The 72,089-nt window shown below is 43.5% G+C and overlaps 2 protein-coding genes across 2 annotated transcripts; one reads left to right on the forward strand and one right to left on the reverse strand.

Moving 5' to 3' along the window:
• Positions 1-25,648: 25,648 nt before the first annotated feature.
• Positions 25,649-30,199, forward strand: adra1d (adrenoceptor alpha 1D; the record flags this gene model as incomplete). The annotated part of the gene is made up of 2 exons (XM_083909615.1): positions 25,649-26,594; positions 29,649-30,199. 2 exons carry the CDS (start codon positions 25,649-25,651, stop codon positions 30,197-30,199), a joined length of 1,497 nt encoding a protein of 498 aa, XP_083765741.1.
• Positions 30,200-32,165: 1,966 nt separating this feature from the next.
• On the reverse strand, positions 32,166-33,236 carry LOC310943928 (5-hydroxytryptamine receptor 4; the record flags this gene model as incomplete). The annotated part of the gene is made up of 1 exon (XM_083909616.1): positions 32,166-33,236. One exon carries the CDS (start codon positions 33,234-33,236, stop codon positions 32,166-32,168), a length of 1,071 nt encoding a protein of 356 aa, XP_083765742.1.
• Positions 33,237-72,089: the final 38,853 nt, after the last annotated feature.

The raw sequence follows: 72,089 nt of genomic DNA on the forward strand, positions 1-72,089 counted from the left end.
GAGACAGCGTCGCCATGCTTCTCATGATATAAATGATGTACTAACCTTTCCAGTGGGTGCAATGGCAGCAGCCATCGTTGAAAGGGTCTGTCGTAACCATTTTGATCCGTGACTCTGATCGATGAGTCACATAAGCAACATGTACCCAGCAAGTTTATAAACCCCTCGTGTTTGATTGGCAGCACATTAATTCAAGACGACTCATCCAAAATAAAATAATTTTATTTGCGTGAATACACCATAAATAAAGAGTCCGTCCTTAAGTGATCACCGACTAGTATTTTGAAGGCAGAATGAGAAAATGACAATATGTCTTTGGGGGAGTTTTTCTCAGTTTAGTCCCAGTCCGGTGATAAATCGCCACAGCTCTCAAGTCTTGTGCTTCCTGGCTTCAGTTGCTGGGCTCTCTGGACACAAGTTCTCTGTTGTGATACGGCGTTATGTTGGCTGACCTCGCTCTTCACCGGCGGAGCAGAGCAATGAAGTGATATTAGGGCACACACGGACGAAAGCACGGAATGGTGGATTAATGTGTTGATACTGGAGAGGCGCTTTCTTTATGGATGAAGCTGCAATCGGGGTTGAGATACTGAGGGATGTTCTACTTCATCCTTCCTGACCAGCCAAAGTCGCTGGATCTTCCCTCTTGTGCAGGCGCAGGTCAAGTATCTTATAACAAACACCGGAAGACTTGGAGAGAAGTCCTATCTTCCAGTGTCAGCAGAGGAACTGTTTCCTTTCCATCTTCTCTTCTTGAGGCTCTAACTTGTTGGTAGAGGCACCTTTTCCACCACTTTGCAGCCACTGTCTGGTGAAGGCAGCGCTCTTGCTCCTCTCTCTTGGTCGCACAGTGATGCGTCGTATCGTACAGCTGACACTTGTGTTTTCCCTGACCGTTGTTTCATAAGCCCTTGCAGGTGACGGTGGTGTTTTCACTCCCCGCTCCCTACATGTGGTGTGATTGTTTTCCGTCTCTTCACGGCAGGAGACGGCACTCTCACTGCTGATTACTGCTCTCTGGCTGGTGAAAAAACACAGCGCTTTTGGTTCCTTCTCTCAGGAAAATAATTTACCTCCAGCTAAGCCAACCATGGTGGGACCGTATCTATGTTCCCCGGGTCCTATGTTCCCCGCTTTGTATGTGACCGGGGAACATAGGACCCTTTCTCTAAAAAAGGGTTCTATGTTCCCCGCTGTTCACCCAAAAGGACCCGGGGAACATAGGACCCTACCCCTTACCCTGACCCTTACCCTTACCCTTACCCTTACCCTTACCCTAACCCTAACCCTTTACCCTGGAGCTCCACACCCAGGCTTCCACAAAGTGGGGAACATAGGACCCTTTCTCTAAAAAAGGGTTCTATGTTCCCCGCTGTTCACCCAAAAGGACCCGGGGAACATAGGACCCTACCCCTTACCCTGACGCTAACCCTTACCCTTACCCTAACCCTTTACCCTGGAGCTCCACACCCAGGCTTCCACAAAGTGGGGAACATAGGACCCTTTCTCTAAAAAAGGGTTCCATGTTCCCCGCTGTTCACCCAAAAGGACCCGGGGAGCATAGGACCCTACCCCTTACCCTTACCCTTACCCTTACCCTAACCCTTTACCCTGGAGCTCCACACCCAGGCTTTCACAAAGTGGGGAACATAGGACCGGGGGAACATAGATACGACCCCACCATGGACATGGCGTAGGACCTACGGGTAAGGACTGCTGCTGCTGCGTACTCCTCCCAAAAACGAGGGTGAGATCTGAGGAGGGTAAGTGTCCTCTGGGGTGAAAGCAACTCTCAGCTTAGTTTAGCACAGATGAAATCCCTCCTCTTAAACCTTTGTCCTGACACTGAGGCAAGAGGTTGCAGAAAAGCTGGTCCTTCCAGAGTCTGAGCGGTGTACGGACGTGGACGCTATCTCATCGGCAGCATCTTTTTCCATGTTGGTTATTGTCTTGAAGTCACACAGTCCAGTGATAAGTTGCCACCACCCTCAGTCTTGTGCTTCCTGGCTTCTGTCGTTGTGCTCTTGGACATTCTAAAAACAAGGTGGTCCAGAAATAGTGCCCTCCATTGAGCCGATCCGGCTCCTGATATAGCGATCACAGACTAACAAGATGATTGCACACTTCGTATCAACAATTAAGTCTAATTATTTTGTCTTCAGACGTCTGTATTCATAGCGCTTCTCTTCTCGTGACTGCCTTGCACACATTCGTGCCACATTCACACATTGAGCAGCTCAATCGGGCGTAATTTTGGTGGTTAATGTTTTGCCCAAGGACACGGAATTGTGAAAAATATCACCTATTATATCAGATTAAAGCAGATTTAGATGTATGAGAAATAACGGGAATCGAGAGTGATGCTGAATGAATTGGCTATAAAATACCCCATTTCTGAAAAGGGGCACAAGAGAAACACTTGTAATTCAGGACAGATAATGTTGTCGGCAGCAGGTGAGCTTTGTTACTTGTGCGTTTTTCCATCAACTGCCCATTCTTTCTCTCTGTCTCACACACACAGACACACACACGCACACACACACACACTCCGTCATTACATAGCAACAGCATGTAATCATTTGGTATGAGTCATCTCCCTCAAGATACAGCCCTCCCTCCACTCTGTCAACTCCACAATCCCTGCTTGACTGTGCAGTGACACATTTCAACTTAATGGTATTTTTCCACGGTTTTCACCTCGAGCCCGATATCCAAAAAGGAAGGAAGGAAGGTAGGTAGGTAGGACAAATGAGGTGAAATTAAAGCCAGCCAAAGCAAGCGACCAGAAACGTTTGCCTTAAATAATGAGATAACGAGAACGCTGAGGAGTCAAACGGGGACAAAAACACGGTAACAAAAAGGGGAAACGTGCTTCCTGCCACGAAATCAAGAGATGCATATCTTTACCTAGATCTGTGAGTCATGTTTCTGAGACATTTTTTTATTTTGACTATCTAATAGGATCTCTTCAAATTCATATTTCCTTTTGCCTTTTCCTTTTCATATCCCAAGGCTTTCAATGTTCGCCTCTTCAGCTGCTCCATCAGTGATTTCATTTCCTCTCCACTGTGTCTTAAGTCACCTTGCCCCCCATCACTCTTTTCCTTTGCAACTCAAAGCAGTCGGCCTCTTCAAAGTTTGAGAGCATAATGACAAGGTCAGCACTGACTGAGATAGTCACTTTTATCAGTGTTTTGCTGCCAGTGTAGCTGATCAGCATCACTCACTGGAGGTGGACTTTTGAGATGTGGCCACTGCTCTTGTGCTATAGATTGCCTGAGACGTAAAGTCTGTCACAGAGAAGTCTTCACCTCATCCGTACTGTGACCTTTATGTTAACTGGAAGCCACATAAATAGACTGCTAATAAGCATGCGCTTTGTTGGAAAATGAAGGGGAACCTGTTATCCAGCCAAATGCTAGGATATCATCATTTTGTTAGCTATACACAGTCAAATGTTACCATAAAAACTCACAGGAAGAACAACTGTTGCTCCAGACAATGCACAGACTTTCAAATGCAGATTATTTAAATGTTGAGTAGAATGTAATAAAATATATCGACGAGCATAAGCATTTACCTCAACAATGCCACAGCAGATAGTGAGATTTTGCAGAAACCGGCAAAATTAGAAAAATACTGGTACAACTGCTGAAACCAAGCACACGTTGACATTAGGGGAGAATGTATATTGAATACAAATATTATCACAAATACTATAAGATTTAAGTTGGTGAAGAAATGAAAGCAAAAATAAAGCTCAACCATTCTCCTTTTTCCTATTCCAATCCAATTACTGAGACAATAATTTACTCCGGCATCGAAAAACATGACTTGATGAATAAGAATGTGAACTCTATCTTGTGACTGAACTAAGAAAGATTACTGAAAGGTATGACAATGGGGCTCCACAAAGACACTGTGTGATCATTTCAAAATGAAGAATTACAAGCGGTAATATTTATTCAATTGAGATAAATCGGTCAATGAAGTGTGTGGTTAAAAACCAGTCCTTTAAATCCACGATATTGATATCTCTATTTTGACAGAAAAGCCAGCTAGACGCTGAGCCTTTTCAAATCAAATCTAAATTTGATACACAACACAAAAGGTGCATTTATTTCGCCTTTCTAGAGCAAATGATTTTCACTTTATTTTGAGTCCATCAAACGACACCAGCTGAGCATCTGTCTCAAGATCAGTCTGAATCTTCGCAGCAGCAGGAGTCGGTGTTTTTTATCGGGCATCTTTGCGAGAGGCATTCATCAAAGACGCTCTCAGAAACAATACTGGATATGTCACAGATCATTTGGTCTGTTTGGAGTAAACATGAATGTTAGATTGTACAGTTTTGTTGTACTTGATTTCAACTTGTATTACTGGTGTGACGTGTATGGGATGTGTATGTCCTCATAGTTATATACTGATATAACCATTTTGGTCAAATTCGAGGAAGGCACAGCAAGAATTAAACGTCCTGCCACTTCACCGCAACATCAACAAATCAGCAGAAGGAAACATCAGAAGTGGTTTTCTCAAGGTCACTGTCGACCTCTGTGACACCAGCAAGGTTTACAAGCACCTCATGCAAGTCTCTTTATGTAAAACATCCAGTACACATCATGGAATGTGACTGTTTTATGATCCTGTACGTCAAAGTAGAAATCTTGCAATCTGGTTATTAATAATATGTATGCATAATAAATAGCCCACACACACACAGCCTGTGAGTAGGAGTCAGCTATTTGCAGCATTACATTGTGACACCTGTGCATGCCTTTCTGGAGTATAAATCCTGGTGATGTCAGAGTTCCTCTTCTTCCACACAATTACCCTGACAAAAAGCCCCCCTGTTTTAGCTCAGGTGAGACGCTCCGCCGTGATCAAAACAACTTCCTCTTCTCATCTTCTCGTAATGAGTCTACTTCTGTCGACACTTTTATCACCGTCCCGTTCACAGCCTTCACCCCTCTTCGTCGAGACACGTACCATCTCTCTTTCATCCATCCATCTCACCTCGCTGAACCCCACAGGGACACCGTCATCAGTCAGCTTTTTAGATGCCCCAGATATCGACCTCCATTCTGATAAAACTCAGTGATGCATGTGGCTGCTTTGTTTGTCAGGTCCACTCCAGTCTTACATAATTAATGATCGTGACAGTGCCGGTCCCTAGCTGTTTCAATCTGGCTACAATAGCTGTTGAGCACGGTGGAGATTCCTTAATTAAATGCTGTCCTGTGTATCACTTATGCAGCAGGCTGTGATTGAAATAATGACAGTAATGTTTTAGACTGGTTTGCTCTTAATAAAGCCTTGTAAAGAGCTCTGGGGAGATCTAAATTTATTTTTTTGCAATGGGAAAAAATGTACGCTGTGTTGATTTTTGTTGTGCAAAACAACTTCAGACACATTTCTAATAACATTCTTAAGTATGAACTGATATAATCTATATCAGGGGTTCTCAAAGTTTTGATACCTGAGGGCCGATTTAGGAACCCAACATTGGACTGAGGGCCGCCAAAGGGAAAACAAAGAAAAAAAACGAAAGAAATCCCATTTGTAATAACTATGTCATCCAAAATTTTACCATTTTTTTAAAAATTATTTTTGGTCCAAAATTTGACAAAAAACGTCATACTATACTATGTCGCCCAAAATGTGACAATTTTTTTGAAAAAAAAATGTTGGTCCAAAATATGACAAAAACGTCATACTATACTATGTCGTTCAAAATTGTACAATTTTGGGGGAAAAAGTTTTTGGTCCATAATTTGACAAAAACGTCGTACTATACTTTGTCGTTCAAAATTATACAATTTTTGGGGAAAAAAGTTTTTGGTCCAAAATTTGACAAAAACGTTGTTCTATACTGTCGTCCCCAATTTTGACAATTTTTTTCAAAAAAAATGTCAATCCAAAATTTGTCAAAAACGTCATACTATACTATGTCGTCCCCAATTTTGACAATTTTTTTCAAAAAAAATGTCAATCCAAAATTTGTCAAAAATGTCATACTATACTATGTCGTCCCAAATTTGACAATAAAAAAAAAAAAAAATTCGGTCCAAAATTTGACAAAAAACGTCATACTATACTGTCGTCCAAAATGTGAAAACATTTCGGGGAAAAATTTCAACTCCAAAATTGGACAAAAACATCACACTATACTGTGTCACAGTGAATACAGTTCTACAGTTTACACTTATTGGTCTGTATCCAGTAACGTCCAATAAACATTTAAAAAGCTTAGTAGCTCCTGGATTAAAACTATCAACTGTAATTTATTTTGAGAACCAATGATCTATATACATACAGTATATGCTTCACATAATTATGTATCATATCCCATCACAAACATGAGGACCCCAGTTCACATGCTACTCCTGGTAAATGAAATGAAAATATCACTTTTTTTGCCAGTGTTTTCCACTTCTAACTAACAAAACTAGTTGATATATTGATATATAGTCAGGTGCAATAGCTATGAGCACACACACTCTGTCTTCAGAAACACACTCTTACAACCCCGGCTCTTTAGGGAGGGACATAAATAACCAGATGTAGAGAGGTAGCTCAAAAATTAAAGATTTGTTTCTGTGTTTATGCCAAAAGAACAGGAGGAACTAAGGGAGGAGGATGCAATTCAAAATAAACGGGTACAGGAAACCAAACTAAAATACAAAACAACAGCATCCCTAAGTCTGGCCTGATGAATGAATAATGAAACCACAGCACCCACTGATTGAGTCTCAACGGCTGGTATATATACAGGTGTGGCTGATGAGGAGCTGAAGGAGGATTGGGCAGGTGAGCTGGAAGTGGGCCGAACCAATCACGTCGAGGGATGCAGATGGTGGAAGAGAGGCAGGAGGGCAGGAAGCAGGAGCACCAATAGGGAAGGAGGGATGATGCACGCACAGCAATCTGCATACACAGAGTCTTCCACACAGTAGCACACAGGAAGAGAATCATTAAGTAGCATTATTCAAACAAGAAGAGATTGTACGTGCATGCTCAAGAAACCGATTAGCACGAACTCAAGTCTTTGTGTTGCCTCAGGACAACATCGGAATATGTGTTGCAATATTATTAGGACGATATCTGTTGTGGTGATGTTGACATGGACCTTCTGGTGTTTTAATGGACATTTAATGGATTTTGTGATGCTACGAGAAAAACAAACAAACAAACAAACAAACATAATATTTCCGTATGCCTAATGAGGTAGGTTTAAAATAAGTGATACTGATATGGATAATTAAATCCAGAGCAAGGCAGTAATGCAACATTACAGACACCAAGTGCCCTAAGAAGAAGAAGAAGCCCTAACTTGGTGTTTTTCTTCTTTAATCTCATAATTACTCATGTGTGACACCATAAAATAATAGATATTAAAGTGTTAAAGCACTTAAAGGAACATATGGAAAGTTTGCAAATCCAATAACTCCAATAACTATGTTTTTTTGCTGACAATTATTAAAAATCCAGTCAACCACTGAAAACATATACCGAATATATATACAGAGAAAATACAGAGCGTCATCGGCAGCAAGGTTTCCTGCATTTGTCTTTGTTTGTCCTTCAGTTATGCTTCCCTGAGTGAATTAATTTATTTTGTTTCCGCCTGTCCTCTTCTGCAACAACGCAGCCGCGCAGACTTACCGTTCCAAACATGCACACACATACATCAGGATTACGAGATCTTCAGAGAAGAATAACTTCATTGTCATACGTACAGTACTGCGTAAGCGTGCGTTCGTGGATAATATAAAATGAGAACACACAGAGACATGTTTGAAGAATGCAGTGTTTATTCACATCGCAGAGAACAACGTCAAGCAATATGCTGTGAAACCTCTGAAAACGACTGTGCAGTAACAAGAGAAGTGCTTCGCTGTTACTTCTTAATGCCTGAACCAAACTGCGGGGAGACGGTGATTGATGAGAGTATGACCTGCCTCATAGTTGCTCCACGCTATATCAAAAAAAAAAAAAAAGGATTTATCACAGAAATCAAACCCACCGCCAACCTCAATTTGACTCCAAGGTTTTAAAAGGTTCTTTTTAAGTTGTCATTTGCAAAGAGGTATTTGTATTTTCCACAGTTGATCTTTGCTCTCGCTAAATTTTGCAGCACTTGAAGGAAAACAACAACAACAACAAAAAAAGGCCCCTAAAGTTAATCTTGAAACTTGCTTTGTTTTTTTTTGTCCAACAGACTTTGCTGAGATTTAATTCCTTCTACAAACAATAAATGTACGACACAGTCCATGCAATCTTAAGGAATGCCTCGCTTGGCAAACACACTTTCTCATGAAACACAGCCTCTCTTGTTATTTGTTGTTTTTAAATACCATCAATTATGTAATATTTGTGTCATATTTTCTCTAAAGAGAGCAACAACAGTTTCATAATAGTAGACGGATAGTCAGAGGCAGTGTGGGGTGTCCTGGGGTGTCACCAGCCTGCAGTATTGGCTATATTCCCTGTCAGATGTGGGCTTGTGTGGGCCTTTTCCACAGCGCCATTTGGAAAGCAATGAATTAATACATTAGAAATAAAATAATTGACATTTTGTGTGGTTAAAAAGGATAAGAAAGCATGCAAATTGTATTATGTATGTAGATCATATAAGTAAAACTGAAATTACAAAAATCTTTAGGAAAAAAAAAACATGCTTTCCAATTACACTGTAACGTGTTTAGACCCCCCTCAAATTTTGCATTTGAGGCTTTCAGGGGGTCTTGAATGTTATTCAGGGGGGTCTAACCCCCTCCAGACCCCCCTGTATTTCGCACAGTGGTCAGAGGGAACTATAGTAATGATGCACTGTATGCACACGCAGAGATGTTACTCAAAAGTGGTCATGCTACAAATATAGCTACAAAAATAGACCCCCCCCCCATGTAGTCACCTCCTGGTGTTGTCAGGGGGTATTCTCATATTGCAGATCATCAAGTGCAAGTCCCAGAGAGGGTCCCAGGGGGGGTTCCCAGCAAATAAAGAAAATAGTTTAATTTCATGGTTATTGCATTTTTCTCAATGCATGTGGGGCTGCAGAGGGAGTCTGGAACCGCGAGTCCTGCAGGACAGACACAAACGGCATGGATGCAATCATGCGTGTGGGAGGAAAAATTGTCATCCATCCAGAGAAAAAAAAAGGAAATAAAATGTATGAATTGGTTTTGACAATGGTCCTACAGCTCATATGCTGGTACCAACATCAATTCTGCTCTGGTTGTGTAAGTGTGAGGGGCCACACGGTTGGGTGTAGTGGTTAACACTCTGGTTGGAACAAGGGCCTTTCTGCATGGAGTTTGCATGTTTTCCCCGTGCGTGCGTGCGTGGGTTTTCTCCGGGTTCTCCGGCTTCTCCGGCTTCCTCCCACAGTGCAAAAACATGCAATATGTGGATAAGGTAAATTGGACACTCTAGATCAGGGGTCTGCAACCTTTAGAATGAAAAGGTGTACATACTGTATATTAAAGAACTACACTTTGTCGCAAGTTGATATCCAACATCTAAAGTGTAGAAAAAACACTTTGAAGTGAAATAAACCAATTTTACGTCGCTTATGTCTGAGAAAAAACCTGAGTCTGGCCTAAGTACATGCATCTAAAGGTGGACAGGACTCCAAATGTGTACTTCTTACTGTACACATGACGTTAATGGCTTTCGGGAGAGGTTTTTTTTCAATTGGATGTGATGGACAAAATATCAAAACACTTTTATGTATGCCTTTATCTCGACAAAAAGAGTGTGAAAAGCTAGAAGGAGCCACTCCAGAGGGGCTGAAGAGCCACATGAGGCTCTAGAGCCGCAGGTTGCAGACCCCTGCTCTAGATTGACTGTGAGAGTGAGAGTGAATGGTTGAATGGTTGCTTGTCTCTATATGTGGCCCTGGGATGGACTGGCGAACTGTCCAGGGTGAGATTGGCACAGCAGCCCCCGGGACCCTACTATGGAGGATAAAGCGGTAGAAAATGGATGGATGGACCCCTTGCTGCAGTATGGGCTGTGTTCTGTTTGAACATTGGGTTATTTTTATGACTTCCCTCCTTTATATAAAACTATTTCTTATTGACAAGTCAAAGTACAATAAATGATCATTTATCCCTTAATAGCACACATTTTTGGAAAGTGGAAAAGGGCGCAGATTATTAGCTTAATTTAGAACTCTGAAACACGTGAAACTTTCCAACTACATTGCCTGTTGCATAATCCACCAAGAAGCATTTCTAAAGCACTGCTTCTTTTTCAGGGGGACTTGTTCCAGAAATAACGTCAAAATCTCAATTTGAAAGTATTCCCCGAGGAGAGGATTTGCTGTTACATTTGCAGTTTAGTTTCTCTCTCTTGTGTTTATTGGCTCGTATTTCACCACATTTGCCTAAAATTATAAAAAAAACGATGGGCATCTGAAACCTCTCAAGGTTGGCCAAGCCCAGTGCCCACGTGTTTGCGCTCTGGAGACCACAACGGCACTCGGTTCGCCCTGGTGATTGTGATTGTGTTGTAATCAGATCAGGCCTAATGGTCCGGACTGTGTGACGAACTCACGATTAACTAATTTCGGGGGTTCAGACCTGCTTTATCCAAACATTTGTACAGGATGGAAAACCTTCACCACAGATGTAAGGAAAGAAGCAAAGGAGGCGCTTTTCTCTAACTTTCAGTAATGTGAAAACCAGATAGAAAGTATACACAGCCTTATTTGGCATTGAACTTGTTCATTCACTGTTTACTTAAACATTATTTCCCAATTGCTTACTGGTGGTTGTGACTGATGACAATTAGTGGAATTAAAGCATCGGAACAGAAAGCAAAGCTAACATTTTGTAATCGGGCAATTTCTCTTTCGCTAAAAAACTTGTTCTTGCTCTGACTATTTGTTATTTTTAATTGCAATAATTCTTATCATCTGTTTTTATTATTTTGGAAACCCATTGCAGCATCTCCTCCCCCTCCCATTCCTGTAAAATGTGAGTATTAATCATCTGTTTACATTATTTTGGAAACCCATTGCAGCATCTCCTCCCCCTCCGTTCCTGTAAAATGTGAGTATTAATCATCTGTTTTTGTTGATAAAAGTAGCTGATTGTAACGACTGCTTTCCTGCGCAGAAAATTCAGTTCCGCGTGACAACGATTGTTTGTTTGTTTTCATGATTTGAGCCGGTGGATGAAAACTCGCATGATGAAAGATTTGGGGACTGGCTGCTAGAACATTGGCATTATTAGAAGTAAAAATAAAACACAATTGAAGCCACACAGTGGTGCACGTGGTTAGCACTGTTGCCTCGCAGCAAGGAGGAGGCTGGTTCAAGTTCTCCCATTGTGTTTGGGATGAGTTTTCTCTGTTTTCCCAAAACCTGCAGATATTATTTGGACACTATAGACTACCTGTGTGTGTGTGTGAGTGAATGGTTGTTCATCTCTGTACCTTGCCTTTTGCCCCACGTCAGCTGGGATTAGCACCAGCAACCCAAGAATCCTGAGAGGGGAGCTGCGCTTCTGAGAGCGGGTGTGCTGATTATGTCACTTCCGGGTACTGGCCAATCACAAGACAGTTGGGAAGCCTCTACGCTGGCTGGCCAATCACAACACAGTCTGTCTTCTGGGGGTGAGAGAGTTGAGTCTGAAATATCGCGGCTGGGCAACAGCGTCAGAAAAGAGGATTTCTATCGGCTCGTTTACAGCAACTAGGAGGTTTTTGACCATAAAAACAAGTTAATGTACGTAAGTAGACCTCCATAACTAACATATATGTGCAACAGGACCACTCTGTGTGAGCTTTAACAAACAAGGATTAATAGAAAACTATCATCACTTTTTAAACAAGTAGTCAATTCCACTCTCTTAAATGGGCTCAGTAGTGGTCGAGTCTCAACATTTCAAAAGGTCAATGCAAACACAAATGGGATTTAATGGACGACTAATAAGGCGGGATCGATTCACAACGACCCAGTGCACATGCATCTTGCCAACCCCGATCATTGAAATGAATGGTGTGTGACCACACAGTCGGGGCGATCCAATATAGGCTCATGTTGCCATGAGCACGAGCGGAATCCTGCACATTAGCCGTGTTTAACAGCAAATTCAGCAGCCAAGGAAATGCTTGTGAAGTAGAAGTGCTTTTGTTTCTAATTTAAGGAAAATCCAGTGCTCCAATACAAGTTTTGGGCATGAAATAAGGAAGCTGATAATAATTATTTGGTCCATGAGAGGGCAGGGCAGAAATGTGTCTGACAAATGATAATACACTCACCCAACAAACAAACACAAAGAAGGTCAGCAACATTGCAATTGGCCAGAGAAGAAGAGAATCCATCATCGAAGACAGAGTAAAGGAATACAATAATTAAAGGCAGATAAGTTTAATGTTTCTGTGCTGGCAGAAAAAAAAGGGGCACCATGTTTCTCTGAGTATAATCTATTTCAACTGAAAGAGAAGTGATTCCACTCGTCTCATGTTGGCTTCTGTTTAGAAAATGAAGAAATGTAACATAATATAGATGATAGTTATTGGATTTATTGTGAAGCGCTGTTTCCTGACACTTTCTGCGTACGGCCGGAAGGAGGAAGCTTACCCTAATGACATCTAAGGAATTTTCCCACAGCCGAAAGAGAAGGCAGCCAAGGGATTAATCTCTTTTACATGTTTGGAGTAAAACAGACTGATGCTGAATCCCAGTGCTCATACCACCTAGACTCTAGACTGGAAAAATAACAAAACAAAAACAACTTCTCTTCCTCTTCTTCTTCGAGTGTTTCTTTAATGAAGTTATACTTCAGTTCTTTTGTTTAAATGATTCACTGTTGTTCTTTTGACTTGTAATAATACTTCTAACAACCTCCATTTCAATCAAGTGATATTTTAAGGAGTAGCTTTGTATCTATGTTGTGTTTATCCAGACAAATTCAGAGTGACAAGTTGGTTGTTGACAGCACGAGATGTAAGGATTGACAGGATGATCTCGTGTTTTTCTTGCCATTTGTCTCGCCTCTGTGTCTGACTGATGTTCTATCCAGGACTTGGCATCTACTGAATCTCAGATTACCTTGCTCGTGTAGAGGGATGACGAAAAAAATCCTACACGGTTTATGTTTCTCTTATACAGAGCCCCCGAAGTGACATGAGAAAAAAAAAAAAAAAAAATCACATAAATTGAAATCTACCGAGATCTCGACTCGATCTCGAGAAACTCGAAAACAATATGAAAAAAAATGTAATCAAAAAAATATTTATTTTTTTTTTCAAATTTTTTTGGAAAGTCGAGATCTCGAGTTTCCAAAATTTAATTTTTTCATAATTTTTTGGAAACTCGAGATCTCGACTTTTTAAAAAAAAAAAAAAAAAAGTCATAATATTTTGGAAACTCGAGATCTCGAGTTTCTTTTGACTGCCAGCCGCTCAAACAATCTCGAGATCTCGGGTTTCAAAGTCGATATCTCGACTTTCCCAAAAAAAATTAAATATTTTTTTCTAATTTTTTATTTTTCCATATTTTTTTGGGAAACTCAAGACCTCGACTTTTTGAAAAAAAAAAAAAAATCATAATTTTATGGAAACTCGAGATCTCGACTTTTAGAAAAAAAAAATGTTTTTCATAATTTTTTGGAAACTTAAGATCTCGAGTTTCTTTTGACTGCCAACCGCTCAAACAAACTCGAGTTTCAAAGTCGATATCTCGACTTTCCAACAAGATTTGTTTTCAAATATGTATTTTTTTTTTTCATATTTTTTTGTGAAACTCAAGATCTCGACTTTGAAACTTGAGTTTTCAAAAAAAAAAAAAAAAATGTATTTTTTTCTCTCATGTCACTTCAGGGCTCCGTACTCTTACACGTCAACATAAAGGGCGGGGGAAACAGCACGACAGACATTTAACATGTGGACTTAGAAGTGTTCTCCTGCAGTGATTAAATGAAGCACACAGGGAGGTTGTTTCATGCTTCACATGTTCGCACAAACCACAGATGAATCGGCACAATTGCTTGTGGGAGCCTGTGTATTCAGCCCTGTGCCAGATGTTGAAATTAAGCAAATGCATTGCTCGCACACAAGTGATTCATTACGGTGCTTGTGCTGTATACTGTGTACGTGTGTAGTAGATTTACAATGCAGGTTTATATGGTTGCAGGTCTGAGGGTTGACACAAATGGTACGTGGGGGGAATTTCTTCAAAGGGGCGAATTAGAAAACGATTGTCCTTAAACACGGATCTTTCTGAGTTGAATCTTTTCAACTTTCACTAATAACAGACACAACTTGCCGTGCACTCTGTTGGTTTTTCTATTGCACAGCAGCTGTGGGGACACACATTTACATCACTGACATTGTTGTGATGATGAAAATCCACACGAAGCCTCTTTCGGGGAACCACAGAGGAGCTGCTGCAGCTCACCCACTGCTGAGGAAACTGACGTGAACCGTGTCCTCGCAGCACATCGTAACGCACACACGCGCGTGTGGCGCTAACTCTACGTCTATTTATGATGGTCAGAACAAGGGTATTTCTGCACGGAGTTTGCATGTTCTCATCGTGTGTGCGTGGGTTTTACTCCCACAGTCCCAAAACATGCAGATTTGGGAACGACAACGTCATAGAAATATATTGCGTGAAGTATGAAAGAGGTGAAGGTGATTTTACAAAGGGATTTTTATGGTTCAAATATTCGTTTCTTTATTCTTCATTAGCATGGCGGTGAGGCTTGAGTGTAGCTGCTCTGTCCTCGTAGAGGAGAAGCTCTTAGAATATCAATCCATATACTTCACATCATTTATTTACACTTCCCCTGGAGTAGCAGGCACACACACAAATCGGGTTACTTATAAAAGTAACTGTATAGCTTATTACGGTTTTACAATATCTTATGAATATCGTGCTCCAGCATACCAAAGTTGACTTTGAGTGGGGAAAGAAAATAACTTTCCGCGGTATAATAATGAAGTATTTTAAAGGTCCGATATGCAATACTTGAGGACTACTCATGGTCACAGCTGATGTTACTACAGGAAATCCTGAACTCAGAGCTTTCAAATGGGCTTGTCTCGTGAACATGCTAAACATCCCTATTTGAAAGGAAAATACAGTATTTGTCCCTGGGGTCTGATGTTTCCTGCAGTACTCAAACAGTACAAACTGAATCTACAAGGTGAAATCAGACTGCAAAATTGGACAGATAACCCTGCATCGTGCAAGTGTTTTGGGGCCCCCGGCTATATCTACCACAGCAGTTATTTATTTAGTCTATACTTTTGAACAGCGCCTCCTGTGCTCACAGCAATGCTTGTCATCTTCCTCAAGGGCTTGACCGAAATAACACAAACTGAACATGCGCAACACCAATAACACTGACCCAAAATTGACATATTGACTTATGTGCACAAGGAAAGCTCAACGAGTCTCCAAAAATAACAACTTAAAGGTGCATTATGTAATAAATCTAAAGCAACTGGCCATAAAATCCTCCTAATATGTCACAGAGACTCAGGAATAATGTTCATATAACAAACTGAACTCACCAACAACAACATTACAGACAAAATATTTGCATTAAAACATTTTTTTTGCAGACTGCAAATCATGTTTACGTTTTGAAATCATGTTTTTGGCATGTGGCGCCACCTACCGCCGTCTACCAATCATTGCAGTCAGTGGAGTCTCAGCTGCCGAGCAACCACGGGTTGCCAGTTACTTTAAAAAAACGAAACCTAAAAGACCTCGGTATTTTGAATTTGAATGTAGTAACCGTTTTTTTGGCCACATTCTTACGTATGGCACCTTTAACAACAACAACAACAAAGTGCCATGTGCTGTTTGGGGTTTCTGAATCTTAAAAGAAGGAAAAGTTCTGTTTGCCTCTTGGGTTTGTTGAGCAATCATCTTCATTTTGTCCCATACAGCTGTGGAACGAATTCACAAAAAAAACAATTTCAGTGTGTGTTTATTACCAATACAACCTACCACTTTGTGCGAAATCTCGTCTCAACTAAAAAGTCATCACGTATGGTCCAACACTCAAGATTCAATCACAGTTCAAGCTGCAATCACGAGCCTGCTTTTTATTTTTCAGGAATCACTGTCTCATTATCTGAGACGGGTCCTGAGGAAACTGAAAGTTTATTGTTTCATAAAGCCTTTTTGTTTGTTTGTGCGATCTATTTGCCGCTTCTCTGATAAAGCAAACCCTAATAACACAAAGTGCTGCTTCGTTATAGTTTTCGATGCAGAAAATGAAACCGAGTCTTTGCTAGAGATTCCCTACATGTCCATTAAGGCTGGAGTTGTGCCATGTGGAATTTCAATGAACTACCTGAGCTATTTTTAGTTACACTTAGAATGATTTGTCTTTACCACTTAAGAGAACCGGCGAAAAAAATGATAAAAGCGTGCACATACATGGACAGAAGTATCCACAGATAAGAGGCAGTGTCAATTACCTGTCAGGACCTATGAAGCACATGCTTCTCCTAATCCTTAGCCTTATATCTAATCTCTTTTATCCTCCCTCACATGGACTACATGTCTACAATAACTGAAGCACATTCAAGAGACACAAGTGCCTTAAAAGCAAGGACAAGTGCTCCTTCCACCCTCTGCAGTACTCGTCAGCTTAAGCTTTACGTTGGAAAGAGGAATTGTGTCCCCTATTTAGTGGCTGGAAATAAAACTCCAACATACTGAGATTTTTACGGAGCCCCCGAAGTGACATGAGAAAAAAAAAAAATGACGACAAAAAAAAAAAAAAAAATTGAAATCTCGAGTTTCAAAGTCGAGATCTCGAGATTCCCAAAAAAATATGAAAAAAAAAAAAAAAACTTGTTTTTTTTTAAATATATTTTTTCTTTTCATAATTTTTTGGAAACTTTTTTGAAATCTCAAAAGTTTTTGAAAGTTTCTTTTGACTGGCAGCCGCTCAAACATTTTCAATTGCACCATGTTCAGGGTTTCTTTGGTTCAGCACCAGATTTCGAGTTTCCAAAAAATTATGAAAAAAAACCTAATATTTATAATATATATATATATATATATTATTTTTTTTGGAAACTCGAGATCTCGACTTTTAAACTCGAGACTTCAATTTATTTATTTATTTTTCTCATGTCACTTCAGGGGCAGATTGTCAACCTGTGTCTTATGAAAACAAATCAAAAGTGCTAAATGCACACAAACGTATAGCTATAGCTGCTCAGAGCCACGACCACAAACAGCTACTGAGAAGAAGACAAACACGGAGTTCCTCTGCACACATCACTGAGGTTATGTGAACCGACCTGTGTGAACGCTCCAAGGCCAAGAGTATAGTCACCACAAAGGCTTTATTCTCCCTCTGTAGGCTGAAGTTAGAATAGATAATTAGTCTGTTTGTTATTGTAAATGTTACACAGCAGAGGAAAGCAAACTGCTGGAAGGAAAAAAACAGGATAGACTTATCCATTTCCCATAAGCGGAATTTTCTTATGTTTCTTTGTAATTACAACTAATGTAAAAACATAAATTCCGCATTGGATCAATCTGTTTGTGGCACAATTTCAAACAAGTGAGAGAGTTGAGTCTGAAATATCGTGGCTGTGGAACACCATCAGAAAAGAGGATTTCTATTGTCTCGTTTACAGCAACTAGGAGGTTTTTGACCAAAAAAACATGTTAATGTATATAAGTAGACCTCCATAACTAACATATTATGTGCAACAGGACCACTCTATGTGAGCTTTAAAAGAAAAAAAAATACTCAATCCAATATGTTGCACAGCACATGTAATAGAATCAAGGCAACCAGGGGCCAAAACTCCATAAAAGATGGTCCCCTCTGCTTGTGAGGTTTGTGGCTGAATAAATAGGAAGTTAGCCAAAAGATGACATCACTGACAGCAGGTTGTGTACAGAGTTAAGAACTCACTTGGGTGCTGTGTGTCAAAGTTTAGTTTGATGCAGTGCAGGTGGTAACTGACTGTTGCTTTTCCCCCCAAAGGAATGCCATCTCTGTGTGTGTGTCCGCTTACTGCTGAGACAGTTCATTACCATGACACAATTCTACCGTGCACTTGATTCAGTTTGACTTGCACACGCTTGTATACTGCAAAAGATTTGCCTGATGCATGCATCCATCTATACTGGATCACAGCGGCAGCAGGCTAATTAAGGTGTTCTACACTTCCCCTTTCCACAGCAGCATTATCCTCCAGCTCCTACCGAAGAGTCAGATGGATACGCTTCCAGCGAGAGTTGTAGGCCCACACCAACACGTGGACTGGTAAATAAAAAGCTTCGCCTTGAATCTCAACTCCCTTTTTCCCACGACGGACTGTTTCAATCCCTGCACTAGTGCTAACACTGCAAGAATTCACCTGTCCGTCTCCTGCTCTATACCTTTCCCTCACTTAAGCACAAGATCCCAAGATACTTGGGGCGATGTCAATCTGAGTTTGTGTCAATCTGACATACAGAGTCCTGCAGCCACAACTAAAGCAATATCACACGAGAGGGAGCGCTGAGGGAGCACAGCTGATATTCACTATAAAAAACTCAGTTTTACTGCATGTTGTGGGATTGGATAATATTCCTGAAACGTGTCAGAACAGGAAATCTGCTCTAATTAGAGAAAAAAAAGAATAGAAAAAAGGCATATTTATTTTAGCAATAAGCATAAAGAACCTGCAATAGCCTAACTGTCTGAAATTATATGTTAGAAGTACAGAGCCCCCCGAAGTGACTCGAGATCTTGACTTTGAAACTCAAGTTGTCGAGTTTCCAAAAAATTATGAAAAAAAAAAAAAAAACTTTTTTTTTGTTTTTTTTTTGGAAACTTAAGATCTCGACTTTGAAACTCAAGATCCTGACTTTGAAACTCAAGATCTCGAGTTTCAAAGTCGAGATCTCGAGTTTCCAAAAAAAAAAAAATATATTTTTTTCAAATTTCTTGAGATCTCGACTTTGAAACTCGAGATTTCAAATTTTCTTTTTTTGTAATTTTTTTTTTCTCATGTCACTTCGGGGGCTCTGTATAGAAGTGTCAAAAAGGCTATTATGTGTGTTTTTAAATGGAAATTACCATTACCATTGCCAACAGTGGTAAAATGCACACTGGTTGTAGTCATGATTACATGAAGAGGCTCAGGTGTGCAGGCATATTTTCAGGAGATCGGGGAAATCCAGATATGATGCCCGAACCAGCACCGTGCAAAGCACACAGGGAACTTTAGGAATTCAAAACAAAACATCACCAAATGAAAGACTCAGAGATCGCAACAGACAGACGCTGAATGCTAATATAATTATTGTCAAACCAGTGCTGCAGCTGCCAGTGCACATAAGGCACTGCTATAACTGAAAACAACGAGACAGAACGATCCACAATGGCCAAGTTCATATTGATGGTTATAATTTTCCTCATTATGCACCCAAATCTAGCAACAACCCGAGAGTGAGCAGTTTTAATTGAGAGTAAAGGATTCTTATTAACTAAACATTGAGTTAACTCAACATAACTCAACACTAGGACCAGGCTTTTGGTCCCCATGAGGACTGCTGGCACACATGCACACGGTCAAGTACGATTTACAAAACACTGACTGCACACCAACACGATAAGAGCGTGTTTGTGTGTTCAATGGCATTTTTGTGACTCAATGTTTACTTCATCTTTGTACGCACACACACACACACACACACGCGCGCGCACACACACTCAACAAAGAGCATTTAGCGTGAGAAAGACGCTGTAGGGTCCCTGTTTTCTGAAGGACACTCAGAGTATACAGAGCAGGCCTCAGGGGAGGATGTCTCAGTGAACTCAGTCGGTGGCTCATTATGAGCGAGATTTACCGTGAGTGTTACAATAAGCCTAACAAAACAAAGGCAGATTAAAACAAAGGCAGATTAAAACACATTTGGGAATGTGCTGAACACATATTGACGTGGATGTGCTAAAGGAGTAAATATTGCTCAAATAATCTCCTCGAGCACAATTGGCGACCCCTAAATGGAGAGGATTCTTTTTTAGATTGCTGCCGTGCATTGGTCAAAACGGACACAAGTGCACGTATTTTTTTATTTTTTTTTCTGTAATGCTTTCACACAAAATGCATTCAATGACCACAATTTCCATACACTACCGCTAACATTACACCCTGACATTTTCTCAATGTGCTGTTTTCAAAACCGTTCAGCACTGCTCATACAAAACACGATTATGTCAAATTCAATGGATTCCTTGACGAAAACAGAATTTGCGTAATAAAATAATAATAACAATAAAATAAATGCTCAAAACACAAATTTGCAATTTCAGCTGAAAGCATTGTCTCGTCACCAAACAGACGTCGGAATGTTTTTGTTTACAGTAAATGCACGGGTCTAGGAAAAATATGGCGATGAAGAAAACAGATAATTGAAAGGTAGAATACACGGAGGACAAAGGAAATAGTGAGATGTGCATCACTGATAGCTGAACTGCATACAGTAAAATACAGTGCATATACATTTATTTGTAATGCCATTGTGCTGTAGGATCCAAAGGTTGTTTGCAGTTCTGAAAATACCTCAGAAACACAGGAAACTATTATTGTTGACATAGCAAATGGCAGTAATGTTGATGGTTAGTGAGCTAACGTGTGCAAAAGCCTTGAGTTTTCAGCGTCACCAAAAGAGGCTCTCTTTTAACCCACGTCACCATGGCGACTGAGGCAGACGTCGCTTGTCAAAAAAAAAAATCCATTATGATATTTAGATTTGTTTGTTTTTCAGATGTTTCGGGCTCTCTTTATTTAGCTAGAATTTCCAGAGCATGTGACCTGCCTCAGCATATATTGTTCTGTCCCTCAGGTCCCTGATGAAAAACAAAAACAAAAAAAAATAGTCCTCCAAAGGTCTCACTTGCAAAAAAATAAATCACAATAATATACTTTATTACACAGCAGTGCTGTGACAACAGAATTGCCCAACCTGCTGACTATACTCTGTTGCACAACTGGCCTAAATTTGCTCTGCTGAGTCATGTATCGATTGACCTTGAGGAGTTTGTTCTCTCATGCAGCGACACACAGGATTTGGCAAAGTCTGTGTTGTATGCATTGTGTGCCCACCAAATAAATCCCATCTGCCCCTGAGGCCTTTGTAGTTGACAATATAGCACATCAGTCATATAAAGAAATACACCACTCATTTGTTGTTATTATTGCTGTTAAGTTGTAGAGATGCATACATTCTAGGGGACAAGATAAACTGTGCAGTTACGATAACGAATGCGTTTCCTTCTTCTCTTGCAAGTTTCCGAGCTGCAACTCTGCAACTTACAGAGCGTTATCACAACTACTGTATTTCACCTGAGCAGCTGCTGACACTGCTCTAATCTAGATGGGGAATATAATGGATGGGACCTTGGTACGGAAGATAGAACTACACAAGAACTACACACGTCCTATCATATTTCCTATTTTCTGTATGTACAAATGTGTTTTTTGCGATTATAGGCTTGCACAATAACTCGATCGAACACAATAAGTCAAGAACAAGATAATCCCGTTATGAAGGTTTATCAATTATGATAAACATTATGCTATATTGTACTATTGAACGTTGACCGGCAAATCATCACATCTGTAACATGACTTTCCAAACATCATCTGGAACCAGAGCCGTTTCTTGCTTAATATGCGGACTATGCAGCTGCATAGGGCCCCGCAGCCACCAGAGGGCCCCCCAAACTGCAAGTTCAGTTATATTTTATGAGAATTAAAAGTACCTGTCTTTATTTGCATGTATTGCATGCATTCATTACGCATATATTTGCAAAGCATGTAAGTGTAAAAAATCCCCTTTGGGCTGGGCTGTCATGTGGTAAGTTACGTCTGACGGGATGATTGACAGCCGACCCACCTTCCACTGAAGTGATGAGAATAACAGGACACTAATTACAATGTCATCAAAACGGACGTATGCGTCTGGAGAGAAACGCGAAATTTTGAAAAAAATAGGGGCCCCCCCAAATAGTATCTCGCATAGGGCCCCCAAACAGTTAGAAACGGCCCTGTCTGGAAGTGTTATGCATACGTGGTGCCAATACTTTAGTCTAAGTTAGGTCCAGTGCCATGGCCTCAAGAGTTCAGACATACAGAATAATCCCATAACAAGCCATCCAAACTGATAATCATAATATCATTTATATTCCACAGCTGCCATATTAACGTCCTCCTTGTTAATTTTTCACAGACAAAAAAAAAACAGTAAATCAAGATTGAAATTTCCAGTAAACACAATCAACAGGATGTCCCGAAAGTATAATAGTAAAACGATTTTGGAAATCTCTGTGCTGTCAAAGCCACAGCAGAGAACATTTTCATTATGAACTATGGTAATTATTAAGATGTCCTCACTTCTTTTTGTAGTGGGATTAACTGAGCACATCAATAGTGGAAGTCACATTGCCAGTTAAAAAAAACTGTAGATTATTTTCATTTAATCTTCATGAAGGAGTCTTCATTTTAACTTCTTTACCTCTTACCGCTTAACAGATTTTAATCTTTTTAATGTCATTTTATCTCGGCTGTGTTGTGTAGACCCCAAATTTGCTTTTTCACAGTTAGCACAGTTGGAGACGTAAACACCGTCAACCCTAACAGCATTTAAAGCATGAGTCAGGATTTAACAAGCTAAAGTAATACATTCATAAAACAATCACTTACAAGTGCTGTGGAATGATTGATGCTAATCTTAAATGCTTTAATATGGAACAATTAAACCGCAACTCATGTATAATTTTCACACATAATTTTGCACTTCTCAAAAAAATGAATCCTGTCCTCTCAGTTATGACCAAACATTGGCTCCACATGCCTGCTGAGTTAGTCCTCTCATAAAGAGGAGCAGGTGGGCTGGATGTGGTTGCAGATACGCTGTAAATGCAATAATGAGGACATGCTCTGACAGCTAAGCAGACTCACCATGACTTAGTGCGACTGGCCAAAGCCAGAGCACTGACTCCGCATGAGACCTAATCGCTTTTTGCCAATATAAAGTATCACGTCCTCTTTAGCTAAATTAGTGATGAATGTGGTTAGATGGACAGTCACCATGTCTGTCCATAGTTGTTATGTGTTGTATGGATATGAGCTTTAAAGCTCACATAGAGTGGTCGTTTTGCACATATATGTTAGTTATGGAGGTCTACTTACGTACATTAACTTGTTTTTATGGTCAAAAACCTCCTAGTTGCTGTAAACGAGCCGATAGAAATCGCTCTTTTCTGACGCTGTTCCCCAGCCGCGGTATTTCAGACTCAACTCTCACACCCAGAAGACAGACTGTGTTGTGATTGGTCAGTACCCGGAAGTGACATATTCAGCACACCCGCTCTCAGAAGCGCAGCTCCCCCCTCTGGAACGGTGGATGCACTGCTACTCATTATCAAAACATTGTTTTAACAATGTTTAAAAATAGCTTCTTCACGACTCCCCGCCGCAGTCCCTTTTATTCTTCTTCTGCGGTTCAATGTACGCAACCGGATGTGCCCGGACAAGTGCCCGGAGCAGGACGATCTGCTGTTCAGGAGAACCGTTGTTTACATAACCGGACCGGGTTTTTTTCAGAGATCTCGCTGAGCCCAAGATTACAATAATACACAGCGTTCTCAGCAGTGGCTGAACTGTTTGTTTTGAACCTTCAGGGCTTCTTAAACAAGGTAAGGACGCAGATACACACTAAAAAAAACAGCGTTAATTGGAACTTCCTGTCTAGGTCCACTTTAAAGTATGTTCCTTGGGCTTTAATCTTTATTGTCATTCAGATTAAAGCCAGTGGATGAGTTGAAGTATAAATCTATCAAAAGTGCTCAATGTGTACAAGGCTCAAATGATTACACCACTCACTTATTGCCGACCACTTTATCGTCCACATGAGGGTCGCAGAGGATTGAAACACCCTGGACAGGTCGCCAGGACGTCAATCATCAATTAAACACTCTCAATTAATAGTTTCCTCTTCGACAGAACATGTCAGCTTTGTAACCAATAAAGTGCAGCCCCATGATGAGAGTACACTAATACGATTGTGACAGCAGGTATCACAATTTTGGCCCCGTTCTCGAGGCTTAAAAAACAGGAGCCGGGTGACGTCACGATCGGCTGCTGCTTGTGTGCAAAACACAACCAGCAGGGGACGAACATAATGTGTAATCTGTATCCCTGGTACGGAACAAATCTAATATAATTAACTGCAGTCATTGTCGGTGGTGGCCGTCTTTGCATTCGTGCCTTCATCTTCTATTTCCTTTTGCCTCTTCTAAACCTCGTCTGTCCTTTGTAAATAAGGAATTGAATTAGCGTGCTACAGTAGAAAGAAGGCCTACGTGGCAGCTGGGAGGTCCTTGATTCTTTTTCACCACTATATAGTTGTGGGACAAAGCAGCAGTGCAGCATCTTTAGCCGATGTCTTCCCATGCGCTGCCTTGTTTGTCCAGTCAGTGACTCTGCCTCTTGACCTTTCCTCTCCTTCAGGCTCCCTGGGGAGTTGTGCAGGCCTGTCCTTTTATTTAAGCTATGCACACTCAAGGCCTGGGGATAGCAGCTGCTGTGTCACTGGATAACTTCACAGCTTTGCCTGAAGGCATTCAGTCTTTTTTTTTTTTTTTTTTTTTAAACTGAGGTGGTCACTGCTGGGTTGACGGTGCCTGGTGGCAGTTTAGATAATCTGATTGATGTTGCTCAGTCTTATCTTTGCAAGGGGGAGGGCGAATAATAGATGCTTTTTCGGGGTGACTGAAACTGATACAGAGTGTTTTTGTTTTGCTCCATATGTAAGAATGTGGCCAAAAACAGTTACTACATTCAAATTCAAAATACCGAGCGTCTTTTAGGTTTCGTTTTCTGACGTAACTGGCAACCCGTGGTCGCTCGGCAGCTGAGACTCTACTGACTGCAATGATTGGTAGACGGCGGTAGGTTGACGCCACATGCCAAAAACATGATTTCAAAACATAAACATGATTTGCAGTCTGCAAAATATGCAAATATTTTGGCTGTGCTGTTGTTGTTGGTGAGTTCAGTTTGTTATATGAACATTATTCCTGAGTCTCTGTGACATATTAGGAGGATTTTACGGCCAGTTGCTTTAGATTTATTACATAATGCATCTTTAAAGGTGACGGTTTTGCATAAAACAAGATGCACACACACACTGTTGATGCGAAAACCTTTAAAGGCATTTAACAGGTCTTTTCATGGCCCGATTTAAAGGGACGCTCTCTCTTGTGAAGACTGTGAATGTGATTTGTGGGTGGAGCTGTAGGTTCAGACCTGCTCTGACTCTGATATCAGGGAGTTGTTACACATTGTGACTCCAGTGGAAAACCACCGCATGATAGAAATGGACAAATGGAACATATTTTATTCTTTTGTTTGTTTTTATTATTATTATTGTAACGGGGTTTCTTTCTTGTGTTTTTTGAGCTGCCTGATTTCACAGACACCACTTGCCTAATCATGCATGCACACGCCTGCAGCTGTAGCCTATTTACTTTTTATTTTGATTTGAACTATATTCTTTATTTTTTTTCTTCCCACTGGAAACTGACATGAGAGCGAAGACAGCCTTTCTTTCCTTTCAAACTTCCTCTGAAGTTCTTCTTTATGGCTTTCCAAGATGCCAGAACATAACTTGAACGACAGCAATCATGGGATCGCGTTTGCTCCGGGGTACGATGGCTCCATTTCGGTTCCAAACGACAGCGTCTCCACCTGCAGGAACTCCACTCTGGACTCGCAGGATGTCGGGGTCGGCGTCTTTCTCTCCGCGTTTATCTTGGTCGCGATCGCTGGAAACATTTTAGTCATCCTGTCTGTGGTGTGCAACAAACATCTGCAGACGGTGACAAACTTCTTCATAGTCAACTTGGCCATCGCGGACCTGCTGCTGAGCACCATTGTGCTGCCTTTCTCCGCGTCCTTGGAGGTTATGGGATGCTGGGTGTTCGGGCGCGTGTTCTGCAACATCTGGGCAGCGGTGGACGTGCTCTGCTGCACCGCCTCCATCCTCAGCCTCTGCATCATCTCGGTGGACCGCTACATCGGGGTCAAATACTGCCTCAAATACCCGAGTATCATGACAGAGAGGCGGGCTGGGTACATTTTAGTGGTGGTTTGGGTGTCATCCACCGTCATCTCTGTCGGACCGCTGCTGGGCTGGAAGGAGCCGCCGCCTGTGGACGAGAGCATCTGCAGGATCACGGAGGAGCCGGGCTACGCGCTCTTCTCCTCCCTCTTCTCCTTCTACCTGCCGCTCTTGGTCATCCTCGTCATGTATTTTCGGGTGTACGTGGTGGCCCGCAGGACTACTAAGAGCCTGGAGGCGGGCGTCAAACGGGAGCGAAACAAGTCGATGGACGTGGTTCTCCGGATACACTGTCGCAGCGTGCTGGAGGACGCGCGCACGGCCGGTTCCAAGAGCAGCAAAAACCACCCGTTCCGAAGTTCGCTCTCTGTGCGTCTGATGAAGTTTTCCAGGGAGAAAAAAGCGGCCAAAACGCTCGCCATCGTCGTGGGGATGTTTATTCTCTGCTGGCTGCCGTTTTTCTTCTTTCTGCCAATGGGTACGTCACAATTATCATTTATTTCGCTGATCTTTTGTGCGCGCATTTCCCTGGCATCATGAGGATCACTTTTTTTTAATCCTAATTTATCCTCAAACAAACCAATGCTTAACACAAGTGGACTGCATGTTTTCCTGATTCACTCCCGGGGTAATGATGATGGTGTAAATTGCAATTATTTAATTGATTGTGAATAATGAATCCCCTTGTGCCACTTGAGGTAATTACACACTATAAAAGGAGCCGTCCCATATTACACCAACTGAACGAACATAACAATAATCTAAAATATATACATATAGATATACAATAGTTTTTAATTACAAAAATCTGCATAATAAGATGGCCTGACTAAAAACAGAAAAGATGGGTATGATGGATTCATTGTACTGTTTTGGTAACCATGCCAGAAGGTGATCATAATGTCACAGTATCATAAAAACTTTGGTTAGAAAAAAATATATCTGCAATGTGACTATTGTTTTCATGTCTGATTTATCCAAGACATCACAGTAAATGTTCCTGGTATTTTATTTCTTGATATGATTTGGTTTGTTGATGTCTTTGCAGAATTATTACAATAAAGGACAGGATTGTGTGTGTGTGTGTGTGTGTGTGTGTGTGTGTGCTTGATCAGACAGGAAGTGAGGTCAAAACATATAAATAAATAAATCCTCTCACTCACTACAGATAGTTAATAAGCCCTTTTCGGTGAGGGGCCAGTGTGTTGGCTACATATAAATCAAACTGAAAATGCCACTTGCATATATCACATATATCATATATATTGCAATATGTACACACCAACATAGGTTTTGAGCACTTTAGGTTTTGAAACCACGCTGTTTCTTTGGTCTCATGTTTAACATTTTAAAGAATGTCTAACATTATGTTTACAATTTAGGAACAATGAAGATACATTTTGTTCAACGTAAATGTATTTGGTAAAACCACGTTAGCAGTCATTGCCATTTAAAAAAATAAAAATAATATTTAATAGCTGTAATTTTGGTGGGCAGCCAATAGAGGACACTGCCTTATCACTCTCGACATGAGAAGACTCTCATGGGCATTTTAATTGAGACTACTTGCAAAATGTTGAGGGCCAGCATCACAAAGACAGGGTTGAACCCTAACCCAACAAATGCAAATGTTCATAAAGCTCAGGAAATAAAACTGCATGCCTTTTATTCTTTATAAATAACCAGTTCTATTGCTTTTAATTACTGTATGGTGTGTTTTGTTGACGATGATGATCACCAACATCTCTTTCACTGGACACCTCAGCATCTTCAGCTCTGCCACCTTCACCTGTCTTTTAGAAAGTGCCACCGTCTCCACGCCATAGACCATAGCAGCTCTCACTACATTCTTGTAGACCTTCCCTTTCACTTTTGCTGCACTTTTTTCTGTCTCCACCTTGTCTACACTCTCTTCTTCACCTCTCTTGTGCAGTGTCCATTGCTTTGGATGGTTGACCCCAAGCATTTAAACGCATCCACTTACAATACCTCTACTCTTTACATTTTCAGTGTCTCACTGATATTCACACACACACACAGGTATTCAATTGTTAATTGTGTTAAAGGAACTGGCCAAAAATTCCACATCTATCCTAAACATCTCCATACATTTAGAGCTGAAACGATTAATAGATGAACCGATTATTGATTGATTACTAAATTAATCGCCAACTATTTTGATAATCGATAATCGGTTAAAACAAGATTTCTGATTGTTTGCTTCTTAAATGTGAATATTTTCTTGGTTTCTTTGCTGCACATAAAGAAATCATTTCATCATCATTTTGGTTTGTGGACAAAAACAAGACATTCGAGAACATCGTCATTTCCAGCTTTGACAAACACTGATCAACGTTTTCTAACATTTTCTAACATTTTATGGACCTAACGATTCATCGATTCATTGATTCATCGAGAAAATAATCGACAGATTAATCGATTACGAAAATAATCGTTAGTTGCAGCTCTACATACATCCAGGTACGTAATCTGGACCAAATTACTTTTCACTCTTCATCCTCTTGAGAGCTGCTCGCACGTCCTCCTTACTAATCCTCTGCACTTCCTGAGGCACTATCTCCCCTTCAAATGTCCTCATCCCTCCCTTACTCACCAGCTTCTCAACACTCTCTGTTTGCTTGTTAAAACATTTCCATCTCTGTCCTTAATCACTCTAACTTGCCGTACATTATTCCTTTGGGAGCTACCACCAAGTTAAAATATAGGGGTTGAGGGTAGATTTTCTTTTAAGTAAGGGTTCAATAACTGAAACCTTAAAGCGGACCTAGACCGGAAGTTCCAATTAACGCTGTTTTTTAGAGTGTATCTGCGTCATTACCTTGTTTAAGAAGCCCTGAAGGTTCCAAACAAACAGTTCAGCCACTGCTGAGAAACGCTGTGTTTTATTGTAATCTTGGGCTCAGCGAGATCTCTGAAAAAACCCGCTCCGGTAACGTAAACACCGGTTGCGTACATTATACCGCAGAAGAAGAATAACGTCCGTTGTGGAGGTGTTTCACGAGCGACAGTGTCTTCTGACTCTGGGTCAAAGTCATAAAAGCGACTGCGGTGGGGAGTCGTGAAGAAGCTATTTTTAAACACTGTTAAAACAATGTTTTGATAATGAGTAGCAGTGCATCCACCGTTCCAGAGGGGGGAGCTGTGCTTCTGAGAGCTGGTGTGCTGAATATGTCACTTCCGGGTACTGGCCAATCACAAGACAGTTGGGAAGCTGGGGTGAGAGTTGAGTCTGAAATATCGCGGCTGGGGAAGAGGATTTCTATCGGCTCGTTTACAGCAACTAGGAGGTTTTTGACCATAAAACCAAGTTAATGTATGTAAGTAGACCTCCATAACTAACATATATGTGCAACAGGACCACTCTATGTGAGCTTTAAACGCTTGGGTTACCATATATCCAGTTAATGAGGATAGGTTTATCTGATTTAATATGAAGCCATTATTTAATAGATTGGGTGATGATGCTTCACATCTCATTTTACTGAAACATCCAAACCTTCTGCCTCCACAGGTTCATTCTTCCCAACACTGAAGCCCTCCGAAACCGTATTCAAGGTGGTGTTCTGGCTTGGCTACTTCAACAGCTGCATCAACCCCATGATCTACCCCTGCTCGAGCAAAGAGTTCCAGAGGGCTTTCACGCGACTGCTCAGGTGCCAGTGTCGCCAACGACGCAGGGTTCTCCGCCGCTTCTACGACCAGCGGTGGCGGACAGCTGTCAAGGGAATGGCGAGGGATCAGAGAGCAGACTACGGGCCTGGCTGCGCTGTGCACGAGTCCTGTGGAAATTCTCTGTTGCACAAGGGGAAAGGGAACTCGCTTGATTTCAAGAGATGGAGCCTGTTTCCACCCCTGCAAAAGTCCTCATTCCAGCTCAAGGAGAAAGTGAATAATCTGTCAAATAAAATCAAGGGAGGGACGGGGAAAAGCACTCGACCTGCCGCGGACCAGTTTGACATAGTCGACACAGTTTCAATGGGGATTTTTAACTCGTGTGAACAGAACAGTTATCAATTTTACGATCTGGCAGACTGCTATGGCCTGAAAGAAACTGACATTTAGAGGGTGACTGGAGAATGTTCTATTTATTTTTCAATGGGCCATAATGGACCAGCATGCAATGAAAGACTGAGATAGGGCCATGATTTTGTGTTCACAAAACAATCTGAACTCACGTGAAGTGATTCAAGCCACATTTTGGAAGTGCACACTGAAATGTTCAACTCCTTTTGCTTGATTTTATTGTTGTATTGACGTTACACGCTCAATATTTGACAGGTTTTCACGCTTCTGGTGAGATACACGAGTGTCATTACTACTGTTTTACTTCCTGTCAGTCTCCTTGTCTTCAAGTATTATAGCCAGCACTGAATAGTTGTTAGTTTTATGTCAGCTTATTTCAAACATAAAAGTGCAATTCTTTTGAATGATTGTACGTCATCTGACATTTTTCTACTCTGACAAGGCATTATAAAGATAAGAGGTCAGTAGAGATGCTGCATAATATTTATTTTAGCAGTTAACTTTATCTCTCTGGTTGATATGCTCACTCGTTGCAGTATCATAATAAGTCTACTTGGCCACCAAACTATTACTTACATTATCATGTGAGGATAGGTTTTAAAATAAGTGGGGTTTTTTTGTACATTCTGATGTTCTGATTATGTCAATGAAATGTAATAAAATCAGTTCTGCCAATAACTGCGTTTTCACTTTTAGCTCCCAAGTCCATGTAGAGAAACTAAAGTAAATTTACATCATGGCACACATGAGTTGTTAATACACTGCTGCCTCCAACTTGTGTCTTTTATCGAGATTTGCCTCAGTGACACTCATGTATCTAACGACGCAGCAGTGAATCAGCAGCACCTGTGTATCTGCAACAGGAAGTGGCAAATATATTCTTAAAATTGTGTGGATTTTCAGTGAGGCTTTTGGGAAGATCAACATTTTGCACATTTACAGGCATGCACATTATGCACAAGGCAGACTAAATTACACAGCTTGCCATAGTCAATAAACTGAAGCACAAGCATATGTGTATTTGACTTATTATCAACACAATGAGTTGCACATTGTGATTTTTTTTGATGGCACTGAAACGTCAACATTTAAAATTAATGTTAACCTTTTTTGCTAGGCTTTGCTGTGAAAAATTGCAAAGCAGAGAGACATAAACATAAAAGAGTCACTGGAGTTTATTGTCCCAAAAACTAAAGGAGGTGTCAGGGGGGGCTGGCTGGCTGGTTCGCAGAAGATAAGACACTGAGAACACAAAATATACAAGGCACGATTCGGCAAGCCGAGGAACAAAAGAAAAGAATTACCAAAAAAATGCTAAAATATTCAAGGAAAACTGGCAAATAGTTGCATCAAAGATGTGGCACCAACAGACAAGAAGCATGTGGTGAAGTGATGAACAGGCTTTTATATGGAGTGTGATGAGGAATGGGAAACAGGTGTGCTAGGTCAGCTGCCACACCCCCTGCAACACATGCTCTGCAAGAGGAAACTCGACAGAATATTTCACATTTGTTATTTAGATAGATCTATATCATAAGGGACAACATTGAAATCAAGATGACCATGGTTTTCTTGACATCAGTAATGTTTGAAAACATGAATACAAAGACCTGTGTTCAAATCACAATTTTTTATTTTCTTAATTCATTTAAACTCTTAATATAAACTCTTAGTAGAGTTTGATTGATTTCAAATGTGCATGTCAGATCAACTTTGGTTTGGAATCAGATAATCAAAGTTTTAGACATAAACATTAGACATACACATTAACATGCCCAAAGCAAAAGAATAATTATGTTGGTTGGTGTTACAAGTGGAATTATTTGTTATGCTTTTCCTGACACCTGTATCAAAAACAGCTCAAAAATATCACTCAACAATTTTTTAATCTGAGATAGTGGCCATCTGAATGAATACTGCCTCTTAGTCCAAAGATATAAACCCTTACTGTTAATCTTGCTAATCTTTATATGCCTACACAAAATGTACAGATACAGTTATTATTTCATGATATATCTGCATTTGCCTCTTTCCGTGTGTGAGATAGCTCCATACCGGGGGAAGATCCAGACAGACATACTCTGCAGCCTATGAACATGAGGAATGCCCTACGGAAAGAGCGATTGAAGAAACCGTACAGGAAGGGATTCAGGGACGAGTTGATGTATCCTAGCCATAAAAATACATCCCAGACAACCACTCCGGTGCTGTAGTCAATAAACGGGTCCACAATGTTGACTGTAAAGAAGGGCATCCAGAAAATTAGGAAAACTCCCATGATGATACCCAACGTTTTTGCTGCCTTTCTCTCTCTCTTTATATTGTTTCGGTGTCTTCGTTTCTTGCTCGAATCTTTGCCCACGCCCGCAGCCATCTGGCTTTCCATGGCACTGATCTGTCGGGCTTGCCTTTTGGCGGCTTTGTAGATCCTCCAGTATGCGACTAACATGATCGCCATTGGCAAGTAAAAGGCTACCAAGGAAGCCATTACAGCGTAAATGCGGTTGACCAAGAACACGCACGCGTCTTTCGGGAGTAAGACGTCCACGCCAGCAACATGAAGATCTAGCATTATGGGGCCGAAGGAAATAAGCATGGGAACAACCCAACACACAACGATGAGGAACGCTACCTGCCTGCTGGACATCTTTAAAGCGTAAATTAATGGGTTGCAGACGGCATAGTAGCGGTCAAAGGCAATGCAGCTGAGATGGAATATGGAGGCGGTGCAAAGCATAACATCCAGGCTAGAGTGAAGTCGACAGAAAGGGGCACCAAAGTACCAGCATCCCTCTACAGTCCGAATCATACTGTAGGGCATCACGACGAGGCCGACGAGACAGTCAGCCACTGCCAAGGACATCACAAAGGAATTTGTGGGTGACTGCAACTGCTTGAAGTAGGCGATAGACAAGACCACCAGGAGGTTTCCCACCACTGTGCAGGCAATGCTGACGAAGAAGAAGGCATAAAGAAAAACTCGAGAGGCCTGGTTCCTCAGGGTCGTGCAGGACTGAAGTTCAATCTGAAGAGACGTGTTAGTATCTCCGAGCAATTCCAGGCTGCTGTTGTCCATGTTCTATCGAAATCTGTCAAAACAAAACAGATATACAGTTGTAAAAGTAAGACGTGCTTTGTTTTCAGAGCGATTTCGGTCTTGATGCTACTAGTAGAATATCACTGGTTTTAAATATGTCTTGTAAATACATGAAGTGCCAACAAACACTTAATATAGCTTGAGAGGTCAAAGACTTCTCCAAACAAACATCAGATCTCACTGATCTGGCTTCATGTAACAAAGGTTTGTGGACTAGTCACCACAATTACAAAATCATAAACATTTTAAAATAGTTTTCTCTCTGTGAACGCTTACTCATTTGTACTATTTCTGTCCTTTCATGTGTCACATAGCAGAACACATAATATGACAGCAACGGGCTGAATAATATGAAATTGAAAAGTGCCCGTGGTGTAAACACATGGAGTAAATGTTGCAGATGATTTGGACAGATTTTAATGAACACCACAGGGACTGCGTATAGTGACAGCCGAGTGTCACGGTACTGCACTCAAGCTCGCAAGGCATTGGTATCAATGTGATAGTATACGCAAATGATTGATTTCAACTCAAAACATGCATCCTAACATTAGTTTACAGAATCATTTACATGGTTATTGATATATGTATATATCATGTCTGCCACAAAGGCTGTTTTCAGAGAAAGCAGGTTAAACTGGCTTTTTTTTTTTACAACAGGTACTTTGTCACTGAGGTAATGGAAAGAAATGCCTTTTCTGCAAGACACACTTATACACAGGTAACACAATTATAGGCTATTATTTAAACGATATAATTCTATTGCAAATCCATTTTCTAAAAGCCAATTCCCTGATTTGTCACTACACAAATAATTGTTCAATACAATTACTGATGATATCTTAATAAAACTGCAATTAAGTGGAGACAAATTGTGATCATGTTTGCCATATTTAGGTAATAATACAATGCATGTTGATAGTAAACATAATAAGTTATCATACAATTATCAACTACTGCTTTTGATTCTGTCTTTTACAATGTAGTAATACAATAGAAACACATAAAATGGTGTAATGTGGTAAGAACAAACTATTTTCATTAGTACATTTAAATCTGAAAAAGCCTTTTAATAAATAGTATTCTACATTATTTTTACCAAGAGCATCTCACTTACTGTGACTCCACATACATCCCTTAAAAGTGGGGAAAACCTCAAACAAGATCCTTTTCAATACAGTTTAAAATAAAAGAAATGTTTCTATCAACCTGTTTCACACTATAGAGCAACAAATAAAAATCGGGCAAACAAATAAAACTCACCTGTATAGAAAGGACGAGCGCCTGTTCTCATGTCTGCGTCACACTGCAGGTCCATCAACCTTGCTTTTGCACAGAGATGAAAGAGGTGGGAAGTGGGCTGTAATAAACCCACGCTACAGGACTCGCAGTACAAAAGAAAGAAACGTCTGCTGCCTCCCATACCAACACAGCTCAACTCAAAAACAATGATTTAAATAATGACATTCATGACTTTTACTTCTTTATATGTTGAAATCACTTTGAAAGCTGTGCATTTGTGCAGGAGTGTATGGGAATTAATATTGATAGAAAGTGCAATGTATGTTTGACAGCTGACAGCTGTAAATGTCTTTTAAATAATAATAATCAAGTGGAACTAAACTACCTTTGGTTCCTTTGTTTCTGCCGACGTAAACTCAGGTTACGAGGTTGTAGAAAACATGCATATTTTTATCATTTAAAATATATTCACATACTGCGGGTGCAGCTACACATTGTGCATATTTCAGGCACAAATCAAAATCCCTTTCATGTGTCACAGTGTTCAGTGGAGCACCACTTGCTTGGATACCTTGGGCCTCAGCCAGTGACAGATGCATCTCAAGTGTGGTGGATGTGCTCTAATTAAACATGGGGGATTTTTAATAAGGGGGGGGGGGGGGGGGCACATTGGTTAAAAAAAAACCTGTGTTTTTTCAGACCAACCATTCAAATGTGTGATGAGAGTGAGTAGAGGTTGGTCCTATCTCATATGATTACACATTTAATTATCAGCAGTGCAATACTGACTAGAGGCACTACACATAATACTCGTTGTTTTTTATTCTGGAATGAATTTGCAAGCCTTCGCCCTTGAATTTATGTTCACACAAAATGATGTTTTAAAAGCAGTGTAATGCTGTGTCCATATGTATTTACATGGAAAGCCTTCATTTTCTCAAGATTAACAAACAAACAAACAAACACAATTCAATACTGGTCCATCTGATGCTCCTTAAAGAAATAGCCACTTGAGTCTTTAAGTGTTTTGAAATTACAGATGGTTTATGATATTGTTTTTTTTACTTCCATTCTTAAAAACTAGTGCAGTGATTTTTCAGTTATGGTAATGACATGATAAGGAAACGTAAAGGCTAACATAATACAAACACTGTGCAACCTCATTAGGCACAACGCGAATGTTTTCTTTTTCGATTAGCATTAGCGTGGCTAGCTGTTGTGACTGTCAGCCACGCCAGTGGAGGTTGCACAGTGTTTGTATTGTGTTAGCACTACGCTAACGCTAATCGTAGCCTCGCTAGCTTACCTTTGGAAACAGGTTAGCCGCAAAGTAGTAGCATGCTAATGCAAAAATAAATATGTGCTTGTGTATTGGTGAATGGACACTTCGATGTTTTGCAGTGAACCGTGTGAAAATGTCTCACCCACCGTGAGGAAGGCCTCTTCACTCCCAACTCCCCACTCCAGACAGCGCAGCTGCTGCTGATGAGCCGCTGTCTGCCTGGTGTAGCATGATAAATCAGTTCCAGACGCAACCTGCTGGAACTGGCTTCAAAGCTGCAAGATATGTGGGCACTGATTTTGTTGAGAGTAGACCTGTAAATATGAATCCCAAACCGGATTGAATATAGGATATGTATTTTTGTGAGAGTACAGCTGACCAATTCAGTCAATCAATCTCCACATCAGCACATAAAATTCCAATTAAAGTCCAGCAGTTTTGCTTCTGAATTCTCTTTTGTTACTAGAACTTAGCTCTAAAGCATCTAATGAAGGGACAGGCTGCGTTTGGTTTGGCACAGTTTATTCAGTTAAACCTACAAAGGGATTACAGATTTCAGATTATATCAGGGGCAAAGAATACAGTGATCTGAAACATCCTCATGTCAATGCAGCCCTCTTCTGGTGTATTTTTCCCATTGCATGTACAATGCCAGAGCATGACAGCTCATTTTTATCAACTGTACACTAAACATTAATATAATTTATGCAACATGCATATGCATGCATGCATGTGCAAACCACTAAAATCAGGCAGTATTTTATTCAGATTAATAAAACCCCAAACCCTTCACACAATCTTCATGACTGAAATGAACTTGAAACACAAAAACATCTATAAACATGTTTTTTTTTGTTTTGTTTTTTTACTCAGATGCCAGATATATACAAATGTAGTACACATTCAACTAACTATGATTTGTATGGGGTTGAGACCAATCTAGAGGTCACTTTTCATGCAGTGGTGAAGAGACAGTTTCTGGTTTCCAATATGGGTATCATCACCATTCTTTTCTGGAGAAAATAATTGTCAGAATGAGGTAGAGTGTTCGTTTATGTGCACACACCTGGATGTATTTCTTTGTAAGGTTCCCAATTGAACAAGGCCTTGTTTTCCTTCTCATAGTAACATTGATTGTTGATGCTAATGTTTATCTATTTGCTTAAATTCCTTTTAACTTTGCAATGGTCATAACCTTTGCTGACAATTAACAGATTCACCCTGAATCTCTTCTTTGACCCTTTAAGGAAAAATTACATTTTATAAATGAAGAAGTTGAAAACCAGAAAGGTCACGTTAAAGGTAAGCGTGTAATTATTTGGTAATCAACACTTATACACAACTAAAGTATTAACATCCAGAAGAAAAAAAAAGACATCCAGTATTCTGTTACTGTTTTAGAGATCATCTGTTGATGTTCATTAGTACATTTTCCAGTATGATGTGGTATGCTCAAATCTACGGAAGAGGATTAGGGCCACATATAAAAATGAAAAGAAAAGAAAAAAAAAAAAAAAACATGAATTCTGCTTTTTTATTGGTTGTTCACATGTGGTCCTAATACTCTTCTGTACAAATCTATCTATATCTATAAATGACCTTGAAAAAGTGATGAAGATCTGGACCCATGTGTGTGTAGTCAGTTTACAGTTATGTTACTTTCAAATAAATACTTTGTACAATAATTGAATGGCAACTGCAAAAGGGACGCTTTTTTGTCATTGTTAATCCAAAAATTAGTACCTTAAATAAAATGGAATCCAAACACAAAATATGCCCTTAATCTATGACACAGAGTACATGTCTTTTTACCACATCACATTGCATTGGTAAATGTCATAATGTGTACTTATGTGGTCTTTTATTGTTTTATTCATTGGCATTTTAACAACACTTATTCCACATTTAGACCATAGCGCTGGTTTTACAAGTTCATTCTCAGTGTATCTACTGTACCTCTGATACAGGCTAGAAGTCAAAGAGCATCTGCTTCACAGCAAGCAATGTCAGTACAATGAAAGCCAGTGAGCCCATGGAGGGCAGAGGTGGACTGCCTGATGTGGCTGAAATAGGAGAGTAAGTCAGGATTAAAAGTAAATCCTAACAGTTAATGTGTAACTTCGAAGAATTCCTTCAAACTGTGACTTACTTGCAAAAAAGGTGCCCGATACCAGATCCAGGGCGGTAGAGTTTTCCAGTTCTTTGGCGAACAGTATAGTTGCATTAAGTGATGAAGGAACCGAGCTTTGGTTCACGAACACAGCAGTGGCGTCGACGATCACCGATCCATTACTACAATGGCAGAGAAAACAATAGATCATGAAGGAAAAGTGGGTGGAACGTGTTGCAGAAATGAGTCAACGATTGAAAAATTTATTTCTTACCTGAATGAGTTAACGCGGGAGCGTTTGTACAATGGTCCATACAGCTTGTTACCTGCCTTGTTGAGCTAGGAAAAAAATATATATTTTCAATACACAACCTCACCCAGTTACCGAATTTTTAGTTTCACCCAAGTCAAGGTGTGAATTAGGGTTGTTGGGGACACTTGCTACTGCAATGAGGACATTAAGGACATTTAGGGTTCAACATACTGTATAATGTAGTGGTGTGTAGTAAAGCAAAATTTGGTACTGATTGGATACCAAGTAAATACATCCCCGATACCAAGTACTGATACCAGTACTTTTCAATAAAGCATTTATTACCTCCATGTAGGGGAAAGCAATATGTCATGTTTTATTTCAAACTGGTCATCAGATATAGCATACTGATGATGACCAATTTGCCTCGTAAAACATGACACACTGGACATTACAATACTAGGAGTACACTGTGAGCCGCCATGGCTGGGATCGATTTGTGAGTGGCCAATTAACCCAATCGCTTGGGAGCAGTGGGGATGGGTACCTTCACTTTCTTTTAACAGATGAGCTACTTTGTTTGCAGTTTGATGAACTTACCTCTGTGACCACTAGCGTTGACAAGGATTGATACCCTGCCGAGGACGAGTTAGCGAGATCTGATGAATATGTTCGATTAAGATGGAATGTAAGGGACAGTATTCCTTCGCCGGAAGACGGTAGATCCGTTGATGGAGCTGTGGTGGTTGTCGTAGTTGTCGCAGTTGTCGTAGTGGTGGCAGTTGTCGTAGTACTTGTTGGAACAGTTGTTGTAGAAGTTGTCGTCGTAATGGTGGTAGTTGTTGCAGGAGATGGAGTCACTGTAGCTGAAAATTCATTAAATCATCAAACTACAAAGAAAACTGTTGTTGCTAAAGTCTGATATGCTTTTGAGGTTGAGTCGGAGAGGTCTGAACAATATGTTTGATTAAGACTGAAAGTAAGGGTCATTGTTCGCTCACTGGGTGTGGGAGAATCAGTATATAGTATAGTATAGTATAGTTTCAGTAGGGAGGACCATAACACATTAGTTATTGTTTGGAAGATTCAATTGGCTGCAAGTACACTAAATATCAGTTGGTACTAAAGTTAACATTTATCATAAAAAACAAGGCAAATTAAAAGCATGTGTTTATGATATTGTTATATTGCATTAAAATGAACCAAATCTTTGCTCGCTGACTTGAATGAAGTAGTTGTAACATTGTCAAAGCAATACCTGGAGGTGACATGCTGGAGGCTGGTAGCGAGGGTGGATTTGGAGGCAGAGAGGTCACATCGACTGGTAGTGAGGGTGGAAGTGGAGGTAGAGTGGTCACATCTACCGGTAGCGAGGGTGGAAGTGGAGGTAGAGTGGTCATATCGACCGGTAGTGAGGGTGGAAGTGGAGGTAGAGTGGTCACATCTACCGGTAGCGAGGGTGGAAGTGGAGGTAGAGTGGTCACATCTACCGGTAGCGAGGGTGGAAGTGGAGGTAGAGTGGTCACATCTACCGGTAGCGAGGGTGGAAGTGGAGGTAGAGTGGTCACATCTACCGGTAGCGAGGGTGGAAGTGGAGGTAGAGTGGTCACATCTACCGGTAGCGAGGGTGGAAGTGGAGGTAGAGTGGTCACATCGACTGGTAGTGAGGCTGGATTGAAGGGTTGAGAGGTCGCATCGAATGCTGGTGAAGGTGAACTGTATGGAGCATCTGTGTCGTATGATAATCTTCAATTAGTATACAATAAAGACATTTTGTCGGGAAACATTGGCAAACATCTTGTGTGTGTGTGTCAGCTGCAGAGAAAAAAATTGGAAACATGGGCTTGGGAAGTTGTTTCTTTATTACTTACTGTGCCATAAAATAAAATTAACATTGGACTGGAAGTGCATTGAATATATTATGAATTACTGTGAGCAAACTTACATACATATACAGTTAAACAACTGGATTCGTTAATGTATCAATACACTGAAACCACTGGAACATTGCTTAAAATGTTAACCCTTAAAGACATTGTGTATTTTACCTGCTGTTGCTGTTATTTCCACTAGACCTAGAAAGACAAAAATACACATTATGTCCAATTCAAAGTTATTATAAATATAACAAAACAATAAATACATCTCCCATATCCAACCCTTGTGTGTTACATGTGTAAGCACATGTGTGAACAAATACCTGCTAGTAGAAGAAGCATGCAGGGATCCATCCTCCTATATCTGGTATCTGTGAAATATGGCAAGTTATGAATATGCAGTATATTTTAATTTGTTTTATGTTAGGAAAATTGGTGTAATTCAAATAAACATTGCCAGTCCAGTCAATTTATATAGGTGAGGTTTCTAAATACAGGTCAATAATATAGTATAACGTATAACAGTAACAACCAATTCAAAAGTTAGGCTGATTTAACTCTTAAAATATGTTCAACCAAAAGGACACAGGCAAAACTGATTTTGAAATTAATTCTGACACAAAAAAATGTATTAACAGAGAAAAAAAGTTAACTCTGAGTATAATCTTCTAAATGCAGTATCCAAATATTCTGGAGAAACAAGTTTGTGTCGCTTTCTTATCTGATGAAGAATGGTTGCATACCTCAGTTTGCAGTTTCGGATTCCAATCAATCCTTTAATTGCTCGCAACTGCATGTTTTCTTCTCACCAGTTCTGTGGGGATACTTGTCTACTGTATCTTTTGTGGGTTCAGTTCATATAGTTATCATATGGAACCAGTATCAATTTCTCTAAATAGCGTGTGTATCAACCATTCAATCTGAATGATATTGAGTGAGAAGCGATCTATATTATTTTATCATTGTTAAGAATGGAATGGAATTATCAGATACTGCAATTATGTTGACTCACCTTTTTATCATATAAACTAAGCTACACAAGAACGTCCATTAAACATACAGCTAACAGCTGCAATATGATGCTCCCAGATCAGCTACACACTGACAAGTCGAGAAGTGAAATCCCTCTGCTATAGTATCACAGTTTAATAACAAACATCCACTTAAGGCAGCACACACCCAGCATACAGATTGCAGAAATAATTACAATTATGGACATACATCATTTTCATACTTTAGTGCATTTTAGAGTGTGCATATATGTATTTAAATATGTGGAAAAAGTATTAATTGCAAAAATCCATACGTATATTATATTATGTGAATCTGTAGATAGACGTAGATGTTAACAATACAATGTATTTCTATTTTGTTTCGATATTTAAAAAAACTCAATTGTATATTCAGTTATAAACTAATGCCAGTATTAGCAAAAACAAAAACAAACTTGTCTTTTATGTCTTACCTCAAATTGATTCCCAAGTCCTTTTTTTTGTGTTAACAACAGCTGTTCAGTGGATAGTAAGAGCTTACACTGAGGTAGGAACCAGACGCCTTAACTTCTCGACTCAAGAAATGGAAGTGGAGAGTTGTCAGTGACAGATGTTTTTGTCCGAGACAAGAAATTCTGGCTTTATCAACCACCTGACAGAAGTTGTGGGACTTGTTTTGCTGCACATCATTTTGTTTGGTGGGTGTGGGGTGGGGGGGGGGGGGTCATGACTCTGACGAGGGTGCAGTTTGAGTAATGTTAGTAGACATCCTTGCAATTTCAAACATACGTGCATAATGTGTCACATAATATTCTCTCCCTGTAACAAAGTGTACATTAGTGCGTGTGTGTGTCATTTTGGCAACCTGGACAGCTGAAAAACACAGAGACATTTTCTAGGGGAAAAAGTGCTACAATAGCTAGATATAAGATATAAACAACAAAGAGGCAAAGAGTTTACAGAAAGAGAGAAAAATATGCTTGACAGGAATGACTGATTGATTGAAGTGCCTTTTATTGTGACACTCAGCATTGAGTAAGTCAACACACTCGGTAACAATAGAAGAGGAATTAACAGGAACAGTGAGATCAACATCTGAGTAATGCATCGACAGGAGGCCAAGAACCAAATCTAGGAGCCTGGGGCAGATCATGGAGAAATGCTATAAATCCCTGAGAACCAACAAAGTTCTTGACATCTCACCTGACATCTTAAAATGGCAATTTAAAACGTATACATTGAACAAGGTAACCTAATGTTCTTCTTTTCTTCTCTTTGAGATACGACGTACTCATAGGTAAGCATTGCAAAAAAGGACAGGAATTCAAATAATCTCAACACAGAATCAAGCTTGCCCACATTCTGAAGAGACAAGTTTGGGCTACTGGATGAGTTAGAGGGCTTTTAAATATTCCAATTTACGTCACATAATCAACACACACCAATCGAAATAGAATAGAATCTTTAGTGTCATTGCACACCCTTAATCAACAAAATGTAATACAATCCAGTTCAACATCTAGAAATATATGAATATATACTAAAACATGTAAACTCTATAACTCACATAGCACATGTTCATGGTGGGATAGATGTTATAGGACTCATATTATGCCCTATTTCTCCAAGTTGAACTAGTTTTATAGTGTAAGTAAAATGAAACTTAAGTGACAGGAAATGACATCAGCCACAGAGGCTACTGGGAGCTAACAGCAGTTAGCATTTGGAAAAGTGATCATTTGCAGCCTCTAGCAGGCACATTGCCGCCATATATAACATGTATCCACTGGACAGATAAATCCTCTGAGGATGGAAGTTTGTGTAGGACTCTGTGCTGCACTGTGGAGCCAGGAATAGAACTTTTTGCGGACTTCCGGTTTTTGGATACCGTTGCCCTCGCCGGCACTCTTACGCATGTTTTAGGGACAAAGCGGAGCTCCGTGAGACAACAATACTAGGAATTTAGCGCATTGTGACGTCCCAAAGAGCGCGGAAGTCAACATCGCGTTTCATCTCAATGATTGAAAAGTTGATTTTGCATAATATGGGACCTTTATAGAAAATATTCTGGGCCCATTGAGAGAGTGGGAACTGTACAACTCTTCCAGGGAGAGGGAAGAGCATCTGAGGATCTTCTGGGCAGTGGTGACAATCCACTGGAGCTGCTGAGCCGCCGGCAAACCACATACAGTTGAAGTACAATATAAGCAGCAGTAGAAACTAGACAAGTAGTTTGTGTTTGAGGTGATTTTTCCTCGGAATCCTCGGGAAGTCTATGTGCAAGTGGAGGAACTGGGAGTCCAAGACTCTATTGGATACCTGCACACACTTGAGAATGAGGCATACTAAGGAAGGGTGGGGTTGTGGACTGGAATGAGGCTACACTTGTGAAGTGTGAACAACATTCTTGAATACTCAGAATGCATCTTTCAAAATATTGATATTGCAAATGATCAATACTAAAAATGTACCCAGTTAAAGCACGAGACAGAGTCAAGGATTACAGTTATTTTCTTGTCAATTTCATCTTCTTTGGTGTTTTAATAAAAGTTGGCATCCACAATGTTGTTTTTCATCCTGTTTGCACTTAATTTCATTGCAATCCAACTTATACTTGCAAGGGAATTACAAAACAGTAAAATCATTATAGACACAGAGTGATAGGCATCTCTACGAAATTGACTTGAAATAGACAAGCACAGAAATAACCAGTTTGACCCTCGAATTACTACAGAAGGAGGATTTATTAATGCTGTGAAGCATTCTTCAAATTCTACCCCTCCTTAATGCCGACAGTTCCAGAAGAACAACTAATCAGTTTTTTTTTTGGACAGCTGAAGCCGTTTCCAAACAGTTTCCATGTCAAATAGTTTGAGGCAGTAGTATGAGATGACCAATAATCAGAGTTTGTATAGCTCTCAGTTACAGGATGTGAAAAGGAAGTAGATAAGCGTAGAAAATATGTACTGTATTTTTGACAAAAACAAATAAATATTGTTGGTTTTTTTTTCAAAATGATTAATTTCTTGACAACCTTCATGGCTTTTACATACCAACATTATGTCTTAGGGAGTTTACGCTCACGGGAATTCCAAACAAATCTGGTTTACATGACCTGTGTGTTCCAACGAGTTGGAAATCCCCAGCCTTAAGCCCAATTTATACTTCTGCGTAAAGTGCTCTGCGTAGCTACGCAGAGTCCTCTGCGTCGACGCAGAACCTGTCGAAGAGCCTCTGCGTCGTCTCCGGGTGCACGGAATATTTTTTAAGTGTCCGTCACTCCGTCAAGGGACTACGGAGACGGCAAGAGCTGCGATTGGTCCTCAGGACAGGCTGAGCTAAGCTGCTCTGTGCCGGCTCTCAGTGCGCTCCGGGCGTCCTGACAGAGGCGGAGCTGATCCCCGCCGATAACACCGCTGCCGAACTATAAATACGTCATATCTTAACACACACAGCACATGTTTAGACTCTAAATGGCCAATTTCTCGCCTCAAATTATCTTAAAACTGCGTTCCGTGACACAGAAAAGTGAGAAACGGCCACTTTTTCAACAACAACAGTCTTTCTCTCTCTTTCTTTCTCGGACGCCATTGCTCACTGTAGCCAGAAGCACAACAACCTTGCGCAGCGACCCCTACTGATCGGGCGGGAAATTGCAGCGAGTGTCCGTCACCACGACGCAGAAGTATAAATGCTCGAGGCGTCTCCGTGGTGACGCAGACGGATAACGCATACGCAGTCGGAGAAGTATAATGTGGCCTTTACCCTCACCCGAAACCCTCCCAGTGACACTCAAAGTACGTCACATCAACCAACCATTTAACAAAATAATACAGTCGGTCGGAGAGTTTTAATTATACCAACAGTTTCCTCTTTATTTTGAGAAACACGCCAAACCAGTGGCTTCATGAATGCCCCAAAGAATGTTGTCAACAAGTAGTAAAAGCAGCATGCGTACTTTTAAGTTGCAAAGCATTATGATACCAGAAATGAATACAGGGACAGAAAGCTATTCTTTGCTTGTATTTTAGACCCAATTCAGGCATGGGTTGAACATCCGTTTTGAGCAATTCCCAACTGCACAGTCTGTCACTTCAGTCCTGTTATCAGACTATACCCTGAATTATTCTCCCGTGACCACATGTGATCAGATCTTATATTCCCCACACTTAATTTCTGTTCACAAAGACCAAATGATGTTTTTATTAGCCAGTCTGACAACACAAATATATGTCAATTTTCAGTGTGTTTGTGACCTCCTCTGACACTGAGGAGAGATTAAATTGATAATTGCGTCATTGTATTGACAAAAAAATAAAAAACGACAACTATAAATCAACGTGTTGATCTATGCAGATGATACTCAGTTGCATGTACCACTGAAACCCTCCGACCCCTCCAATCTGACTAATCTATTTTGTTGAATTTTGCGCACATAAATTCACAGATGTCTCAAAATGTTCTTAAATTTAATGATGAAAAAGTCTGAGTTAATGTTATTTGGTGCCCTGACTACAGAAGGCACCGTTGGGCCATCTCTCTGGAAAGGTCATAGACAGCAAAGAATGTATGGGTCATCTTTAATTCTAAACTTCTCTCTCTTTATGCATAGGTTAAAAGTGTTGTAAATTCCTGTTTCATTCAACTGAAGATGATCTTGAAGGCATTTTTATGATTCACATTTTCATTTACTCCAAATGTGATTATTGTAACTCATTATACAGTGGAATCAGTAAGGCTTCCCTGACTTAAAGCCGGTCCAAAAACGCTGCTGCTGTGTGTTACGCCTAGGCCTAGTGGTGACCTGAGCGTAACATAAAAGTGCTCCCCCTGTCTCCCAACTCCCAAAGACCGAGACAATGACAGTTGCAGTCCAATACAAATTTATTTTCAACACATGTTAGTTTAACTTCAGTGTGAGCAAGGCCAAAATAAACAACATCTCTGTCAATTGATAAACTAATATACCTATCCATAAAATGAATAGTACAAGAAAATACAGGAGAAAAAAAGGTTCCCAAACAAAATGGCTATTCAACCCCTACCTACCAGGACTGCACAAAACAATATGGTTTCTTTGTGCACAGAGCTTTAACGAAAATTCACACTTGACACAAATCAAAGCTACACATCATGATATAGTTCAGCATGGTCTGGCTGGGATTGGGACAAACGCAAAGAGGGGAGACACCTCCAGGAAGCACCCTTTTAAAGCTGGCCTGATCACCTCCTGGCCAATCGGCATCTCAACTCGCCACCTGCAAAAATCAAGTGGAGACACAACACAACAGGAGCAGCACCTCCCTCTGGCAGCGAGGATTAACTACACAAATACATCCACAATACACATACTCATAACATACGCTTACAAAAAACAAATATGAGCACATCACTATCTACTGTATAGCACCAAACCTATAAAAATATACAGTATGTTCCTGTTTAAGATGAAGACCTTGCTATTATAGCTATATAAATGAAGTGTATTGTTGTTGTTAATATAACTAGTATTAGTATTATTATAATTACTCTGGTACGACATGTGCTCTCTGGTTTATCTGTACATAGTTTGATATTTATGAAATGGGGCTGTATGAGTAACTCATGACATATTGTGACATTCATGACGATAAACAAAAATACGTGCAAACAGATTTAGACATTTCAAAAAGTGTTTTAAAAGGGTACAATGTACTTTTATTTATTTTCAGATACTTTTTAAACTTTAATATATGCGCATATATAACATGTTATTAAGCATACCTGTTACACACACTGGTTTCCAATGTGGGTATCAACTTACCACTGTTTGAATGAATGAAAATTAACAAATGAATGAAACTGAAAATATCAAGGTCATTAAAAGTAATAAGTAAATAAAAACAACAGAAATAAGAAGCAAATTATTTACAAATATCAACAATTTTAGTATTCCCAACAACAACACTCAAACACACAAATCCTGCACTGTGGATTATTTAACAGAGCAAGCCCAGTATGTGAGGACAGAGGATTGTGCAGTGTGGTTCTGACTCCGTTCGTCTTCACCCTGTATACTGAAACATTCTTCGATGGCTCTGCCGAAGTTCCCTGTTGCCTTTGCGATTGTCAGTCATGGTGCCTGCAGAACTGCCTCCAGATGTGATGCAAACTAAAGGACTGGAACATCCATGGAAAATGCATCGAGATGGTGAAATCTGACCTGGGTTCACCCACCTGAACGACAAACTCGGACTCGGCTGACCACGCAGTTACTCTCCCCTGGAAGGGTCAGAGCACACTCTATCTGTTGAGGAGACATAGGTCTTTTGGAGTGCAGGGGGCACTCCTGAATGCTTTCGATGACTGTGGTGGCATCAGCCATTTTTTAAGAGCGGTCTGCTGGGGCAGTGGCATGAGCCTAAACGATGCTGCTGTTCTTGGAGCGTTCAACGCAAATGTGACCCCCCCCCCCCTCCCTCTCTCTATCTCACTGCTATACAATAAATGAAACATTCTCTCTTAGCCAAATATGTACCTTACCTATGTGTGTGTAAAGAATGCTGATGAGATATGAAGCATGTAATCCTGTAATGTGTGTGCTGTCAATAATATTTGTGTATGCTGCCATTATTATTTCCTCCACAGTTGCATATGTTTCCCTTGTTTTCAGCCACTATTTTCTGTGTGAAGAGGAGAATCTCTGTATGTAACTGTATTTACAGTTCCTAATTGAATGGTAACAGAAATGCAAAATCGATTTTTTATTTCTTTATTAATTAAATAAAATGAAATCCAAACATAAGGACAAAATATGTTCATAATCTGTCACACAGTACATATATTTACCACATCATATTGCATTGGTGAATGTCATTATGTACACTTTAGCCTTTTGACATTGGCTCAGTTGTACTTGCATTATTCCACACTTAGCCAAAGGCCAGTGAAAGCATCTGCGAAGCAGCAAGCAGTACCAGGGAAATGACAACTAATGCACGCATGGAGAGCAAAGGAGGGCTGCTTGATGGTGAGACTGAAATAGGAGATAAAGCAAAGGCACAAGTCAGTGAACATCTGTACACACGAAACATGGCTTCAAATATTTAAGAGAACATCAGATATAAACAATACATGCATTAACCTTGACTTGACAACTTACTTGCAAAAACAGTGCCTGGTAAAACATCTAAAATGGAGGAGTTGGTAAGTTCAATTCTGAATAGTGAAGTTGCAATGGCTATTTGAGGAACTGAACTTTTGTCTATGAACACAATTGTCGAGTCGACAATCACTGATCCATCACTACAACGGAAGAGACATGAATTAATTATAAAAGCAAGTGACAGCATGAATCAGTGACTGAATATATACATATATAACTTACCTGAATGAGTTAACGATTGAACGCAGGTAAGTTGATTCATATAGCTTGTTTCCCGCCTTGTTGAGCTGAAAAAGAACATTACTGTCAATTGCAACTATTTGCTGAGCAAATGGTCCCTACCTAGCACAAACGATTAAGGAAGAGCTCTAAATTGTGGATACAGGAAAGAGCTTGATGACATGTGATGATTAATGAATAGTATGAATTATAACAATTTAGATATATCATAATTAATAAGTGGATATTTTGCCAGACATCATTCCCACCAATAGAGACTATTCATTTTCAACTTCATTTTCATCATTTGACACTGTCCATGGTATATGACTAACATTTATATTTTTCTTTTTATACATGATTTATTTGTTGTTAACATGTCTTACCTCATAGATCACAAATGCTGCTAAAGTCTGGAATGCTGTAGAGGATGAGTTAGAAAGATCTGATGTATACGTTCTATTAAGACTGAATAAAAGGTTCAATGTTCCTTCAGTGGATGCAGGAGCATTAGTTGATGGAGTGGTGGTGGTTTCTGTAGTTGTTGTAGTAGTTGTCATGGAAGTTGTCATAGAGGTAGTTGAAGTAGTTGATGTAGTGGGGGAAGTAATTGTTGTAGTTGTAGTTGCAGTTGAGGTTGAAGTTGGACCATTGTCCACAGGTGAAGTAGAAGAGGCAACGGTTGTCAGGACAACTGGTTTTGAGGTTGCAATGGGGGTTTGAGAGGTGATGGTGACTGGTGGTGAGGATGTCAGGACAACTGGTGTTGAGTCTGCAGTGGGGGTTTGGGAGGTGGTTACTGGTGTTGTCAGGACAACTGTTGTTGAGGTTGCATTTGTGGTTTGGGAGGTGGTGACTGGTGGTGAGGTTGTCAGGACAACTGATTTTGAGGTTGCAGTGGGGGTTTGGGACGTGATGGTCACTGGTGAGGATGTCAGGACAACTGATGTTGATGATGCAGTGGGGGTTTGGGAGGTGGTTACTGGTGTTGTCAGGACAACTGTTGTTGAGGTTGCAGTTGTGGTTTGGGAGGTGGTGACTGGTGGTGAGGTTGTCAGGACAACTGATGTTGATGATGCAGTGGGGGTTTGGGAGGTGGTTACTGGTGTTGTCAGGACAACTGTTGTTGAGGTTGCAGTTGTGGTTTGGGAGGTGGTGACTGGTGGTGAGGTTGTCAGGACAACTGATGTTGATGATGCAGTGGGGGTTTGGGAGGTGGTTACTGGTGTTGTCAGGACAACTGTTGTTGAGGTTGCAGTGGGGGTTTGGGAGGTGGTTACTGGTGTTGTCAGGACAACTGTTGTTGAGGTTGCATTTGTGGTTTGGGAGGTGGTGACTGGTAATGAGGTTGTCAGAACAAATGATTTTGAGGTTGCAGTGGGGGTTTGGGACGTGATGGTCACTGGTGAGGATGTCAGGACAACTGATGTTGATGATGCAGTGGGGGTTTGGGAGGTGGTTACTGGTGGTGAGGTTGTCAGGACAACTGATGTTGATGATGCAGTGGGGGTTTGGGAGGTGGTTACTGGTGTTGTCAGGACAACTGTTGTTGAGGTTGCAGTGGGGGTTTGGGAGGTGGTGACTGGTGGTGAGGTTGTCAGGACAACTGATGTTGATGATGCAGTGGGGGTTTGGGAGGTGGTTACTGGTGTTGTCAGGACAACTGTTGTTGAGGTTGCAGTGGGGGTTTGGGAGGTGGTTACTGGTGTTGTCAAGACAACTGGTTTTGAGGTTGCAGTGGGGGTTTGGGACGTGATGGTGACTGGTGAGGATGTCAGGACAACTGATGTTGATGCAGTGGGGGTTTGGGAGGTGGTTACTGGTGTTGTCAGGACAACTGTTTTTGAGGTTGCAGTGGGGGTTTGGGACGTGATGGTGACTGGTGAGGATGTCAGGACAACTGATGTTGATGCAGTGGGGGTTTGGGAGGTGGTTACTGGTGTTGTCAAGACAACTGGTTTTGAGGTTGCAGTGGGGGTTTGGGACGTGATGGTGACTGGTGAGGATGTCAGGACAACTGATGTTGATGCAGTGGTGGTTTGGGAGGTGGTGACTGGTGTTGTCAAGACAACTGGTTTTGAGGTTGCAGTGGGGGTTTGGGACGTGATGGTGACTGGTGAGGATGTCAGCACAACTGGTGTTGATGCAGTGGGGGTTTGGGAGGTGGTTACTGGTGTTGTCAGGACAACTGTTGTTGAGGTTGCATTTGTGGTTTGGGAGGTGGTGACTGGTGGTGAGGTTGTCAGGACAACTGATGTTGATGATGCAGTGGGGGTTTGGGAGGTGGTTACTGGTGTTGTCAAGACAACTGTTGTTGAGGTTGCAGTGGGGGTTTGGGAGGTGGTTACTGGTGTTGTCAAAACAACTGGTTTTGAGGTTGCATTTGGGGCTTGGGACGTGATGGTGACTGGTGAGGATGTCAGGACAACTGATGTTGATGCAGTGGGGGTTTGGGAGGTGGTTACTGGTGTTGTCAGGACAACTGTTGTTGAGGTTGCATTTGTGGTTTGGGAGGTGGTGACAGGTGGTGAGGTTGTCAGGACAACTGATGTTGATGATGCAGTTGTGGTTTGGGAGGTGGTTACTGGTGTTGTCAAGACAACTGGTTTTGAGGTTGCAGTGGGGGTTTGAGACGTGATGGTGACTGGTGAGGATGTCAGGACAACTGATGTTGATGCAGTGGTGGTTTGGGAGGTGGTTACTGGTGTTGTCAAGACAACTGGTTTTGAGGTTGCAGTGGGGGTTTGGGACGTGATGGTGACTGGTGAGGATGTCAGCACAACTGGTGTTGATGCAGTGGGGGTTTGGGAGGTGGTTACTGGTGTTGTCAGGACAACTGTTGTTGAGGTTGCATTTGTGGTTTGGGAGGTGGTGACTGGTGGTGAGGTTGTCAGGACAACTGATGTTGATGATGCAGTGGGGGTTTGGGAGGTGGTTACTGGTGTTGTCAAGACAACTGTTGTTGAGGTTGCAGTGGGGGTTTGGGAGGTGGTTACTGGTGTTGTCAAAACAACTGGTTTTGAGGTTGCATTTGGGGCTTGGGACGTGATGGTGACTGGTGAGGATGTCAGGACAACTGATGTTGATGCAGTGGGGGTTTGGGAGGTGGTTACTGGTGTTGTCAGGACAACTGTTGTTGAGGTTGCATTTGTGGTTTGGGAGGTGGTGACAGGTGGTGAGGTTGTCAGGACAACTGATGTTGATGATGCAGTTGTGGTTTGGGAGGTGGTTACTGGTGTTGTCAAGACAACTGGTTTTGAGGTTGCAGTGGGGGTTTGAGACGTGATGGTGACTGGTGAGGATGTCAGGACAACTGATGTTGATGATGCAGTGGGGGTTTGGGAGGTGGTTACTGGTGTTGTCAGGACAACTGTTGTTGAGGTTGCAGTGGGGGTTTGGGAGGTGGCTACTGGTGTTGTCAAGACAACTGGTTTTGAGGTTGCAGTGGGGGTTTGGGACGTGATGGTGACTGGTGAGGATGTCAGGACAACTGATGTTGATGCAGTGGGGATTTGGGAGGTGGTTACTGGTGTTGTCAGGAAAACAGTTGTTGAGGTTGCATTTGTGGTTTGGGAGGTGGTGACTGGTGGTGAGGTTGTCAGGACAACTGATTTTGAGGTTGCAAAGGGGGTTTGGGACGTGATGGTGACTGGTGAGGATGTCAGGACAACTGATGTTGATGATGCAGTGGGGGTTTGGGATGTGGTTACTGGTGTTGTTAGGACAACTGCTGTTGAGGTTGCAGTGGGGGTTTGCGAGATGATGGTGACTTGTGGTGAGGTTGTCAGGACAACTGGTTTTGAGGTTGCAGTGGGGGTTTGAGAGGTGATGGTGACTGGTGTTGAGGATGTCAGGACAACTGGTGTTGAGGTTGCAGTTTGGGAGGTGATGGTGACTGGAGGTGAGGATGTCGGGACAACTGATCTTGAGGTTGCAGTTGTGGTGATGGTAACTGGTGGTGAGGATGTCAGGACAACTGGTTTTGAGGTTGCAGTGGGGGTTTGGGAGGTGATGGTGACTGATGGTGAGGTTGTCAGGACAACTGGTTTTGAGGTTGCAGTTGTTCTTTGGGAGGTGATGGTGACTGGTGGTGATGAAGTCAGGACAACTGGTGTTGAGATTGCAGTTGTTGTTTGAGAAGTAATTGTGACTGGAGCTGAGGATGTCAGGGCGACTGGTCTTGAGGTTGCAGTGGGGGTTTGGGAAATAATGGTGACTAGTGCTGAGGATGTCGGGACAACTGATGTTGAGGTTGCAGTTGTGGTGATGGTAACTGGTGGTGAGGATGTCAGGACAACCGGTTTTGAGGTTGCCTTGGGGGTTTGGGAAGTGATGGTGACTGGTGAGGAAGTCAGGACAACTGATGTTGAGGTAGCAGTGGGGGTGATGGTGACTGGTGGTGAGGTTGTCAGGACAACTGGTTTTGAGGTTGCAGTTGTTCTTTGGGAGGTGATGGTGACTGATGGTGATGATGTCAGGACAACTGGTGTTGAGGTTGCAGTTGTTGTTTGGGAGGTGATGGTGACTGGTGTTGAGGATGTCAGGACAACTGATGATGCAGTGGGGGTTTGGGAAGTGATGGTGACTGGTGAGGATGTCAGGACAACTGATGTTGAGGTAGCAGTGGGGGTGATGGTGACTGGTGGTGAGGATGTCAGGAAAACCGGTTTTGAGGTTGCAGTGGGGGTTTGGGAAGTGGTTACTGGTGGTGAGGTTGTCAGGACAACTGGTGTTGAAGTTGAAGTTGCAGTTGTGGTTTGAGAGGTGATAGTGACTGGTGGTGAGGATGTCAGGACAACTGGTGTTGAGGTTGCAGTTGTTGTTTGGGAGGTGATGGTGACTGGAGATGAGGATGTCAGGACAACTGGTGTTGAGATTGCAGTTGTTGTTTGAGAAGTGATTGTGACTGGAGCTGAAGATGTCAGTGCGACTGGTCTTGAGGTTGCAGTGGGGGTTTGGGAAATAATGGTGACTGGTGCTGAGGATGTCGGGACAACTGATGTTGAGGTTGCAGTTGTGGTGATGGTAACTGGTGGTGAGGATGTCAGGACAACCGGTTTTGAGGTTGCCTTGGGGGTTTGGGAAGTGATGGTGACTGGTGAGGAAGTCAGGACAACTGATGTTGAGGTAGTAGTGGGGGTGATGGTGACTGGTGGTGAGGTTGTCAGGACAACTGTTTTTGAGGTTGCAGTGGGGGTTTGGGAGGTGGTTACTGGTGTTGTCAGGACAACTGCTGTTGAGGTTGCAGTTGTGGTTTGGGAGAAGGTGACTGGTGGTGAGGTTGTCAGGACAACTGGTGTTGAGGTTGCAGTGGGGGTTTGAGAGGTGATGGTGACTGGTGTTGAGGATGTCAGGACAACTGGTCTTGAGGTTGCAGTTGTTTGGGAGGTGATGGTGACTGGAGGTGAGGATGTCGGGACAACTGATCTTGAGGTTGCAGTTGTGGTGATGGTAACTGGTGGTGAGGATGTCAGGACAACTGGTTTTGAGGTTGCAGTGGGGGTTTGGGAGGTGATGGTGACTGATGGTGAGGTTGTCAGGACAACTGGTTTTGAGGTTGCAGTTGTTCTTTGGGAGGTGATGGTGACTGGTGGTGATGATGTCAGGACAACTGGTGTTGAGGTTGCAGTTGTTGTTTGGGAGGTGATGGTGACTGGTGTTGAGGATGTCAGGACAACTGATGATGCAGTGGGGGTTTGGGAAGTGATGGTGACTGGTGGGGATGTCAGGACAACTGATGTTGAGGTAGCAGTGGGGGTGATGGTGACTGGTCGTGAGGATGTCAGGAAAACCAGTTTTGAGGTTGCAGTGGGGGTTTGGGAAGTGGTTACTGGAAGTGAGGTTGTCAGGACAACTGGTGTTGAAGTTGAAGTTGCAGTTGCAGTTTGAGAGGTGATAGTGACTGGTGGTGAGGATGTCAGGACAACTGGTGTTGAAGTTGAAGTTGCGGTTTGAGAGGTGATAGTGACTGGTGTTGAGGATGTCAGGACAACTGGTGTTGAGGTTGCAGTTGTTGTTTGGGAAATAATGGTGACTGGTGCTGAGGATGTCGGGACAACTGATGTTGAGGTTGCAGTTGTGGTGATGGTAACTGGTGGTGAGGATGTCAGGACAACCGGTTTTGAGGTTGCCTTGGGGGTTTGGGAAATGATGGTGACTGGTGAGGAAGTCAGGACAACTGATGTTGAGGTAGCAGTGGGGGTGATGGTGACTGGTGGTGAGGTTGTCAGGACAACTGGTGTTGAGATTGCAGTTGTTGTTTGAGAAGTAATTGTGACTGGAGCTGAGGATGTCAGGGCGACTGGTCTTGAGGTTGCAGTGGGGGTTTGGGAAATAATGGTGACTAGTGCTGAGGATGTCGGGACAACTGATGTTGAGGTTGCAGTTGTGGTGATGGTAACTGGTGGTGAGGATGTCAGGACAACCGGTTTTGAGGTTGCCTTGGGGGTTTGGGAAGTGATGGTGACTGGTGAGGAAGTCAGGACAACTGATGTTGAGGTAGCAGTGGGGGTGATGGTGACTGGTGGTGAGGTTGTCAGGACAACTGGTTTTGAGGTTGCAGTTGTTCTTTGGGAGGTGATGGTGACTGATGGTGATGATGTCAGGACAACTGGTGTTGAGGTTGCAGTTGTTGTTTGGGAGGTGATGGTGACTGGTGTTGAGGATGTCAGGACAACTGATGATGCAGTGGGGGTTTGGGAAGTGATGGTGACTGGTGAGGATGTCAGGACAACTGATGTTGAGGTAGCAGTGGGGGTGATGGTGACTGGTGGTGAGGATGTCAGGAAAACCGGTTTTGAGGTTGCAGTGGGGGTTTGGGAAGTGGTTACTGGTGGTGAGGTTGTCAGGACAACTGGTGTTGAAGTTGAAGTTGCAGTTGTGGTTTGAGAGGTGATAGTGACTGGTGGTGAGGATGTCAGGACAACTGGTGTTGAGGTTGCAGTTGTTGTTTGGGAGGTGATGGTGACTGGAGATGAGGATGTCAGGACAACTGGTGTTGAGATTGCAGTTGTTGTTTGAGAAGTGATTGTGACTGGAGCTGAAGATGTCAGTGCGACTGGTCTTGAGGTTGCAGTGGGGGTTTGGGAAATAATGGTGACTGGTGCTGAGGATGTCGGGACAACTGATGTTGAGGTTGCAGTTGTGGTGATGGTAACTGGTGGTGAGGATGTCAGGACAACCGGTTTTGAGGTTGCCTTGGGGGTTTGGGAAGTGATGGTGACTGGTGAGGAAGTCAGGACAACTGATGTTGAGGTAGTAGTGGGGGTGATGGTGACTGGTGGTGAGGTTGTCAGGACAACTGTTTTTGAGGTTGCAGTGGGGGTTTGGGAGGTGGTTACTGGTGTTGTCAGGACAACTGCTGTTGAGGTTGCAGTTGTGGTTTGGGAGAAGGTGACTGGTGGTGAGGTTGTCAGGACAACTGGTGTTGAGGTTGCAGTGGGGGTTTGAGAGGTGATGGTGACTGGTGTTGAGGATGTCAGGACAACTGGTCTTGAGGTTGCAGTTGTTTGGGAGGTGATGGTGACTGGAGGTGAGGATGTCGGGACAACTGATCTTGAGGTTGCAGTTGTGGTGATGGTAACTGGTGGTGAGGATGTCAGGACAACTGGTTTTGAGGTTGCAGTGGGGGTTTGGGAGGTGATGGTGACTGATGGTGAGGTTGTCAGGACAACTGGTTTTGAGGTTGCAGTTGTTCTTTGGGAGGTGATGGTGACTGGTGGTGATGATGTCAGGACAACTGGTGTTGAGGTTGCAGTTGTTGTTTGGGAGGTGATGGTGACTGGTGTTGAGGATGTCAGGACAACTGATGATGCAGTGGGGGTTTGGGAAGTGATGGTGACTGGTGGGGATGTCAGGACAACTGATGTTGAGGTAGCAGTGGGGGTGATGGTGACTGGTCGTGAGGATGTCAGGAAAACCAGTTTTGAGGTTGCAGTGGGGGTTTGGGAAGTGGTTACTGGAAGTGAGGTTGTCAGGACAACTGGTGTTGAAGTTGAAGTTGCAGTTGCAGTTTGAGAGGTGATAGTGACTGGTGGTGAGGATGTCAGGACAACTGGTGTTGAAGTTGAAGTTGCGGTTTGAGAGGTGATAGTGACTGGTGTTGAGGATGTCAGGACAACTGGTGTTGAGGTTGCAGTTGTTGTTTGGGAAATAATGGTGACTGGTGCTGAGGATGTCGGGACAACTGATGTTGAGGTTGCAGTTGTGGTGATGGTAACTGGTGGTGAGGATGTCAGGACAACCGGTTTTGAGGTTGCCTTGGGGGTTTGGGAAATGATGGTGACTGGTGAGGAAGTCAGGACAACTGATGTTGAGGTAGCAGTGGGGGTGATGGTGACTGGTGGTGAGGTTGTCAGGACAACTGGTTTTGAGGTTGCAGTGGGGGTTTGGGAGGTGATAGTGACTGGTGGTGAGGTTGTTAGGACAACTGGTTCAGAAGTTGCAGTGGGGGTCTGGGTGGTGGTGATGGTGACTGGTGGTGAGGTTGTCAGGACAACTGGTTTTGAGGTTGCAGTGGGGGTTAGGGAGGTGATAGTGACTGGTGGTGAGGTTGTTAGGACAACTGGTTTAGAAGTTGCAGTGGGGGTCTGAGTGGTGGTGATGGTGACTGGCGGTGAGGATGTCAGGACAACTGATGTTGAGGTAGCAGTTTTGGTTTGGGAGGTGATGGTGACTGGTAGTGAGGTTGTTAGGACAACTGGTGTTGAGGTTGCAGTTGTTTGGGAGGTGATGGTGACTGGAGGTGAGGATGTCGGGACAACTGATTTTGAGGTTGCAGTTGTGGTGATGGTAACTGGTGGTGAGGATGTCAGGACAACTGGTTTTGAGGTTGCAGTGGGGGTTTGGGAGGTGATGGTAGCTGATGGTGAGGTTGTCAGGACAACTGGTTTTGAGGTTGCAGTTGTTCTTTGGGAGGTGATGGTGACTGGTGGTGATGATGTCAGGACAACTGGTGTTGAGGTTGCAGTTGTTGTTTGGGAGGTGATGGTGACTGGTGGTGAGGATGTCAGGACAACTGGTGTTGAGGTTGCAGTTGTTGTTTGGGAGGTGATGGTGACTGGTGTTGAGGATGTCAATACAACTGGTGTTGAGGTTGCAGTTGTTTGGGAGGTGATGGTGACTGGAGGTGAGGATGTCGGGACAACTGATCTTGAGGTTGCAGTTGTGGTGATGGTAACTGGTGGTGAGGATGTCAGGACAACTGGTTTTGAGGTTGCAGTGGGGGTTTGGGAGGTGATGGTGACTGATGGTGAGGTTGTCAGGACAACTGGTTTTGAGGTTGCAGTTGTTCTTTGGGAGGTGATGGTGACTGATGGTGAGGTTGTCAGGACAACTGGTTTTGAGGTTGCAGTTGTTCTTTGGGAGGTGATGGTGACTGTTGGTGATGATGTCAGGACAACTGGTGTTGAGGTTGCAGTTGTTTTTTGGGAGGTGATGGTGACTGGTGTTGAGGATGTCAGGACAACTGGTGTTGAGGTTGCAGTTGTTTGGGAGGTGATGGTGACTGGAGGTGAGGATGTCGGGACAATTGATCTTGAGGTTGCAGTTGTGGTGATGGTAACTGGTGGTGAGGATGTCAGGACAACTGGTTTTGAGGTTGTAGTGGGGGTTTGGGAGGTGATGGTAGCTGATGGTGTGGTTGTCAGGACAACTAGTTTTGAGGTTGCAGTTGTTATTTGGGAGGTGATGGTGACTGGTGGTGATGATGTCAGGACAACTGGTGTTGAGGTTGCATTTGTTGTTTGGGAGGTGATGGTGACTGGTGTTGAGGATGTCAGGACAACTGGTGTTGAGGTTGCAGTTGTTTGGGAGGTGATGTTGACTGGAGGTGAGGATGTCGGGACAACTGATCTTGAGGTTGCAGTTGTGGTGATGGTAACTGGTGGTGAGGATGTCAGGACAACTGGTTTTGAGGTTGCAGTGGGGGTTTGGGAGGTGATGGTAGCTGATGGTGAGGTTGTCGGGACAACTAGTTTTGAGGTTGTAGGTGTTATTTGGGAGGTGATGGTGACTGGTGGTGATGATGTCAGGACAACTGGTGTTGAGGTTGCAGTTGTTGTTTGGGAGGTGATGGTGACTGGTGTTGAGGATGTCAGGACAACTGGTGTTGAGGTTGCAGTTGTTGTTTGGGAGGTGATGGTGACTGGTGTTGAGGATGTCAGGACAGCTGGTGTTGAGGTTGCAGTTGTTGTTTGAGAAGTTATTGTGACTGTAGCTGAGGATGTCAGGGCGACTGTTTTTGAGGTTGCAGTGGGGGTTTGGGAAATAATGGTGACTGGTGCTGAGGATGTCGGGACAACTGATCTTGAGGTTGCAGTTGTTGTTTGGGAGGCGATGTTGACTGGTGTTGAGGATGTCAGGACAACTGGTGTTGAGGTTGAAGTTGTTTGGGAGGTGATGGTGACTGGAGGTGAGGATGTCAGGACAACTGGTTTTGAGGTTGCACTGGGGGTTTGGGAGGTGATGGTGACTGATGGTGAGGTTGTCAGGACAACTGGTGTTGAAGTTGAAGTTGCGGTTTGAGAGGTGATAGTGACTGGTGTTGAGGATGTCAGGACAACTGGTGTTGAGGTTGCAGTTGTTGTTTGGGAGGTGATGGTGACTGGTGGTGAGGATTTCAGGACAACTGGTGTTGAGGTTGCAGTTGTTGTTTGAGAAGTAATTGTGACTGGAGCTGAGGATGTCAGAGCGACTGGTTTTGAGGTTGCAGTGGGGGTTTGGGAAGTTATGGTGACTGGTGAGGATGTCAGGACAACTGATGTTGAGGTAGCAGTGGGGGTGATGGTGACTGGTGGTGAGGATGTCAGGAAAACCGGTTTTGAGGTTGCAGTGAGGGTTTGGGAAGTGGTTACTGGTGGTGAGGTTGTCAGGACAACTGGTGTTGAAGTTGCAGTTGTTCTTTGGGAGGTGATGGTGACTGGTGGTGATGATGTCAGGACAACTGGTGTTGAGGTTGCAGTTGTTGTTTGGGAGGTGATGGTGACTGGTGTTGAGGATGTCAGGACAACTGATGTTGAGGTAGCAGTGGGGGTGATGGTGACTGGTGGTGAGGATGTCAGGAAAACCGGTTTTGAGGTTGCAGTGGGGGTTTGGGAAGTGGTTACTGGTGGTGAGGTTGTCAGGACAACTGGTGTTGAAGTTGAAATTGCAGTTGCGGTTTGAGAGGTGATAGTGACTGGTGGTGAGGATGTCAGGACAACTGGTGTTGAGGTTGCAGTTGTTTGGGAGGTGAAGGTGACTGGAGGTGAGGATGTCAGGACAACTGATCTTGAGGTTGCAGTTGTGGTGATGGTAACTGGTGGTGAGGATGTCAGGACAACTGGTGTTGAGGTTGAAGTTGTTTGGGAGGTGATGGTGACTGGAGGTGAGGATGTCAGGACAACTGGTTTTGAGGTTGCACTGTGGGTTTGGGAGGTGATGGTGACTGATGGTGAGGTTGTCAGGACAACTGGTGTTGAAGTTGCAGTTGCGGTTTGAGAGGTGATAGTGACTGTTGGTGAGGATGTCAGGACAACTGGTGTTGAGGTTGCAGTTGTTGTTTGGGAGGTGATGGTGACTGGTGGTGAGGATTTCAGGACAACTGGTGTTGAGGTTGCAGTTGTTGTTTGAGAAGTAATTGTGACTGGAGCTGAGGATGTCAGAGCGACTGGTTTTGAGGTTGCAGTGGGGGTTGGGGAAATAATTGTGACTGGTGGTGAGGATGTCAGGACAACCGGTTTTGAGGTTGCAGTGAGGGTTTGGGAATTGGTTACTGGTGGTGAGGTTGTCAGGACAACTGGTGTTGAAGTTGCAGTTGTTCTTTGGGAGGTGATGGTGACTGGTGGTGATGATGTCAGGACAACTGGTGTTGAGGTTGCAGTTGTTGTTTGGGAGGTGATGGTGACTGGTGTTGAGGATGTCAGGACAACTGATGATGCAGTGGGGGTTTGGGAAGTGATGGTGACTGGTGAGGATGTCAGGACAACTGATGTTGAGGTAGCAGTGGGGGTGATGGTGACTGGTGGTGAGGATGTCAGGAAAACCGGTTTTGAGGTTGCAGTGGGGGTTTGGGAAGTGGTTACTGGTGGTGAGGTTGTCAGGACAACTGGTGTTGAAGTTGAAATTGCAGTTGCGGTTTGAGAGGTGATAGTGACTGGTGGTGAGGATGTCAGGACAACTGGTGTTGAGGTTGCAGTTGTTGTTTGGGAGGTGATGGTGACTGGAGATGAGGATGCCAGGACAACTGGTGTTGAGGTTGCAGTTGTTGTTTGAGAAGTAATTGTGACTGGAGCTGAGGATGTCAGGGCGACTGGTCTTGAGGTTGCAGTGGGGGTTTGGGAAATAATGGTGACTGGTCTTGAGGTTGCAGTGGGGGTTTGGGAAATAATGGTGACTGGTGCTGAGGATGTCGGGACAACTGATGTTGAGGTTGCAGTTGTGGTGATGGTAACTGGTGGTGAGGATGTCAGGACAACCGGTTTTGAGGTTGCCTTGGGGGTTTGGGAAGTGATGGTGACTGGTGAGGAAGTAAGGACAACTGATGTTGAGGTAGCAGTGGGGGTGATGGTGACTGGTGGTGAGGTTGTTAGGACAACTGGTTTAGAAGTTGCAGTGGGGGTCTGGGTGTTGGTGATGTTGACTGGCGGTGAGGATGTCAGGACAACTGATGTTGCGGTAGCAGTTTTGGTTTGGGAGGTGATGGTGACTGGTAGTGAGGTTGTTAGGACAACTGGTGTTGAGGTTGCAGTTGTTTGGGAGGTGATGGTGACTGGAGGTGAGGATGTCAGGACAACTGGTTTTGAGGTTGCAGTGGGGGTTTGGGAGGTGATGGTGACTGATGGGGAGGTTGTCAGGACAACTGGTTTTGAGGTTGCAGTTGTTCTTTGGGAGGTGATGGTGACTGTTGGTGATGATGTCAGGACAACTGGTGTTGAGGTTGCAGTTGTGGTGATGGTAACTGGTGGTGAGGATGTCAGGACAACTGGTTTTGAGGTTGCAGTGGGGGTTTGGGAGGTGATGGTGACTGATGGGGAGGTTGTCAGGACAACTGGTTTTGAGGTTGCAGTTGTTCTTTGGGAGGTGATGGTGACTGTTGGTGATGATGTCAGGACAACTGGTGTTGAGGTTGCAGTTGTTGTTTGGGAGGTGATGCTGACTGGTGTTGAGGATGTCAGGACAACTGGTGTGGAGGTTGCAGTTGTTTGGGAGGTGATGGTGACTGGAGGTGAGGATGTCGGGACAACTGATCTTGAGGTTGCAGTTGTGGTGATGGTAACTGGTGGTGAGGATGTCAGGACAACTGGTTTTGAGGTTGCAGTGGTGTTTTGGGAGGGGATGGTAACTGATGGTGAGGTTGTCAGGACAACTAGTTTTGAGGTTGCAGTTGTTATTTGGGAGGTGATGGTGACTGGTGGTGATGATGTCAGGACAACTGGTGTTGAGGTTGCAGTTGTTGTTTGGGAGGTGATGGTGACTGGTTTTGAGGATGTCAGGACAACTGGTGTTGAGGTTGCAGTTGTTTGGGAGGTGATGGTGACTGCAGGTGAGGATGTCGGGACAACTGATCTTGAGGTTGCAGTTGTGGTGATGGTAACTGGTGGTGAGGATGTCAGGACAACTGGTTTTGAGGTTGCAGTGGGGATTTGGGAGGTGATGGTAGCTGATGGTGAGGTTGTCAGGACAACTAGTTTTGAGGTTGCAGTTGTTATTTGGGAGGTGATGGTGACTGGTGTTGAGGATGTCAGGAAAACTGGTGTTGAGGTTGCAGTTGTTGTTTGGGAGGTGATGGTGACTGGTGTTGAGGATGTCAGGACAACTGGTGTTGAGGTTGCAGTTGTTTGGGAGGTGATGGTGACTGGAGGTGAGGATGTCAGGACAACTGGTTTTGAGGTTGCAGTGGGGGTTTGGGAGGTGATGGTGACTGATGGTGAGGTTGACAGGACAACTGGTGTTGAAGTTGAAGTTGCAGTTGCTGTTTGAGAGGTGATAGTGACTGGTGGTGAGGATGTCAGGACAACTGGTGTTGAGGTTGCAGTTGCTGTTTGGGAAGTGATGGTGACTGGTGGTGAGGATGTCAGGACAACTGGTGTTGAGGTTGCAGTTGTTGTTTGAGAGGTAATTGTGACTGGAGCTGATGATGTCAGGGCGACTGGTTTTGAGGTTGCAGTGGGGGTTTGGGAAATAATGGTGACTGGTGCTGAGGATGTCGGGACAACTGATCTTGAGGTTGCAGTTGTGGTGATGGTAACTGGTGGTGAGGATGTCAGTACAACCGGTTTTGAGGTTGCCTTGGGGGTTTGGGAAGTGATGGTGACTGGTGAGGAAGTCAGGACAACTGATGTTGAGGTAGCAGTGGGGGTGATGGTGACTGGTGGTGAGGTTGTCAGGACAACTGGTTTTGAGGTTGCAGTTGTTGTTTGGGAGATGATGGTGACTGGTGGTGAGGATGTCAGGACAACTGGTGTTGAGGTTGCAGTTGTTGTTTGAGAGGTAATTGTGACTGGAGCTGATGATGTCAGAGCGACTGGTTTTGAGGTTGCAGTGGGGGTTTGGGAGGTGATGGTGACTGGTGTTGAGGATGTCAGGACAACTGGTGTTGAGGTTGCAGTTGTTTGGGAGGTGATGGTGACTGGAGGGGAGGATGTCAGGACAACTGGTTTTGAGGTTGCACTGGGGGTTTGGGAGGTGATGGTGACTGATGGTGAGGTTGTCAGGACAACTGGTGTTGAAGTTGAAGTTGCAGTTGTTGTTTGGGAGGTGATGGTGACTGGTGGTGAGGATGTCAGGACAACTGGTGTTGAGGTTGCAGTTGTTGTTTGAGAAGTAATTGTGACCGGAGCTGATGATGTCAGAGCGACTGGTTTTGAGGTTGCAGTGGGGGTTTGGGAAATAATTGTGACTGGTGGTGAGGATGTCAGGACAACCGATTTTGAGGTTGTAGTGGGGGTTTGGGAGGTGATGGTAGCTGATGGTGAGGTTGTCAGGACAACTAGTTTTGAGGTTGCAGTTGTTATTTGGGAGGTGATGGTGACTGGTGGTGATGATGTCAGGACAACTGGTGTTGAGGTTGCATTTGTTGTTTGGGAGGTGATGGTGACTGGTGTTGAGGATGTCAGGACAACTGGTGTTGAGGTTGCAGTTGTTTGGGAGGTGATGTTGAATGGAGGTGAGGATGTCAGGACAACTGATCTTGAGGTTGCAGTTGTGGTGATGGTAACTGGTGGTGAGGATGTCAGGACAACTGGTGTTGAGGTTGAAGTTGTTTGGGAGGTGATGGTGACTGGAGGTGAGGATGTCAGGACAACTGGTTTTGAGGTTGCACTGGGGGTTTGGGAGGTGATGGTGACTGATGGTGAGGTTGTCAGTACAACTGGTGTTGAAGTTGAAGTTGCAGTTGCGGTTTGAGAGGTGGTAATGACTGTTGGTGAGGATGTCAGGACAACTGGTGTTGAGGTTGCAGTTGTTGTTTGAGAAGTAATTGTGACTGGAGCTGAGGATGTCAGAGCGACTGGTTTTGAGGTTGCAGTGGGGGTTGGGGAAATAATTGTGACTGGTGGTGAGGATGTCAGGACAACCGGTTTTGAGGTTGCAGTGAGGGTTTGGGAATTGGTTACTGGTGGTGAGGTTGTCAGGACAACTGGTGTTGAAGTTGCAGTTGTTCTTTGGGAGGTGATGGTGACTGGTGGTGATGATGTCAGGACAACTGGTGTTGAGGTTGCAGTTGTTGTTTGGGAGGTGATGGTGACTGGTGTTGAGGATGTCAGGACAACTGATGATGCAGTGGGGGTTTGGGAAGTGATGGTGACTGGTGAGGATGTCAGGACAACTGATGTTGAGGTAGCAGTGGGGGTGATGGTGACTGGTGGTGAGGATGTCAGGAAAACCGGTTTTGAGGTTGCAGTGGGGGTTTGGGAAGTGGTTACTGGTGGTGAGGTTGTCAGGACAACTGGTGTTGAGGTTGCAGTTGTTGTTTGTGAGGTGATGGTGACTGGTGGTGAGGATTTCAGGACAACTGGTGTTGAGGTTGCAGTTGTTGTTTGAGAAGTAATTGTGACTGGAGCTGAGGATGTCAGAGCGACTGGTTTTGAGGTTGCAGTGGGGGTTGGGGAAATAATTGTGACTGGTGGTGAGGATGTCAGGACAACCGGTTTTGAGGTTGCAGTGAGGGTTTGGGAATTGGTTACTGGTGGTGAGGTTGTCAGGACAACTGGTGTTGAAATTGCAGTTGCGGTTTGAGAGGTGATAGTGACTGGTGGTGAGGATGTCAGGACAACTGGTGTTGAGGTTGCAGTTGTTGTTTGGGAGGTGATGGTGACTGGAGATGAGGATGCCAGGACAACTGGTGTTGAGGTTGCAGTTGTTGTTTGAGAAGTAATTGTGACTGGAGCTGAGGATGTCAGGGCGACTGGTCTTGAGGTTGCAGTGGGGGTTTGGGAAATAATGGTGACTGGTCTTGAGGTTGCAGTGGGGGTTTGGGAAATAATGGTGACTGGTGCTGAGGATGTCGGGACAACTGATGTTGAGGTTGCAGTTGTGGTGATGGTAACTGGTGGTGAGGATGTCAGGACAACCGGTTTTGAGGTTGCCTTGGGGGTTTGGGAAGTGATGGTGACTGGTGGTGAGGATGTCAGGACAACTGATGTTGAGGTAGCAGTGGGGGTGATGGTGACTGGTGGTGAGGTTGTTAGGACAACTGGTTTAGAAGTTGCAGTGGGGGTCTGGGTGTTGGTGATGTTGACTGGCGGTGAGGATGTCAGGACAACTGATGTTGAGGTAGCAGTTTTGGTTTGGGAGGTGATGGTGACTGGTAGTGAGGTTGTTAGGACAACTGGTGTTGAGGTTGCAGTTGTTTGGGAGGTGATGGTGACTGGAGGTGAGGATGTCAGGACAACTGGTTTTGAGGTTGCAGTGGGGGTTTGGGAGGTGATGGTGACTGATGGTGAGGTTGTCAGGACAACTGGTGTTGAAGTTGAAGTTGCAGTTGCTGTTTGAGAGGTGATAGTGACTGGTGGTGAGGATGTCAGGACAACTGGTGTTGAGGTTGCAGTTGTTGTTTGGGAGGTGATGGTGACTGGTGGTGAGGATGTCAGGACAACTGGTGTTGAGGTTGCAGTTGTTGTTTGAGAGGTAATTGTGACTGGAGCTGATGATGTCAGGGCGACTGGTTTTGAGGTTGCAGTGGGGGTTTGGGAAATAATGGTGACTGGTGCTGAGGATGTCGGGACAACTGATCTTGAGGTTGCAGTTGTGGTGATGGTAACTGGTGGTAAGGATGTCAGTACAACCGGTTTTGAGGTTGCCTTGGGGGTTTGGGAAGTGATGGTGACTGGTGAGGAAGTCAGGACAACTGGTTTTGAGGTTGCAGTTGTTGTTTGGGAGGTGATGGTGACTGGTGGTGAGGATGTCAGGACAACTGGTGTTGAGGTTGCAGTTGTTGTTTGAGAGGTAATTGTGACTGGAGCTGATGATGTCAGAGCGACTGGTTTTGAGGTTGCAGTGGGGGTTTGGGAGGTAATGGTGACTGGTGTTGAGGATGTCAGGACAACTGGTGTTGAGGTTGCAGTTGTTTGGGAGGTGATGGTGACTGGAGGGGAGGATGTCAGGACAACTGGTTTTGAGGTTGCACTGGGGGTTTGGGAGGTGATGGTGACTGATGGTGAGGTTGTCAGGACAACTGGTGTTGAAGTTGAAGTTGCAGTTGCGGTTTGAGAGGTGACAGTGATTGGTGGTGAGGATGTCAGGACAACTGGTGTTGAGGTTGCAGTTGTTGTTTGGGAGGTGATGGTGACTGGTGGTGAGTATGTCAGGACAACTGGTGTTGAGGTTGCAGTTGTTGTTTGAGAAGTAATTGTGACCGGAGCTGATGATGTCAGAGCGACTGGTTTTGAGGTTGCAGTGGGGGTTTGGGAAATAATTGTGACTGGTGGTGAGGATGTCAGGACAACCGGTTTTGAGGTTGTAGTGGGGGTTTGGGAGGTGATGGTAGCTGATGGTGAGGTTGTCAGGACAACTAGTTTTGAGGTTGCAGTTGTTATTTGGGAGGTGATGGTGACTGGTGGTGATGATGTCAGGACAACTGGTGTTGAGGTTGCATTTGTTGTTTGGGAGGTGATGGTGACTGGTGTTGAGGATGTCAGGACAACTGGTGTTGAGGTTGCAGTTGTTTGGGAGTTGATGTTGACTGGAGGTGAGGATGTCAGGACAATTGATCTTGAGGTTGCAGTTGTGGTGATGGTAACTGGTGGTGAGGATGTCAGGACAACTGGTGTTGAGGTTGAAGTTGTTTGGGAGGTGATGGTGACTGGAGGTGAGGATGTCAGGACAACTGGTTTTGAGGTTGCACTGGGGGTTTGGGAGGTGATGGTGACTGATGGTGAGGTTGTCAGGACAACTGGTGTTGAAGTTGAAGTTGCAGTTGCGGTTTGAGAGGTGATAGTGACTGTTGGTGAGGATGTCAGGACAACTGGTGTTGAGGTTGCAGTTGTTGTTTGGGAGGTGATGGTGACTGGTGGTGAGGATTTCAGGACAACTGGTGTTGAGGTTGCAGTTGTTGTTTGAGAAGTAATTGTGACTGGAGCTGAGGATGTCAGAGCGACTGGTTTTGAGGTTGCAGTGGGGGTTGGGGAAATAATTGTGACTGGTGGTGAGGATGTCAGGACAACCGGTTTTGAGGTTGCAGTGAGGGTTTGGGAATTGGTTACTGGTGGTGAGGTTGTCAGGACAACTGGTGTTGAAGTTGCAGTTGTTCTTTGGGAGGTGATGGTGACTGGTGGTGATGATGTCAGGACAACTGGTGTTGAGGTTGCAGTTGTTGTTTGGGAGGTGATGGTGACTGGTGTTGAGGATGTCAGGACAACTGATGATGCAGTGGGGGTTTGGGAAGTGATGGTGACTGGTGAGGATGTCAGGACAACTGATGTTGAGGTAGCAGTGGGGGTGATGGTGACTGGTGGTGAGGATGTCAGGAAAACCGGTTTTGAGGTTGCAGTGGGGGTTTGGTAAGTGGTTACTGGTGGTGAGGTTGTCAGGACAACTGGTGTTGATGTTGAAATTGCAGTTGCGGTTTGAGAGGTGATAGTGACTGGTGGTGAGGATGTCAGGACAACTGGTGTTGAGGTTGCAGTTGTTGTTTGGGAGGTGATGGTGACTGGAGCTGAGGATGTCAGGGCGACTGGTTTTGAGGTTGCAGTGGGGGTTTGGGAGATAATGGTGACTGGTGCTGAGGATGTCGGGACAACTGACCTAGAGGTTGCAGTTGTTGTTTGGGAGGTGATGGTGACTGGTGTTGAGGATGTCAGGACAACTGGTGTTGAGGTTGCAGTTGTTTGGGAGGTGATGGTGACTGGAGGGGAGGATGTCAGGACAACTGGTTTTGAGGTTGCACTGGGGGTTTGGGAGGTGATGGTGACTGATGGTGAGGTTGTCAGGACAACTGGTGTTGAAGTTGAAGTTGCAGTTGCGGTTTGAGAGGTGATAGTGACTGGTGGTGAGGATGTCAGGACAACTGGTGTTGAGGTTGCAGTTGTTGTTTGGGAGGTGATGGTGACTGGTGGTGAGGATGTCAGGACAACTGGTGTTGAGGTTGCAGTTGTTGTTTGAGAAGTAATTGTGACTGGAGCTGATGATGTCAGAGCGACTGGTTTTGAGGTTGCAGTGGGGGTTTGGGAAATAATTGTGACTGGTGGTGAGGATGTCAGGACAACCGGTTTTGAGGTTGCAGTGGGGGTTTGGGAAGTGATGGTGACTGGTGAGGATGTCAGGACAACTGATGTTGAGGTAGCAGTGGAAGTGATGGTGACTGGTGGTGAAGATGTCAGGAAAACCGGTTTTGAGGTTGCAGTGGGGGTTTGGGAAGTGGTTACTGGTGGTGAGGTTGACAGGACAGCTGGTGTTGAAGTTGAAGTTGCGGTTTGAGAGGTGATAGTGACTGGTGGTGAGGATGTCAGGACAACTGGTGTTGAGGTTGCAGTTGTTGTTTGGGAGGTGATGGTGACTGGAGATGAGGATGTCAGGACAACTGGTGTTGAGGTTGCAGTTGTTGTTTGAGAAGTTATTGTGACTGGAGCTGAGGATGTCAGGGCGACTGGTTTTGAGGTTGCAGTGGGGGTTTGGGAAATAATTGTGACTCGTGGTGAGGATGTCAGGACAACCGGTTTTGAGGTTGCAGTGGGGGTTTGGGAAGTGATGGTGACTGGTGAGGAAGTCAGGACAACTGATGTTGAGGTAGCAGTGGGGGTGATGGTGACTTGTGGTGAGGTTGTTAGGACAACTGGTTTAGAAGTTGCAGTGGGGGTCTGGGTGGTGGTGATGTTGACTGGCGGTGAGGATGTCAGGACAACTGATGTTGAGGTAGCAGTTTTGGTTTGGGAGGTGATGGTGACTGGTAGTGAGGTTGTTAGGACAACTGGTGTTGAGGTTGCAGTTGTTTGGGAGGTGATGGTGACTGGAGGTGAGGATGTCAGGACAACTGGTTTTGAGGTTGCAGTGGGGGTTTGGGAGGTGATGGTGACTGATGGGGAGGTTGTCAGGACAACTGGTTTTGAGGTTGCAGTTGTTCTTTGGGAGGTGATGTTGACTGTTGGTGATGATGTCAGGACAACTGGTGTTGAGGTTGCAGTTGTGGTGATGGTAACTGGTGGTGAGGATGTCAGGACAACTGGTTTTGAGGTTGCAGTGGGGGTTTGGGAGGTGATGGTGACTGATGGGGAGGTTGTCAGGACAACTGGTTTTGAGGTTGCAGTTGTTCTTTGGGAGGTGATGGTGACTGTTGGTGATGATGTCAGGACAACTGGTGTGGAGGTTGCAGTTGTTTGGGAGGTGATGGTGACTGGAGGTGAGGATGTCGGGACAACTGATCTTGAGGTTGCAGTTGTGGTGATGGTAACTGGTGGTGAGGATGTCAGGACAACTGGTTTTGAGGTTGCAGTGGGGGTTTGGGAGGTGATGGTAGCTGATGGTGAGGTTGTCAGGACAACTAGTTTTGAGGTTGCAGTTGTTATTTGGGAGGTGATGGTGACTGGTGTTGATGATGTCAGGACAACTGGTGTTGAGGTTGCAGTTGTTGTTTGGGAGGTGATGGTGACTGGTGTTGAGGATGTCAGGACAACTGGTGTTGAGTTTGCAGTTGTTTGGGAGGTGATGGTGACTGCAGGTGAGGATGTCGGGACAACTGATCTTGAGATTGCAGTTGTGGTGATGGTAACTGGTGGTGAGGATGTCAGGACAACTGGTTTTGAGGTTGCAGTGGGGGTTTGAGAGGTGATGGTAGCTGATGGTGAGGTTGTCAGGACAACTAGTTTTGAGGTTGCAGTTGTTATTTGGGAGGTGATGGTGACTGGTGGTGATGATGTCAGGACAACTGGTGTTGAGGTTGCAGTTGTTGTTTGGGAGGTGATGGTGACTGGTGTTGAGGATGTCAGGAAAACTGGTGTTGAGGTTGCAGTTGTTGTTTGGGAGGTGATGGTGACTGGTGTTGAGGATGTCAGGACAACTGGTTTTGAGGTTGCAGTGGGGGTTTGGGAGGTGATGGTGACTGATGGTGAGGTTGTCAGGACAACTGGTGTTGAAGTTGCAGTTGCTGTTTGAGAGGTGATAGTGACTGGTGGTGAGGATGTCAGGACAACTGGTGTTGAGGTTGCAGTTGATGTTTGGGAGGTGATGGTGACTGGTGGTGAGGATGTCAGGACAACTGGTGTTGAGGTTGCAGTTGTTGTTTGAGAAGTAATTGTGACTGGAGCTGAGGATGTCAGGGCGACTGGTTTTGAGGTTGCAGTGGGGGTTTGGGAAATAATGGTGACTGGTGCTGAGGATGTCGGGACAACTGATCTTGAGGTTGCAGTTGTGGTGATGGTAACTGGTGGTGAGGATGTCAGTACAACCGGTTTTGAGGTTGCCTTGGGGGTTTGGGAAGTGATGGTGACTGGTGAGGAAGTCAGGACAACTGATGTTGAGGTAGCAGTGGGGGTGATGGTGACTGGTGGTGAGGTTGTCAGGACAACTGGTTTTGAGGTTGCAGTTGTTGTTTGGGAGGTGATGGTGACTGGTGGTGAGGATGTCAGGACAACTGGTGTTGAGGTTGCAGTTGTTGTTTGAGAGGTAATTGTGACTGGAGCTGATGATGTCAGAGCGACTGGTTTTGAGGTTGCAGTGGGGGTTTGGGAAATAATTGTGACTGGTGGTGAGGATGTCAGGACAACTTGTGTTGAGGTTGCAGTTGTTTGGGAGGTGATGGTGACTGGAGCTGAGGATGTCAGGGCGACTGGTTTTGAGGTTGCAGTGGGGGTTTGGGAGATAATGGTGACTGGTGCTGAGGATGTCGGGACAACTGACCTAGAGGTTGCAGTTGTTGTTTGGGAGGTGATGGTGACTGGTGTTGAGGATGTCAGGACAACTGGTGTTGAGGTTGCAGTTGTTTGGGAGGTGATGGTGACTGGAGGGGAGGATGTCAGGACAACTGGTTTTGAGGTTGCACTGGGGGTTTGGGAGGTGATGGTGACTGAAGGTGAGGTTGTCAGGACAACTGGTGTTGAAGTTGAAGTTGCAGTTGCGGTTTGAGAGGTGATAGTGACTGGTGGTGAGGATGTCAGGACAACTGGTGTTGAGGTTGCAGTTGTTGTTTGGGAGGTGATGGTGACTGGTGGTGAGGATGTCAGGACAACTGGTGTTGAGGTTGCAGTTGTTGTTTGAGAAGTAATTGTGACTGGAGCTGATGATGTCAGAGCGACTGGTTTTGAGGTTGCAGTGGGGGTTTGGGAAATAATTGTGACTGGTGGTGAGGATGTCAGGACAACCGGTTTTGAGGTTGCAGTGGGGATTTGGGAAGTGATGGTGACTGGTGAGGATGTCAGGACAACTGATGTTGAGGTAGCAGTGGAAGTGATGGTGACTGGTGGTGAGGATGTCAGGAAAACCGGTTTTGAGGTTGCAGTGGGGGTTTGGGAAGTGGTTACTGGTGGTGAGGTTGACAGGACAGCTGGTGTTGAAGTTGAAGTTGCGGTTTGAGAGGTGATAGTGACTGGTGGTGAGGATGTCAGGACAACTGGTGTTGAGGTTGCAGTTGTTGTTTGGGAGGTGATGGTGACTGGAGATGAGGATGTCAGGACAACTGGTGTTGAGGTTGCAGTTGTTGTTTGAGAAGTTATTGTGACTGGAGCTGAGGATGTCAGGGCGACTGGTTTTGAGGTTGCAGTGGGGGTTTGGGAAATAATTGTGACTCGTGGTGAGGATGTCAGGACAACCGGTTTTGAGGTTGCAGTGGGGGTTTGGGAAGTGATGGTGACTGATGGTGAGGTTGTCAGGACAACTGGTGTTGAAGTTGAAGTTGCAGTTGCGGTTTGAGAGGTGATAGTGACTGGTGGTGAGGATGTCAGGACAACTGGTGTTGAGGTTGCAGTTGTTGTTTGAGAGGTAATTGTGACTGGAGCTGATGATGTCAGAGCGACTGGTTTTGAGGTTGCAGTGGGGGTTTGGGAAATAATTGTGACTGGTGGTGAGGATGTCAGGACAACTTGTGTTGAGGTTGCAGTTGTTTGGGAGGTGATGGTAGCTGGAGCTGAGGATGTCAGGGCGACTGGTTTTGAGGTTGCAGTGGGGGTTTGGGAAATAATGGTGACTGGTGCTGAGGATGTCGGGACAACTGATCTTGAGGTTGCAGTTGTTGTTTGGGAGGTGATGGTGACTGGTGTTGAGGATGTCAGGACAACTGGTGTTGAGGTTGCAGTTGTTTGGGAGGTGA

Source organism: Microchirus variegatus (assembly GCF_963457635.1).
Source record: "Microchirus variegatus genome assembly, chromosome: 23".
In the NCBI taxonomy this organism is placed as follows: Eukaryota; Metazoa; Chordata; class Actinopteri; order Pleuronectiformes; family Soleidae; genus Microchirus; species Microchirus variegatus.